Source organism: Malus domestica, chromosome 03 (assembly GCF_042453785.1).
Source record: "Malus domestica chromosome 03, GDT2T_hap1".
Taxonomy (NCBI): Eukaryota; Viridiplantae; Streptophyta; class Magnoliopsida; order Rosales; family Rosaceae; genus Malus; species Malus domestica.
The window spans coordinates 26,373,315-26,444,135 of NC_091663.1; the positions used below are offsets into that span (position 1 = coordinate 26,373,315).

Consider the following 70,821-nt stretch of genomic DNA (forward strand, 5'->3'; position numbering starts at 1 on the left):
GGCAAAACCGTCTACTGCAAAATCATATGAATCTGCACATTGTTTTACTGCTTCGAAGCCCTTAGCAATACCCTTGTCGGTGGTGTTGAGCGCATTGACAAAGAAAGCTTTGCTTTGTTGTGCATTTGTTAGTGCTAATTTAACAATGGCTGTATCAAGATCTTTGAGATTAGATGCTAATCGAGTTGGATTATCTTTCCAAAGAGATTTTACACATTGATTGTAGTTGTAGCCGAATCGGTCTTGGGTTTGCTTGCAAACACTATTAATTAATGAAGACGCTGTTGCATTTGCAAATGGTGTTGGAGACGATGAGAAACATAAAAGCAAGAATGCAACGAAAGTTGCATATCCAATTGAGGAGTCCATTGCTCAAGGTTTATGTTTCTTAAATTGATGCTAAAGTGATCACAAATTATTTGTTTGATTTAAGCAATGGATGAATGGAGATCATATTTATAATTAAACAACTCAATGAGGGGGTACAGGTCTAAATTTAGGAGCGCATAAGGTGAAGAAACCCATTTCTTTTGACGTGTTTAGTTTTCTGTTCCCTTGGTTTTTGCTCTTTCTCTTACGTACTAAATAATAATGCATTGGATGCAAACCACCTAACTTATTCTAGTTTAATTAACCAACTCCTCCTTTCTAGAAACTCCAACATAACCAAAAGTGATGCATGCTTATCAAAAGGATTTCTTTCATTACATTGCAAGGATTAATTTAAGCCGTTTCGTTTATTTTTTTATTTTTATTTTTTATTTTTTTTTAACAACAAAATTCACATTGATAGTGTTAAAGGAGTCTCTTTTAGCTTATTTCGTATTGTTTGGTTAGCAACTTGAGAGGCTCAAGCCTTATTAAGCGCAGTTACGATAGGCGACCTATGGGATTGGGGACATGGACCTAGATCTAACAATTTCTTACACAACATATTAACACGACACGTAAACGACACAAAAATAATGGGTTTCGGGTGTTAGATTTATGTCAACAATCTGTGATAAATTTATATATGCTAATAAATAAATAGTGTATGAACAATGAACTAATATTAAATAGAAATATTGAAGATCGAGACTTGTGTACCGTAATGTCCTTGAAACAAAAATTTCGCACCTACTCAGTGCTTGTAGCTCTCCGGACGTCTGTTTCACCAGAATTCAACGATCAAGTTAGAATTTCAGCACCGGAAAACTTAACTTCTGGCGAATTTCCTTGTGGTACTCTCAGTAAGAATGCTATGGATTATAGAAGGAGATTTATGTTTTATGTGTTCTAAATGTCATGCAGACGGATGTATATATAGTGGGATTATGCCTATTCGCAACAGGTATAAGAATGAGATGTGAATGTTGTGAGACATCTCTTCAGATGGGGTGCAGTGCTCTTTGCGTTTTTCATTGACTTCAGACTTCATTTGAAAAGATGAGTCTGTTCAAATAAAAATTCATTTAATTAAATTTGAAAGCCCAACCCCAAGGGTGAGCCCAATTGTATTCTCTAGGCCTATTACTCCAATCACTCTTTATAAAGGACAAAGCCTTATAAAGTGATGAAATCTTTTGGGAATGGCGAATGTGGGACAAAGAAATTTCTACTTAAACTACTCAAATTTCCAACATCAGGTCAACATGATAACTAATTGGGTCGTTATTGAGTCAAACGATAAGGACTTGTTATTAACTGGTCCTTTACACATTTACACGAGAGTGACATGCAGGTAACTTGTTTCGATACGTTAAGAAAAAAATTATTTGATGATTTTAATTTTTTAACTACTAAAAACACTTACTATAAAATACAATAGCCATAGAGCATATGTATATATGTATATTAATATGTATTATTATATTGTTATTCTATATAAATTTTAAATTTTAAATTTTGTTTATTTATTTATTTTTATAGTATACTATAGGCAAATAGTGAGATTAAAAAATTATAAAACATATTAAACATAAAAATATCAAATAATTTAAAAATACCAAAGACATTAAAAATAAAAATATTAAGTAATTTAAAAATACCAAACACATTTGAATGGTTTACGATGTTTGGTTTATGCTTAGTTTATGTGGAAGAGAGTGTTATAATGTGGAAAGCATTAATGAAAACATCGTCAATATAACTCTTGAAGACAATATCTCAAGACAAAGTTCCAATACCATTTCCTTGATGATTGATGAAAATTTTATTTTTACAAACGTGCAAGGTTTCTCAACTTTGAAACGCAACTCTCTTCATTTTGCATATCTTTAAACATTTGATATTTTGTAGTAATGTACTAATGTTTTTTCATTGGGCTCTTATTTTGGGAGTATATAATACTCGAAAGTCAAATGTTTTTTATTTATTTTATGTTTTGAAGTAATATTTATGTGACAACGTGATATGCATATACTAATTTAGTATTATGTTTTTCATTTTTTTGAGTCAAATTATGTTTTTTATTTTCATTATTTATTGATTTAAAATATATTTTCTTTAACTGGTAATGGGTCAGATCATATTACTTGATAATATTAACGGGTCGATTCAGGTCGAGTCATATTACCCGTTTACTTTAACAGGTCTTACACGACATGACCTGTTAAGATATCGGGTATGTCACGAAAGCGACACGAATGCCAGGTCTAAATAATTCACATATAGGTAGCAATTAGTAAGCAATTTACATAGACAAATATAATTAGACAGATTAAATAAAATAAAAATTAAATACTCGTCTATTTGGGACGAATAATTTGATCTTCATGGCACTTGATTTGTATAAGATTTCAGATTAAAACGTATAAATTCACTGTCCTTAAGATTATATAGCAGGGTATGCTTTCCTACCCTCTATGTAGAAAAGCATGATATCTTCATAAGCACACATTCGCAATACTTATGTCAATTGAAGAACTCAATTCTTTCCTTTGACATTGGCAACTATATGTTCAATGACAAAATAAATAGAGCTTTTTATATAGAACAATGTTGGAAAACGCAAGTTCGACAACGTTACAATAGATGGCTAGAGCATTTAACAATTTATTACAATAGAATTTATAACAAGGATTATTAATAGGAAGGAATGACGTTTCACAAGGTATAACTCCCACACTTGACTTCAATCATAAAATAAATGGAATGAATTAGCTAGCAACATATTTGGTTGTAAATGAAGATTTACTGCAGGTACACTGATGAGTCAATATTATATTATATATTTTACCCTATTTTTAGTATAATTTGGTAATTATTTTGGTAGAATTTTGATATTTTGTTTTATATTTTCAATATAGAACATTCGACTTCCTCTAGAGCAAAACTTGATCAAACGGATGAATTTGTTATTCAAATTGGAGGACGTTCGTGTGTCTCTTGAAATGTTTGTATCAAAGTTTGAGATTTTTTTACTAAGCGGTTATTGTCTGGCGATTTATTAAAGAATCAGTGCGCGTTGCTGGAAAATGATGTTTCTAGGCTTAACCTGCGTTTTTGGAGCCCAAAATGACCTCATATGGGTTTGTGGCCTTCTGGAGAAGTGTTTAAAATAGTCCAAGCTTTAAATCCAGCTATATTGGGCCAGTTTTGGAGCTAATTTGGGTCTATAACGTGGCTGTGCAGATTTCTAGGCGAATTTAACAAGTCAATTTAGGATTATGTTCTAGGCGAATTTACCAAGATTTAAATCCAGCTATTTCTTTAATTGTTTTTAATTAAATTCGTTTTTAATAGTTTAGGTCATAAAATCAACCTCTTCCAATCTTTATTTTCATATAATTAACTAGGATTAGGGTTTTTCATAAATTGTTTTAAATAATCCCAGCGGAAAACGACCTTGCTTGAGCTGTTTATACTACAACAACCTTGTTCTCTTGCAAGTATTTTTAAGTGTTTTTATCCCTACTTTTGAAGGTGGTAAAAATCTTATCATACACCATCTTCTATTGATATAAATGAAAATGCAAGATAAGGCAATGATGACGAAAAGAAACGCGTGAGAAGAAAAGAAACAATAATCATAAAAAGGAGGAATTGCAATGCAGGAACCATTCGATATTAATTAGTCTGACCTTATAGTGTGTCATTCATTAGTATTTACTATCACTTTGAATCTCATGTTTTTTGGGTTACAAGACAAAGGCATGTATCTAAAGTGAGAATACTTCACAATTATGCAGCCTTATGTTCCACACTCATTCACGACCTCCTCATTTTGCTGCTTCTATATCACAACCCCAAGCACAACGTACCCAAGTTGATGCTTCTACATCACTGGTTCAGCCTTACTCAGTCAGTACAAATGACAATAGGCTTAGGTACAAGGCTCCAATCAAACGAGGAAGGCCATGGAAAGTGTAGTTGATCAGAATGTGTCATCTGTGTTTTGAACAGAACATTGATGATCTTGTTTTGTTAACTAAAACCTTATTTTGCTTGCGTTTGGTTGAGTGGAATTGCTCTTGTTCATATTATTATTTGTCAAAGAGAAAACAAATATGGTAATACCTGCTCGAAGAAAAAGAGTAATTTCGCTATTCATGAAGGCAATCACGCCATATGCTAATTCTAATACCAGGGGCTCTTGTTCATACTATTATTTGTCAAAGAGAAAAAATATGGTAATACCTGCTCCAAGGAAAAGAGTAATTTCGCTATTCATGAAGGCAATCACGCCATATGCTAATTCTAATACCAGGGCATGTGTGGATTGAAAAGAAGGAAAAAATAAAAGGGAGTTTTAATGAAAAGAGCTTGGGTCAACAAATATTTAACCAAAAACCATCCCAAAATGTTATTTAACCAAAATGGCTCAAAGTTTAATAAAAAATCATCCAAAATTATTGTCCACATGTCAAACTTACAAGCACAACCCGCTACAAATCTACATTTCCGAAAATACCCCTGAATGATTTAATATTGTCCTGACTCTTCACCAACCTCAACCCAGCACGAAACAGTCATAATAACTCTCTGTCTTCCTATCAAATTGAATTCCCTCATTTCAAAAACAACCAAATCAAAGTTCAAAAAGGAAGCATTCATCGGAACAAAGTTACCAGCGAAAAAGTGTCTAGAAAAAAAAAAGAACCAAAACATAAAATTGTTTCTGGAGAACCCAAAACATAACACTGTTTCTGAAAAAAAAAAAAATTAGATACAATGTTTGTTTTGTCTGTGCACAAATAACCACTGTATCTGGAAAGAAAAGAATCAAAATCCAGAAATAGCGACTTAAATTTTAGAAACAGTAACTTAGATTCCAAAAACAGTTTATGTTTTAACCTTTGATTGTTTCCTTTCATTCATGCATCAGTTGATTATATTCAAGAAACAGGGTGCTTATTTTGCTTTGAATCCAAATACAATGAATTTCACTATTTCTTTTCTAGCTTATATTTAAGAAACAATGTCTATATCTTTAAAGTTCCAAAAGCAAAAATTTTCACTCTCTCTCTCTAAAAAACCCCTCGCAGAAAACCCTTCCACCGCCGGCCTCTAGCTCCTGCTTGGGGCCGGTGGCTGCTACCCTTTCAATTTCTGTGTTATCCTCCTCCCCTTTTTCTTCCTCGCTCGACTATGGTCCCGGTTCCCGTTGTGGTTGGAGATCTATCTCCAGGGGCTTTATCCCTCCTCGCAAATACGATCGCCCCGACCCTCTTCTTGGATCGGTGGAGCAACCAGCCATCTAGTGGTGGTATGGACGGAACTCTGTTTCCGGGTTTTGTGCCCTTGTTTCAAGGTATTATTCCGTTGATTTGGGGTTTGTGGGATCAGATTTGGGGTTCGTGGGGTCGACTTTGGGGTTCTACTCTCAATCAACTCCAATACTTCGAATCTGCTCTCAAATTCCACTCCTGTTTTGGGGGATTTCATCTCATCTCTTGTATGCTGCTTCTGGTCAGAGACAACTATATGTTGTCACCCCTACAAAGGTCTGGTATCTGTTTAGAATGGTGTTTACACCACCTGACCTTTTTGGTTACAGCTTGGTTCTGGGTACTCATTTGTGTTTGTGTTCGTCTGAGGACCGAAGGTGTGGCGTTCGAGAAGGTTTGGGATATTCCTGATCTGCAGGTGGGGTTTCTTTTCTACATCTTTGAAGCTTTGATGGGTTTTTGTATTGCTCTATGCGGTGGTATCTCACAGGTGTTCCGTTCGCCGGGCGTCTCCATCTTTTCGGCGGCGGTTGTGGCGGCGTGTGTTTCTCGGCTTAGGGTTATCAGGTTTTGTAGAGGGGTCACTTTTGGGCCTCTTCGGGTGGACTCTGGCTTTTGGGCCGAGCCATATCTTATGTAATTTTTTGTTTATTAGGTATAATTGAGAACCTTTACTCATGCGATCAATGCATATGTGGCGTCTCTTTTGTACCTCCCTCAGTTATGAGGTTGTTGTCTTTGTACTGTGTCCGTTTGGACTTTGTTATATAAGTCCTCCTTGACCAAAAAAAGAAACAATGTCTATTTCATTTAGATCCAGAAACAGTAACTTAGATTCCAAAAACAATTTATTTTTACAATCCAGAAACAATGATCCGTCGTTATTATTGAATAGCATGCAGATCTCAAATTCATCTTCTGGAAAAACAAATGATGAACTCCACTGACGAAGAAAAATTGAAAAATTATACCCCGAATACACTATGAATAATAACGACGATCACATTTCAACGAAATAATACAAAATATAAATTAAATAGCATGAGGATCTATATTTTTGTTTCAAAGAAAAAGAAGAAGGTCTGCAAAACAACGATAAACTCCATTAGCGACGAAAATCTGGAACTCAACCCAAAAAAGTTAGGGGTAAAATCAACAAATCATAATTTATTATAATTGGATCATTTTTAGTTGGACTATTTTAATATGGGCCTTGTACTAATCATTAAACAAAACTTATAACATGGTTTTTTATTAAAACTAAAATTTTTCAAGTCGTTTTCATTAGTTTTCCTAAAATAAAATGGAGAATATGAGTTGGTGGAAAGAAAGAGAGGGAAAGTTTTTGTTATATTTTATTTTCCAGTTTTTCAATTATTTTTAAGAGTGAAACGACTTACCTACCCTTACATATTGTGCATGTTCTTCCATTTACTCAATTGGGATGAAATATATGAAAAACTGAAATTGGCTAAAAGAATTAGTTTGAGTTCCTAGTTTTCTAATACAAAAGTTTAGGAGAAAAATTAAAAGCTAAGTGAAAGTTCAGGAATCGGCAATTTACTCAATTAAATAAACCAAAAGAAAAAGAGGCAGAGGCATCAATGACAGTGTTCCCAAAGAAGATGATTGAACCATTAAGCCACATGACCGGTTGGTCTAGATCACAAAGGCGCCAGTTACTCGGAGGAGGTCTTATGCTGGACTCACGCAAATTATGTTTATCAAAATTAAAATATTCATTAAGCAATTATAAAAATAGGGGCTAACGATCATTACGTAAACAAATATTATGTTTATATGACTCCAGCAAACGTTACCAAAAACTGGTTCTGCAAATACTACAGTGCAGCTCACGTTGCGCTATCTCTGAATTAAATATATCAAATTTAATATAAACAACTAGGAATAAACAAAGTTGATGGCTGCATCATAACAAACTGAGAGGAAAAAAATATTGCCGAGTCTTTGGATACTAATTTCTAAATTGTCTTCTTGTTTTTTTTTATACATGACTTGAAAATTTTGAGGAGTTTTGGATCATAGATCGATGATGGCGAAGGACTCAAAAACTGGGGTGGTTGGTACAACAATTTCAATGATTTTCTTGCTTACAATTGGTTTGCTTTATGCTGCATTCACCCCCAATATTAATCCCTTTGAAACATGTAAGTTTTCTTAACTTTCGATTTAGTTTAGTCACATTTCGTTAATTAAGCGAAGGTAATGGTTGTGATTAAGATTATCCTTGTTTATCAGTAGCCATGATTTCACTAATTTTTTTAGTTTTGAAATTGAAGGGATGCACACCAGAAAAGATGACGAAGTCTTTGGAGTGGAAGAGCCTCTCAATTCTTTCTTCAAAAGACTAGTTAAAGGTTTCTTTTTCGTTCATTACCATTCTGATTATGTACTTATTTTTTCACGAATCAGACGCAAAACATGGGGTGCTGAATTAAAATGCTTTTAACCACTTGAGCTACCATTATGGTAATGTGAGATTATGAACTGCAGGGGTAGATCGAATTCAACTCGAAACCACAGGGTTGTCTTGCCACTCTGACGTTCACTCGGAAGTGTGCGTGGCTAATAGACCAGTTATAGTTGACAAGAGTGCTTTAACAGTTTATGTACCTTCAAATGAAGCCCAAGTTGAATACAAGGTTCAGCCATATGCAAGGAAAGAAGATGGGATTGCAATGAAGGCTGTCACACCAGTGCAAATACTACATGGAAACATTAGTACTCCTCCGGCTTGCAATTTTTCTTACAACATCCCAGCTATGATATTCTCTTCTGGTGGCTTCACCGGAAACCTATTTCACGAATTCAATGAGATCATCATCCCCTTGTTCATCATGTCACGCGGCTTTCGATCCCAGCTTCAGTTTGTCATAACTGATTTTAAGCCATGGTGGGTTAGCAAGTACGAACGAATTCTATCATCGTTGTCCAGTTATGATGTGATAAATTCAGTTGAGAAAGAAGGTGTTCACTGCTATCCTGGAGCTGTCATAGGCCTTAAGTTTCATGACAACTTAGCGCTAAATTCTTCTGACATTCCAGGAGGGTACTCCATGTTTGACTTCAAGCAGTTCCTAAGAGAATCATACATGCTGAAAATGAAGGATGTCTCAAATCAGATGGGGAAAAAACCAGTGCTCGTTCTTATATCTCGTTGCAAAACAAGGAAGTTTTTGAATGAAGATAAGTTGGTGGAAATGATGGAAAAATTAGGCTTTCAGGTTATCGCTGCAACGCCTAACCAGACATCTAATTTGGACACATTTTCGGGCTTAGTGAACTCGTGCAGTGTCATGGTTGGAGCTCACGGTGCCGGCCTTACAAATGCACTGTTCTTGCCAGCTGGGGCAGTGTTAGTGCAAGTGGTACCGCTAGGCCTAGATTGGCCGTCAGCTAACTATTATGGTGGACCGGCGAGTGAAATGGGGCTGAATTACTTGGAATACAAGATTAAACCAGAGGAGAGTTCACTGATTGATGACTATGGTCCAGATCACCCTGTCATCACGGATCCCATGTCTATTTCCTTGAAGGGCTATCGGGCTTCCAGGGCTGTGTACGTTGATGGACAGAATCTGAAGGTTAACTTGGTGAGGTTCCGAGAAACACTCGTTGAAGCTATGAAACTTGTTGGAGGCTCCACTCCTTCAAATTAAAGAACGAAACATTGTAGTACTTGGTAGAATTCAACTGTTTGCAAATATGTATCAAATGTTGATAGCAATTTATTGTAAGTAGCTTCCAGTCAGGCTCAAGTTCTAAGCAGCCATATTTGGGCATGAAAACACAACAACTTCCTACAACTTAGTAACTGATATAACAGAAATATAGTTAGAAGAGTATTATTGTAATTGGAATATATGGCTATATAAGGGATTGTATGACTATCATTTCCTTAAGTTCATTTGTACACATTTTCTCTAATCAATTAATACAATCTATTTTGTTTCTCTTTACCAATTCTTTCTCTTCCTCTGTACCAATCTTCATCTTTTGCAATGTAGTTAATATGGTATCAGAGCCACCAGGCTCACGCCATTGATTCTGGTGGTTCCATTTTTCATTATTTTTCATCTGTTTCTAGCTTAGTTTCTTTCCAATTTTCCATTAGTTTATGTTTCGAAGGAATACTGCGGAGATTTCACCACCAAGAGAGATTTCACCCTAACTCTTTGAGAGCTTCTCCTATTCAATGTTTTTCGTGGGATTCTTAGGATCAATGACGGAGGAAGACTTGAAGGTGCTGTCAAGGTGGAGCCCGGACAACCGATTCCTCACCGCCTCCAAGAACTGAAGATCTCTGCCGCCTTCCATCTTCTGGCTGTGCTAACTCGCAGGATCTCAAACACCTCTGAATTTGTGGAGCATCTTGGCAAGACTGACCTTCATCGAATATGGGTTCTGCTTGTTTTCTGGCGTCGGTTATTGCGCTGCAGTTGTAGATTGTGACTGCGCCGTCATCTGCCGCCATCGAGGTGTTTGTGAAAATGCCTGAACGAAATTAAATGTCGCCATCAACAATATTGTTCGTGGCAGGAATTTCTGTGGGGGATGCTTCCTGGCCGATGAGCACACAGCTCCCCAAGAGGTCGGCGCTGGTTGATGCTTTCTGTCGGGCTTCTGCTTTACTGGCGGGCTTGTCGGGCAAAGCCTATCGGGCAAGGCTGAAAAAAAAGGACAGAGTTAACTTTGAAAGGTGCCTTTGTGGGGCCTTAGGTGTAGGCCTTGAGGCTCACAATCAAGATTAACTTTTACGTGCTCAGGCGTGCCACTGTCATCTTCAGCATGGCAGATGTAAAACAGATGTTTGAGTTTTATTTATATATTCAAAAGACTATATTAGTTATTGACATGTGTCTTTGTGGGGCCTTAGGTGTAGGCCTTGAGGCTTCCCGTTAATAACTAACTTAGTACTTGAATACATAAGGTTCATTTTCTTGGTTATATAAGTCTTATAACCATTATACTTCTGATTACCTGAGCCCGAAGAGCAGAATGAATCCAAATAGGTGCCTTTGTAGGGCCTTAGATAGGCCTTGAGGCTTCCCATCAGAACTCCTTCTATACTCAATGTTCTAGCCCGAGAAACAGGATGAATCTAAATAGGTGCCTTTGTAGGGCCTTGAATAGGCCTTGAGGCTTCCCATCAGAATTCATTCTGTACTCGAACGTTCTATGGTAATCATAATATAATAGAAATAAAACTAAGTGACGGGTCGATTACTTGCGCCTCAAGTAACTTCAGACTTCTTGTTATCAAAGCTTGTCGTGGATGGGTTAAGTCCACATCAGGTTCTTTTTATGCCTTGAGGCCAAGGACTTTTTAGAGTGATCAAATCTTATATGCCCGAGGGTTTAGCACTTAGATCTGGCTTGAACTGTGAAGACATATTCAAATCGGATTCAAGCGCTGAGAGAGTCTTTTAATAGCCATATTACTAGAAATAACTTGGATACAACTTGTAGTATACAACATATTGCTAGGCTAATGAATGAAAAGACAAAAACAAAGAGGGTCGGGCAAGGCTGATCGTCTTGCAACGTCCTATCTTTATGGTTTATCAGGAGATTTGAAAGCTTAGAAAAAGGGTTGGGAGGTGAGTTTACAGAAAGAAATCGATACTACAGCAAGAATTGAACAGGGTAGCAGAGCTATTACAAAAGGTTTATCCCGAAAGGGATGAAGGCTTGGGCTGACTACAGCTTCATTTTAAAGGCAAATCTGGCTTTGAGCAGAGTTTGTGCTTGTATTTGTTTGTTTGAGTGTCCTTGACTGTGACTTCTCTTTCTCCTTTTATAGACACCTTGGCTTGGCCTTCTGTAGCAATAATCTTGCCCGAATGCAGTTTGAAGGATAGTGACTCATCAGCTATTTACTTGTACTGCCACCATAAAGTACTTTTGGGCTGATTAGCTGGCTGGTCTATACCACTTGGCCCTTGGGTAGGTGAGCAAGTGGTGCAAATGATCTGCACCTAGTCGAGAAAGGCCTTTTCTGCCTTCTGGACTTGGGCTATGCTTCGGGCTTTTCCTTCTCTTTTTGGGCCAACTCTCTTCTAAGCCCAAAGTTTAAGTTTTAACCCAAACAAATATCTCTTGAGAACCTTCATTTAGAGGAATGCCACAGGAGGATCACCCAATTAATTTGGGTTTTTTTGGTGGTAGTTCAAAATTGAAGTATGTAGCTTTTGTTTCCCACGTGGGATTGAAAGATGTAAACTTTAGATCACCAGTTGTGTCTCGATGCCAATCTCTTCGATCGTTGTCCATTCGCAGGTGCCCTGGATTTGGGAACATTGGCCTGGCTCTTTTGGGTAAGCTTTGCCCTCCATTTCTCACTCGAGTTTTGCTGAGTCTTGAATTTCTCAGTGTGTGTGAGCGAGAAAGAAAAGCCATGGTTGCTGCTAGTTGGTAGATTGATTCGCCAAGGTTTCTGGTTTGCTTCCTCTACGTTCTTTGGCTCAAGATTGAAGTTCTTATCGGGTTCTTGATTTCTGGTTTTCACAGTGCACATAATATGTTTGATTAAATATTTCAGTAAGAAAGTGTTCTCTATTTTGTCAATTAGTAAGGCCGATAGCCAAAGAGTGGTATATTGAATTTACACTCCGCTTGTGAGTCTTTTCGAGATATTAGTGTGATATTTGGGATATTTGGGTTCAAGATTCTTCATTGCTTCAAGATCAGTGTTTGTCATGGACTTCATTTGGTTTGCTGGATTTTCGAACCATGAACTGTGCAATTTTTATGGTGTCCAATTCTCTCTCTGCCTCACTGAAATTCTATTATCTCTGTATTGGGTTTGAATTGTTCAGAAGCTTATAACAGCCTATAATATTGATTTCTTGGAGTGTCATTCTCCTTGGTTAATTTTGGTATATGGGAAGATTTAGGAAGCTATCAAGAGTGTCAATCTCCTTGGTTGATTTGGTTTCTTGGAGTGTCATTCTCCTTGGTTAATTTTGGTATCTGGGAAAATTTAGGTAGCTATTAGGAGTGTCACTCTCCTTGGTTGATTTGGTTTCTTGGAGTATCATTCTCCTTGGTTGTAGTCTTGTGTGATGATAATGGGGTGAGCAGAGGTTTTGGTCAGTAGTTACAACAGTGTCAGTTGGTGCTTTCTTGTTTGCAACAGGTTAATTCTTGAAGCATGGCAAATATCTTGCTCTTGCAGTTCTAGATCAGTCTCAAATACCTAGCTAGTTCAAACTTCACTTGGATACTCCAAGTTTAGTTTGAGGGGGGAGTAATAACTGATATAATAGAAATATAGTTAGAAGGGTATTATTGTAATTGGGATATATGACTATATAAGGGATTGTATAACTATCATTTCCTTAAGTTCATTTGTATACATTTTCTCTAATCAATTAATACAATCCATTTTGTTTCTCTCTACCAATTCTTTCTCTTCCTCTGTACCAATCTTCATCTTTTGCAAGTAGTTAACACAACTGATTGAAGGAGCCTCCAGCATTCTATGATTTCATTCCCATGAAATAAATAAATGCCTATCATCTAAAGACAAAAATTGCATATCTCATGCTAAGTTGATAAAAAAATTTGCACTAATAATAGTTGTAGGTCGAAGTTCACATAGGCAAAAATTACTCCTCAAGAAATAAATCCACTAGCACCTTAAATTTGGAAGTGGAGCTACAATCAAGCAACATGTTTTTACTTTTTCAATCATGTTCATGCATGAATTTTCTATCTCGTCTCATAACTTCATTCATGATCACACATGAATGAAATCATGTGGTTAACGCAACTTGATGCCCTAATCACCCACTATCATGTGCTCATGACATAGGACATGAAGCGCAAGAAAGACCAATTAACAACACAAGAAAAGAGACGGATAAATTCATCACCATCATTTCTCCTTCTTCTCAACCTATCCTGCCACCCTCATCTTCAAATACCAGTACTATACCATCACCATCACCCTCCCCACCATCAACACAACCACCCCCACCCCCTCATTCTCTTCCCCCAACTTCTATTTATCTTGTGCATACTAGATCCAAATCTGGGATCTTTAAACCCAAAGCTTTCTCAGCCACTAAACATCCCTACCCTCTCATCTTTCTCTCGATTATATACCTTCTACCTATATTCAAGCCTCTAAGCACTCCCATTGGCGCCAAGCCATGCAAGAGGAGTTTAATGGCCTCCTTAATACTGGCAGTTGGTCCTTGGTTCCTCCCTACCCTTCTCAAAATCTAGTAGGGTGTAAGTGGGTTTTCCGGATTTAGAGAAAACCATATGGATCCATAGATCGGTATAAAGTTTGTCTGGTGGTTAAGGAATGTCATCAACAAGAGGGTTTGGACTGCACTCTGACAGATTTAGTCCAGTGGCAAAAACCGGTTACTATAAGGTTTCTCCTCCCTTTCGCAGCTCAATTTGACTGCTTTTTAAACCAACATGATGTCAACTATGCATTTTTGCATGGTCATCGCTCGAAATCTTTTTTCATGAAACGAGTACCTAGTCCCCCCCCCCGGCGGCGGGAGCTTGGTAAGAGCAGCTACACGGTGCATTAAAATCACTTGGATTTATTGGTTTCCAATTTGATCACTCTACCTTTGTTAGAAAGGAACCAATATTGGTGTTTATTCTTGTTTTATCTTGATGTCACTGGCCATCTTCTCAAGCCTACAAAGAGGTAATAATTGTTCAACTCAGTGTTCTCTTTCCTACTAAAAATTTTGGTCCTTTCCTTTATTTTCTTGGGATTGAAGTTAAAAGATCTTCCTTAGACCATCTCCAACCCTTGGGCTAAAAGCCAAATTTTTTAGCCCGGAAAATTTGGCTTTTAGCCCAGAAACATCTTTTCTGCTCCAACCCTTCTGCCCTAAAATTTTAGCCCGGAATTATTAAAGAATGAACTTAGACTAATTTTTTTCTTAAATCAATTTTTAAAAAAAAAATGAATATGTAGATTATTGTAAATTAATTTTATGAACATTTTAATATAAAAAAATTTAAATTCCAATAAACATTTGGCATTTAGCCCGGGGGGAAAGCTGTGGGGTATTTGGCCCAGAAATAACATTTGGCATTTAGCCTAAATTTTAACATGGGTTGGAGAGTATTTGGGGGGGGGTAATTTAGCTTTTAGCCCAGGTTTGGAGATGGTCTTATGTCCCAAACTAAGTACATACTGAATTTACTAAAAAAGGCAAATATGGATGGTGCCAAGCGGGGCTAGGCTTGCTGTGAATGAGGAGGTAATTAAGCTTCGTTGAACATGACACTGGAAGCAAAACTTTTGTACTATATGAAGATGAACTTTTTAGCACATGTTTTGTCACATCCCTACCCGGGCTCCACCACATCCCGGGCTCCGCCTCTGCCGTAACACTATATTGTCCGCTTTGGGCCCCGACCACGCCCTCACGGTTTTGTTTCTGGTAACTCATACGAGAACTTCCCAATAGATCATCCATCCTGGGATTGCTCTCACACGATCTTGCTTAACTTTGGAGTTCTTATGAAATAAGAAACCAGTGAGCTCTCAAAAGGCCTTGTGCTATATGGAGGTGGGTATGTACATTTAAGGCAAATGATCCGCTCCCCTGGGTGATGTAGGATCTAACATGTTCAAAGAGGCAAATTTGTTAGCCGATCCAAGAGTTTGAGCACGCTACCAATGGAACTTAATTTTGGGACCTATATATATCTAGTTTTTTCTTAATTCTATGCTACCCATAAAAATTTCTCCTTATCATGGGTTGCGAAATCTGGTACTGCACATGAACATATAACATGATTAACATTCAATCCATGACCAACAATCTTATTCAGTAATGAACATCAAACGAGGCCATACAAACAAGCTCTTTAAAATTCCAAGAGGAATCAAAAGTGGCCTACAAACGTGGAAGCCAACGGAAATCAAGCGAAAGGCTACCCGATAACTAATTGAGAGCCTCTTTTATACTCTATAAGGCTATTCTTTGTTATATGAAAGTATTCCAGACAAGTTTCAACCAGAAAAAAAGTAATCCAGACAAGAACCGACCACAGCAAAGAAAATAACTAACAGAATTATTCCTGTGAAACAAAATACAAGCAGCCTTATCACCCAACAAATCATTAACCACAGTTTGTAGAGTACTGAGGGAAAATAGCCACCCTTAATTTTAGCCGCTTCTGGAAAATAGTCACCCTTAATTTTAGCTGCTTCTATAGTGTTCATCATAATGATCATCAAGGAAGCCGCAGAATTCTCCGCATATCGTTTTCTTGGCCTTTCATCTCCTGTCTTATATAGCACACCATCTAAAGTTTCAATTTCAACTGATGATACAAATCTCTTCTCATGCGCAGGACCAAATTCTTTCACTCTACAGTAGAAAAGGTAAATATATGCGTGGATTATTTATAAATATTATTGACAACATAATTCTAAAAACACAATTTTTTTTTTTTTTTCTGAATGTGTTTATACCTGTAAGTTGGTTTACGGATCCTCTTCCTCTCACAAAGCTCCTTCAAATTCTTTTTAGCTTCATTTTCAGCAACAACTTCAAACGACCCATAGTTTATGCCGAATTCGGACAACTTAGATAGGGCTTCACTTGCAGCACGACGCTTGGCAATTGTAATATTTTTTCCAGGAGCCGAGGCAAAGGGGTTACCATCAACATACACACAACAAATACTTATATTTTTAGCATCATCTCTCGCCTCCTTGGTCTCAACGAGCTTTCCATGCTTCTGGCAAAGCTTAAACAACTTTGACACAGGGTGATCCAGCAAATCTTCGAGAGTAACTATAGGCTCCAAAAGATGCTTATATGTCTACAAATGTACCACAGCAGATAACACAAAAACCACTAGTTAAAGTTCAAACCAACTTACAAACCCTAATTACAAACTCAATAAAAGGTTTCCATAATTGTCATATAAAATGAAACAAGCTACAATGAAATACGCACCTTCCATAGTTTGTGCAGATCAAAGTTCAAGTCAATATATATGGCAGCTGCCACTGATTCCACAATATCTGCAAGAGCATGATTCGGTTGTATAGTCCCTCCATATAAAAGATCCGTCTCATCTTCTTCATTCGAAACCGCTTTGGCAAACTCCCCAACCTAAAACTTAAATCAAAATATTGCTCATAAAACTAAGAGTAAAAGTACCATTACTTAACGACAAATGATTTATACAAATTTCAAAAAGGAAAACTTACGTCAAAAGAGGCAAATATACACAAGGCTAGAGACACCAGCTTTTAAAATACCAACTAATGTGACAGCGTTTAGAAATAAGAAAGAAAGAAAGTTTCACACTAGTTAATTAATTGGTAACCAAAAGTGCATGTAATATGCTAGTGTCTCTAGCTAATTATATATGAGTATACCCTTTGGAATTCAATTTTTTTTCAACTAAAATCCACTGTGGTAAATTTTTCTAATAAAAACCGAATGATTAGACTCTAACTAAGCAATATCCATAATTAAGTTTGATTGGCAAAAATTGTATTTTTGTATGTTTAAATTACACCTAATATGATTGACTTTGTGTCTATTATAGGGATGGCAACGGTTCGGTTTGGGGACGGAAATACTATATCCATCTCCATAACCACAGAAATTAATCATATCCATAACCGCCAATTCACCATAGGGTATTATCCATAACCATAACCACCGGGTAATGGATTCCTTATCGGTTAACTGTTATACCCATCTTTGTTAATAAAAAAAATATATTCGTTCAATTGACTCATGATAATTTAGTAAATATTAATTTTGTCATTAAATATTTGATATATAAAATGATTTAATGAGTGGATCTTGTGGAGCATAAAAATTAAAACTAAACATTGATAATGTTAGCTGATTTTTTATATCTCCCATAAGTACTATTGGTCTGGATTCTAATAGATTTTGATTCATATCAAAACATTTTAACTTGCCCACAAAATGCAACTCACACAGTGCAACTTTTGTATTCTCAAGGTAATAGATTCGGTGAATAATAATAATAATAATAATAATAATATATATTTACTATTATATTATATATAATTATGTTCGGATTCGAGGACGGATACGGATAGGGAACCTCTATAACCATATCCAAAACCATAACCAAATATTATTCCCAGTTTTTCCCCATATCCAAAATATACCCGAATTTTCATACTTAAATCCAATCAATTCGGACGGTTATTCACGGTTATTAGGTTTAACAGTTAAAAATTGTCATCCCTAGTTTATTACTTGTTATCTACATTTATTTGTATTATTTCGTTCAATTAAACGTTCTCAAATGCTTATGCGGACGTTTAGTTTTATTCAAACTTATATGGAGTTGATGTAACTTTGTTTTGAGGATAGCTAACTTTCAAAGTTGTTTGTGCGGGACACTGTTTTTCCCTTTGACCGGATTGAAATTCCCGGCAAAGTTTTTTTCGAGGCCCATTTATGCACCTTATCCTAATTTTGTACGAATTCCTCTCACTTCAATGAATATCGTAGTTGTTCTATAAAAAAAATTGCTTATGTGGACTTGGAAAAGAAAATTTTAAATGTCATAATTTCAATGCATATTAATAACAAAAATTACATGGTATTAGAGTTTTGATTCCTTATATGGCTGTTTTTACATTTGTGTAAAAATGAGCATTTTTTTTTTCCTTTTCAAATAATTGTAACAGGTACATTAGTATTTCTTACAATATAAATTTTTTTTTTGTCAAATAATAGTTTTTGTTAAATTAACCATGTAGACATGCAATAGCTCAACTCCTTTACACTACTGTGGTAAAACACTAATTGCATAAAAATACTATTTTATTCAAACTTACCACTATTTTACATATAAATATAAATATTTTACATTTTTTTTATAAGAAAACTAATTAAAATGGCTTGAAAACTTTAAGTTTTAACGATAAGGATAAAATAAAGGGTCAAGTGAATAGTATTATGATTGACTTTTTAATGTAAAAATATGGTTTTTTAAGTAAACAGTACCAGGAGCTTTTCGTTAAAGTTTCATTATTTATTCAGGTTATATATATTAGGATATATCAGTAATTAGCCTTAAAAAAGAGAAAAGAAAAAAAAAGATGGTATTGGCATGTTAAAAAAGAAAAGAAAAAAAACTCACTCTGCACGATTCCATTTCCTTATATTTGGTGTACTTTTTTAGTATGTCAATAAAAGCTTAAGCTCCTGTGGAAATTAATAAAAAAACCTCCACAAATTGCAAAATGCAAATTCAATTAGCAAAGTACTAAAATAATAATATATGAAATAATTAAAAGAAACCAGATAGCTCAAACAATGACCTGAGTAGCGAGAGGAGGAGAATTGTGACGAAGGCAGTGATCAAACCCATGTTTAACAGCAGCGCGTGCGAACTTCATCGTACTAACATTGGTGGAGCGGAGCTTAGAGAAGTTGCCTTGATCCATGTCGGGGTAAAGAAGAAAGAGGTGCTTACTCATAGCCATGCCAAGGGCAGCGTCACCGAGCACTGCTAAACGCTCATACGATGGGAAGTTCGTGACGGAGGGGTGTGTGAGAGCTTCCTCTAGAAGCCTCTTGTTCTTGAAGTTGTGGCCTACAATTTTCTCCATGGCCGTCACTTTATCTTTCATTTCAGGCGATGGCGGGAGCTCGCGATCGAGGGATGCTGAGGTATTACTGAAGAGTGTCATGTTGCTGAATTGGAAGATCGTCGTTGATGTATGTTGAAGCAAAACTATCTAGTTGGATTTGGAATTGGAAATACCAGAAAATAACTCTTTAGTAGTGATGGAAAGCAATTAAGTTAAGCAACCTTAATGGTAAAAGTAAAGTAAGGAATACGAATGTTAAGGAAAAGAGAAAGAGAAAGGGTAAAACACTTTGTCCGAGGTTGTCATCTGGGCATTGGTGGATGAATCATCGGATTCTATTCCCCAAATGCGTCCAGTTCCAAAGGTCTGGCAGCCAGCTGGCTAGACCACATAAACCAGATATTACGAATCGAATCCTCTTTATGAGGATTTCAAGGATTTGTCAATTGTGTCAATTCATCGTATATTATACAGTCGGAAATTATTTTAAATATTTTTATTTAAAATAAAACACAAACAGTAATTGAAAAAAACTGATCGCACAATATACGATGAACGGATACGATTCACATATCCCTATGATTCTCATCAAAATAATCCAAAAAGGATCCTGTTGGAGATATTACAGCCTCAAATATAATTCCTAACCTAACCTTAAAAGAGATGAAACGCAACAATTTCCTAGTAGGATGGTGCTATCCTCACATTCTCACACGTTCTCCAGTAAATTCTCAAGTTTAATATGTGAACAACACAAATGAGATGATGTAGAATGCGTGTGGCCATTGATGGATCAACCTACTCTAACACTAAGATAACAGAAAGACATATTATAGAGAGAGATAGATAGAGAACTTTAGGGTGAGAAAGTGAGAGAATGAATTATTTTCTTTCTATTTTCAGAATGTGATTAATACAACGATAATAAGAGTATTTATACTCTTTGCACTCATTCTAACCGACTCTAGCATGACCAAGGAAGAAAATCCCAATAATATCGGCGAAATATCGTCGATATTATCGGTTTTTCACGGTAACGATATTTTAATAGGTATCCAATTAGGTTTCGCCTAAATATCATGATATTATCGATATTATCGCGATATTTCCGAAACTATCGCGATATTTTTGATAATATCGCCATATCAAAACCCAAAAATATTTAAAAAAATTCTGAGAAGTCTCAACAAATAACTACACTTGATCTTAGCCAAAAGGGCTGAGCAAGGCATGCTTTTCACAGCTTGGGAATGTGGCTTTTATAGGCCTGTTTGCTTGCTCACTTCCCTTGCGTGGGCGATGTGGGATTACAGAAACCAAGCTTGGGAATGTGGCTTTTATAGGCCTGTTTCCTTGCTCACTGCCCTTGCGTGGGCGATGTGGGATTACAGAAACGAGATTACAGAAACCAAGCTTGGGAATGTGGCTTTTATATGCCTGTTTCCTTGCTCACTGCCCTTGCGTGGGTGATGTGGGATTACAGAAACCAAAACGTTTTGCTGCGACTTGCGAGGGCTGGTACATGTGAACTTGTGACTCCAACTAGGTAAGACTTAAGAGCCATTGATATTTCCGATATTATCCCGATATTATCCCGATATTTCCATTGATATTTCCGTGTTTTCGGACTACCGATATTTCCGATATTACCGATATTTTCTTCCTTGAGCATGACTAACATAAACCATTGGATCAATGACATCTGTCACAATCATATACAAACTAACATATCACTTTTTATACACTTATCACACATGTTTCTTAATTTTCAATTGTCCGATTGAATTAATTGAAGAATATCAAAATACATAAATTAAAAAAAGGTGTGAGAGAGGTAAAAATGACTGTGGATAGTAGCAGCACCAGCCTTTCTAGTGATCCATGGCTGTCTTTGCAGGAGCTACATCTTCATCCTAAATGTTTGATTCTTAGTTTTCGTTTTTGGTCTCTTCTCCCATGTAAACCAAAACAATCACATATTCAGAAGAGAAACAGCCACATTTCTTTATGACGAGAGCCGTCACTAGCACTATGTTTTACTTTTGTTGATAATTTTTTATTTGTAATTGAGAGGTATAAGCTTCGACTCATATATGGATGTCAAGTTCAATATCTAATCATTACGATTTACCCATTGTGTTGCTTAATCCAATTCCTCCCATAATATTACACCTATTACATTTTTAAAACCACATAGGTTCTTTACTCACGAGAGCCATCACTAGCACTATACTCAATTAACATCTAATCAGATAAACTCAAATCTTCAGGAGGTAAAAATCCACATTAAATGAGTTAAAATCTGGGGGGTACATTTATTTATCACATCATGTGGTATAAAAATGTGGTATGAATAGCATTAATCTACACACATTTCACTATCAAATTTGTTGCTTAACATTGGGGAGCCAAATTATATGATCAAATTTTATTTACCAGAAAACAAAACAATACTAATTTATCAAAGTTGAGAGTATCGCATTGTGCACCACTGTGGGTTTGGGTCAATATGGGAGTCTTCGTTGAGTGAAAATCAGACTGCTGGTTAAAGAGCTCAAGGTTGCTATGGAGGTAGAGAGAGAGAGAAGAAGATGGACCACCAGTAAACTCCATCCAATCAAACAATCACTTGAAACAGGGGATAAACAGTCTGAAAACTACGACGAGCACAAACAAACGTTACAGGCTCAAATCCTAACCTAAATCTGTTGGGCATGAAACGCAACATTTTCCTATAATCCATCGTTGTTATTGCATAACTGCAAGCTCTTATGTTGCATACAGAGTTTTCCTCTAAACTATGCATTCAAATTTCAAATGCGGCAGGGGGTACAAGAAAAGAAAAAGAATTGGAGTTGCATCATATGTAACCAGATTCTTGTAAAGCACAGATCATTGACGAAGCTGCAGAGTTGTCCGCATCTTTTATTCTCGACCTTTCATCTCCCGTTATGCATAGTACACCATCCGCAGTTGCAATTTTGACTGAGGATACAAATCTCTTCTCATGTGAAGGACCTTCATCTTTCTCAATGCTGCAATAGAAAAACAGAAAATCTACATAACTACGGAATAAACAACATTAATTCCAACAATACAGTGTTTTTCTTCAAATATGTTCAGAGGTCATGATAAGGGCAAAGAGATTCATACGTGTAAATTGGTTTAGGCCACTTCTTCTTGTCACAAAGCTCATGCAACTTCTGTTTTGCTTCTTCAATTTGAAACTTTCCATCAATTCCCGCAATAAATTCCGTCGACCTGCCACTTACCCCCAACGATTTCGACAACTTTAAAAGAGCTATCTTAGCAGCATCAAGCTTGGCAATCTCCTTTTGCTCAGAAGAACCCGAGGCAACAAACACGCCATCAACATAGACACTAGCAATACTTTTGGTCTCATCTCTCCAATGCTTGATATCAACATGTTTCCCGTGCTTCTGGCAAAGCTCAAACAACATTGTAACAGGTTGAGGTTGACCTTGCACTTCTTCAAGAGTAACTATAGGCTCCAAAAGGCGCCTAAATTTCTACAAATGTATATCAACAACAACAACAAAAACTAACAGGTTATATCCAACTTCTAAACGCTTGGAAACTTAACAGAAGGTAATCAAATACACACCATCCATAATTTTTCCAGATCAAAATTCAAGTCAACATACACTGCTGCTGCCACAGACTCCACCATATCTGCAAGAACCTTGGGAGCTCTCACAGAACCACGATATACAAGCGGCGTCTCGTCTTCTCCAGTGACAGCTTCAGTAAACTCCCTAACCTAAAATTGAGAACAAATTGCAGACAAATCCTAAAATTATACCATTGATTGACAACAACAATCCTTTCAAGAAAATTAACCTGGAAAAAAAATGGGAAAAATATTAAAAGATAACAAAATTAATACCTATGAAACAATTAAACTTTTCCGACACAAATCCAGACAACAAGAAAATATAAACAAAAAAAAAACCCAGCTAAAATGTTCCTCCTTTTGTTCTTTCTTTCCACACATAAAACAGAGAATCAGAAAAAATGAAATTGATTGAGAACAAAGGGAATAATTAATTAATTAATAGTAACGAACCTTATCCTGGAGAGCAGGTGCATTGTGGCGGAGGTGGCAGTAAAGGCCGTGCCGGACAGCCACACGTGCGAGCTTCTCGGTGCTGACGTTGGCGGAGCGCAGCAGAGAGAGAGTGCCGGGTTCGACCCCAGGATAAGCAAGGAAGAAGTAGTTGCTGAGGGCGAGGCCGAGAGCAGCGTCGCCGACGAATTCGAGGCGCTGGTACGACGGCGATTCGGAGTAAGAGGAGTGGGTCAGAGCTTCTTCTAGAAGCCTCTTGTTCCTGAAATCGTGGCCCACGATTTGCTCCACGGCTGCCACGGATTGCTGCATTTCCGGCGATGGCTGGACCGTACGATCCATGATTTGCGGAGTAATTTATTTATTTTATTTGATGGGTTTTTGATGGGTTTGATGCAGGTTGGAAGTTGGAGTTTACTCTGAACTCGTCGTTTTGAGTTTGAAGCACCTGGTTCGTGATGGGTTCGAATGCAAGTACATCTTTAAAGTCACCAGCTTTAAACGACAAAAAAAATAAAATAAAAAACAAAGGACAGATGGACGAGGGGCAGTGTGGAAACGGGTTGCATCAAATTACATTCCAGATTCCATCTCACTTGACTTGAGTACTTGGTGTTTGAAAAGTACGTTACTCGTTCAATAAATAATTTATGTGTGGTTGAAAATACTAAAATTTAAAACGACATGATACTTATCATATTTTAACTGCACTTTCTCCATACATACAAGTCTTGTAGATTTCGTCGTTCTCTTCAAATCTATATATCATGGGCTCAAGATTAGCATGCTAAAATAGAGCTACATTAATTCAGACAGCTTAAAAAGGTTCAAAACATTGACCTTAAAGAAATAACAGCAACAATTGACCTATTAACTCATGAATTACCAATTTCCTTAGCACTTTTCTCGATTAATTGTTGCTTTCTTCTTTTAATGTTCCTTTACTTAAAAAATGATATACTTGCTACGTTTTATATATTACATTTATACCAAATCTTCAATAGAAACGGGACCTACCATATTGATAGGTCTAATCTTTATTAGAAAAGATTTTTTAACCTACGTTTTATATATTACATTTGTACGAAATAATACAATAGGTTCCGCCTCTATTAAATAGTTGGAAAATGGAATATACAAAGGGATTTTCTAGCCAGTGTAACGGTTGGGACTTTCTCGAGCACCCAGTACAACAAGTGTTTTAGATTTATGTTTAAATATACAAAAATTACGATTTAACAGTTAAAACACTCAGAATACCTGGCATTTCAGAGCATTTAAGAATTTTTGGTAGCAGTTATATATATCATACAAAATGTACGGTCAGTTGAGCTGCAAATGTGGATTCAATCATTCAAATACTACAGGTATGAGAATGATAATTTTAGATTTTTAGTATGAAACTTTTTTAGGCATCATGTTCTAACCGTTAGATATTTGTTTCATAATACAAAAACTAAAATATATTTGTTTGTACCATACTTGACCAATCCCGAAACTATTGAGCACCGGTCAACGTTATACCGTCAAAGACCCAGAAGAGCTTCCCTTCAACCAGGAGGCCAATCACAATGCGACACGTGTCGACATCAGAAGCCAATCACAGCTCGACACGTGTCAACATCAGAAGCCAATCACAACACGACACGTGTCAATGTTAGAACAAAACTAGAAACTCTCTTCTATAAATAGGGATCATTCTCCCACAATAATCTCTAATGTCATTTTGTACTAAACTATTCACTAGAACTCACAAAATGAGAGCTTGAACCTATGTATTTGTGTAAACCCTTCACAATTAATGAGAACTCCTCTACTCCGTGGACGTAGCCGATCTGGGTGAACCACGTACATCTTGTGTTTGCTTCCCTGTCCCTATTCATTTACGTACTTACCTTCACTAGTGATCGAAGCAACCAAGCGAAGGTCGCAAACCTGACACTTTCTGTTGTACCAAAGTCCTCGCTAATTTTGTGCATCAACATTTGGCGCCGTCTGTGGGAAAGACACTTACTCCCACTATCTTCAGCTTTGTTAAGCTGGTTTCCACCGCTCGTACACTTTCTTTTGGCCAAACATCTCTCTCCAACATGGGGAGCGAAAGAAGCCATAGCACACAGAATGACACCCCCATTGGACCTAGTATGAAGCAACGAAAGCAGGAAGGAAATAGAGTTACTCTTCAAGCTAAAGTCGATGAGTTAGAAGCTCAGAACAACAAGATAGTGATGAGGAGCGAGGTCCTCCAGGAGCAGTATGAAAAACTTTTCGAGATGCTTCACGAGGCTAGGCATGCTCAAGCACACAAGCTCGTCGCCCTTGCTGAGGTCAACAATCATCTGAATGCCCCCCAACACGGAGGGTCACCGATATCCAACACGGATATCCCAGATAGGGATCGAGCTACACATCAATGTAATAATCAACATGAGATTTCTCTCAACCCAGCTGCTTCAACCCGAAGCAGAAGAAGTAGAGGAAAGCACCTCCTCACAGAAGGAGTGGAAGGATCAAAAGCCGTCTATCGCGATTGTCAAGACTTCCTAAAGCAACGTCGAGAGAATCCCATCCACATAAGCTCGAAGATCAATGACCCAAGAGTTTCTGAAAGACTCGGTCCTCTCCCACGACCCAGGCCAGCAGTTAATCTAAGGAATGGGCAACAAGTCCCAGAAGAACATGAAGGTACAGGGGACTTGGAAATGTTCCGACATACTCACTCTAAGAGTCAGTGTGACGAGTCCAAGGAAAAATCATGCTATCTTGATCAAACTTTCCTACTTCCAAGAGGCGATGGGGACTTACGGAAGAAAACTTCAGTGATGCACGACTCCACTCAGGACCCTCTCGTCCTACAGCTCCTGGAGGAAGTAAACAAGTTGAAGGCTGAACGTCAAGCCGAGATACCTGACTGGAACCAACCCAGGCCTGGCCCCCTCACAAGAAGGATCCTCAACACCCCCTCCAAGCGAAGACAAAGCAGAAGCTTGACTTACAACTCTATACTGGAAGGGAAAACCCGATTGAACACCTTAACCTCTTTAAGTCCACCATGGTATACCAGAGACACACCGATGAAGAACGGTGCGTTCTCTTCCCCTCCACCCTCTCTGGCGGAGCTTTAAATTGGTATTGCCGCCTTCCACCCGAGACGGTAGACTCATTTGAAGAGTTGAGGAAGTTGTTTGTCTCTCAACACATCTTCCAGACCGATCGCTTGCATTCCGCAGATGACTTGTACACTATTCGCCAGAAGCCGGATGAGTCATTACGAAAGTATGCTGGCCGCTTCAGCCATGAGTATTCCCGCTGCGCTGAGGCAAATGACAAGACCGCCCTCAAGGCCTTCACGGTAGGCTTACGTGACTGTTTCTTCAAGTACATGATCAATGCCAACACTTGGAAGACTTACTCTGAGGTGATGGCACAAGCTTACAACCATGCCTCTGCCGAGGCAAGGACATATCAAGGGAAACCCCCTACAGTCACCCCTTATCAGCAAGTAGGGAGTGAAGGCCAGATCCAACCGAATGAAAAGACCTCAACCTTCCAAACGATAGCAGCACACCCCCCGGCCTCATTTAATGCTTCACCAAGTCAGCAGACATGTCAATCCCAGGGCAAAAGGAAAGATTTCCATCCTCACCAATCTCATTTTAATAAAAAGAATAAGGGGCACTATCGCGATAACTCAGTATATCGTCACAATAACACCCATCCCCAGGCAGTCAACGCAGTGGGCCAATCGCGTGTCAAGACAGGCCCTACCCCGAGGTATGAGACATACACACCTTTGAACGCTACATGCGCGGCCATCTACCCCAGTATAGCTTACCTGATACCAAAGCCAAAGCCAAGACAGCCAGATTACAAGTCTACGAAGAACACGGGCGTGTTTTGCTGCTACCACGAGTATAATGGTCATGATGGCGAGAAGTGCATCATCCTCCGTGATCATATCGAAGCTTTGGCACGTGAAGGAAAAATTGATCAGTTCCTCCTTCACCCTCTAAGGGATAACCGTAACCAACGCCAGGTGAATGTGATATACTCCATAAGCGGCGGCACACCCATGTCTGAATCTTCCAATAGGGCCATGAAAAACAGTGAACGAACTTTGAGACATGGCTATCAAGTGTTTCACGTGGAAGACATCAGGGGAGGCAAGTATCAAAAACCTAATTGGGATCCAATATGTTTCTACCCTGAGGAAGAAAGAGGTATCATCTACCTTCACAACGACCCGCTGATCGTGGAGGCTCACATAGCAAATTTTGATGTGAAACGAATCCTGATAGACACAGGTGCTTCAGTCAATATCATGTTTGCTGAAGCTTTCAAGGCACTTAATGTAGCTGAACACTTGCTCGATCGCTCGATTTCTCCTCTGATAAGCTTCTCTGGCGATATCGTGCAACCTTTAGGGAGTATACACTTACCCCTCACCATTGGTACAGGCCCCTACACAGCTACTATAACCACTAACTTCCTAGTGGTCAATTGCCCGACGGCATACAATGTCATCTTTGGGCGCACAGGCATCAATGATCTCAAGACCATGGTATCCACACATATGTTGTTGATGAAGTTTCCAACCCCTTTCGGCAATGGATACATCAGGGGAGATCAACTTAGTGCTCGATCATGTTACAACACTTCAGTTAAGCAACAACACCTGTCTGTCCCCAAGGAGACCCTCTCTATACATAACCAGGTAGTAAAGACCAGTCCAGATGAAGCCAACTCGGATCTTCATGATGGCAACAGTCAACCCGACGACCCTGGGATGACTCATTCACCCAGCAAGCACAACCCGCTGAAGAGTTAGAGAATGTCTCTATCTCTAAAGACCATCCAGATCGCATGGTGAAGATTGGCACCACTTTGTCACCACCCTTTCGGTTGTCGCTGATCTCCTTTTTGCAAGAGAACACCGAGGTCTTCGCTTGGTCATATAAAGATATGTCGGGCATCTCTCCCGATATCATCTGTCACCACTTAAGTATTGATCCCAAGACCAAACCAGTAAAACAGAAGCGAAGATCTTATGATGTTGAACGATACGAGGCGATGAAAGCAGAAGTTGAAAAACTCAAGGACATAGGCTTCGTCCGTGAAGTCAATTACCCAACATGGGTAGCAAATGTTGTCCTTGTTAAGAAAAATCCGACCAAGGAAAGTCTCCTACTTCAAAAGGTCTTGTGGAGAATGTGTGTCGACTACACCGACCTAAACAAAGGATACCCGAAGGATAGTTTCCCTCTTCCTCTCATTGATAGACTTATATACTCTACGGCAGGGTGTGAGCTCTTAAGCTTCATGGACGCTTATTCAGGATACAACCAAATCCTCATGAACCCCTCATACCAAGAACACACAGCCTTCACTACTGACAGGGGACTATATTGCTACAAAGTCATGCCCTTCGGTCTAAAGAATGCAGGAGCAACTTATCAGAGACTGGTCAATTCAATGTTCGCCGAACAGATTGGGAAGAGCATGGAAGTTTACGTTGATGATATGTTAGTCAAGAGCAAACATGCTGACCAACATATCACCAACCTATCTGAAACTTTCACCATTCTAAAGAGGTATCGAATGAGGTTGAACCCCAACAAATGTGCCTTCGGCGTGGGCTCTGGCAAATTCTTAGGCTTCATGATTAGCCAACGAGGCATTGAAGCTAACCCCGAAAAAATCAAAGCAATCATCGACATGAAAGAGCCAATAACTTCAAAAGACATCCAAAGCCTTACTGGCAAGGTGGCAGCCTTAACCAGATTCATCTCTAAGGCCACATACGGATGTGCTCATTTCTTCAAAGCACTCAAGGGAAATAAGAAGTACATTACATGGACGGAGGAATGTGCCAAGGCATTCAGGAACCTCAAAGAGTACATGAGTAAAGCCCCTCTGCTCTCCAAACCAGAAGTTGGTGACACTCTCATTATCTATCTATCGGTTTCAGCTTCAGCAGTCAGTTCAGTTCTTATTCGAAATGACAGTGGTGTCGAACGGCCCGTCTACTATGCTAGCAAGGCCCTACAAGATGCGGAGACACGATACTCCAACATTGAGAAATTAGCTCTAGCATTGGTCATGTCTGCTCAAAAACTTCGCCCTTATTTCCAAGCACACGCCATCATCGTGTTTACCAATCACCCTCTTCGACAGATACTCCAGAGTCCTGACACGTCTGGGCGAATGATCAAATGGGCAATAGCATTGGGTGAGTTTGACATCTCCTACCAACCAAAACCAGCCGAAAATGGTCAAGCAGTAGTAGATTTCATTGCCGACTTCACATATCCTGTTGACATTGCTTCTACACCTGAAGCAATAGCTTCATTACCATCGGAAGCTCAGAAGATAGAATCAACAACCCTAGGATGGAGTCTGTATGTTGATGGCTCATCCAACCAACAGGGCTGCGGAGCAGGATTAGTCCTCACTACCCCTGACAAAGTGGCGATAGAATACGTTCTTCGTTTCAAATTCAAGGCATCGAACAACGAGGCCGAATACGAAGCCCTTTTAGCAGGCTTACATTTGGCCAAGCATCTTGGAGTTAAACAAATTGATATCTTCAGTGACTCCCAATTAGTGGTCAACCAAGTCACGAACAACTTTGATGCTAAGGATAGCTCCATGGTAGCATATCTTGCGCAAACACGACTTTGCTCAAGCACTTCCACTACCAGATCACCCAAGTTCCTCGAGCGGCAAACAGTCATGCAGACGTTGGCCCGCATCGCCTCGGCAGTGGAAGACAAGATTGGGAGAAAAATTCATGTCGAATTGTTGGCAGCACTAAGCACCATAGTCGCGGAAGTGTGCAATTTACAACAAGGAGATAGTTGGATCACCCCAATTTATAAATTCCTTGCCCATGGCACCCTCCCAAATGACAAAGTCCAAGCTAAGCAGATTCGATACAAGTCTGCTCGCTACCTGATCATTAATGACCAACTCTACAAGCACGGTTTTACCCTGCCCTACCTAAGATGCCTTACACCTGCGGAGGCAGAAATTGTCCTTCGGGAAATACATGAAGGAGTCTGCGGAGATCATGCTGGGTCTCGATCCCTAGCACACAAGACTTTTCGCCAAGGATACTATTGGCCAACACTCCACCAAGATGCCATCAGAATATCTCGCTCATGTGATAAGTGTCAACACTACGCAACTATCCCTCACTCCCCTCCCGAGCCTCTCACTCATATGATCAGCCCTTGGCCCTTCGCCCAATAGGGACTTGATTTGATCGGCCCAATGCCTGCAGGGAAGGGCAAGGTCCGCTATGCAATCGTTGCAGTTGACTACTTCACAAAGTGGGCTGAAGTAGAACCCTTGGCAACCATTACTGAGGGAAAAATAAAAGACTTCGTATGGAATAACATCCTCTGTAGATTCGGCATTCCCAATGCGATAGTCACGGACAATGGGCGACAGTTCGACAACAAGAAGTTCAAGATGTTCTGCTCTAAGTTCAACATCAACTTATGTTTTGCCTCTCCAGCCCATCCCCAGTCTAATGGACAAGTCGAGGCCGTTAACAAAATAATCAAGCGCACTCTGAAAACTAGCTTGGATAAAGCTAAAGGTTGTTGGCCAGAATTCGTACCCCAAGTTCTTTGGTCATACCGCACTTCATATCGGACTTCCACAGGAGAAACTCCATTCTCACTTGCTTTTGGTACAGAAGCAGTTGTTCCGGTTGAGCTTGAGCAAGCAACATACCGAATCCAGAATTACATGCAGAGTGAGAACGACAAACAACTCACCCTCAACCTGGATCTAGTCGAGGAACACAGAAATCAGGCTCACCTGAGGAAAGTCGCCTACAAGCAGCGCATTTCCAACTACTACGACTCAAGGGTCAAACCTCGCTCTTTCAAAGTGGGAGACTGGGTACTGAAGAAAAGATTACTCTGTGATAGGGTCCCGAGTGAAGGAACACTCAGTCCTAACTGGGATGGACCGTTCGAGGTCGTCGGCATCAGCCGCCCTAGCTCCTACAAGCTCAGAAACTCCGACGGCAAGACCCTTGGCCATCCATGGAATGCTGACCACTTGAAGTACTATTACAAATAGACTCACATTGTACAAATGTTAAGCTACAGCCGTTCGACATCCTATGTAACAAAGACCATTTGGTATGAATTCAATAAAGAGGTGATTTAGCCAACTCGGCCCTAAACTCTTTTACATTCTGAGCAATGAAACACTCAAGTGTTGAAGCTTCAACGCAAATGTTTCCAATACAAAACAAAATCTAAGTATGTGTCAACAAGACTATACAAAGGATCTACATCATACATTCCAACACATTCATACATAAACATCATACATTCTAACACATTCATACATAAACATCATACATTCCAATACATTCATACATAAACATCATACATTCCAACACATTCATGCATAAACATCATACATTCCAACACATCCATACATAAGCCAATTGTGCTTCGAAAGGGTTCAACACACTTTGTGTCATTCGACATTTGCCACAATGTGCCTCGACACCTTGCCCTTATTCTCACCAACTAGGTGATGAAGGAACTCACCTTCGTACCACCAACTAGGTGATGAAATGTACAACCCGTACTCTAATATTATTTGGAAACTTGCCACCCTTATCACCAATCAGGTGAAGAAGGAACTCATCTTCATGCCAGCAACCAGGTGATGAAATGTACAATGGGTACTTTCCTTCATGCCACCAACCAGGTGATGAAATGTACAACGCGTACTCTCCTTCATGTCACCAACCAGGTGATGAAATGTGATGAAAGGTGATTAAGGAATTCACATTCATACCACCAACCAAGTGATGAAAGCAACCCATCATTCATTCCACTAACCAGAAGACGAGTGGTACAACTTGTACATGTGAACTCCTAGCATTCACAAATAATCAAAAACCATCAAGCTTTACAACTCAACTAGGGGAGCACTTATGCCTAACAAGAGCTATAGTCACCAACACAGTCTTATTGCAAGCCAACAATGGCTTCAGTGCATGGTATACGAAGATCAAGCTCTTTAGCCCTCTTGCATCTGCTTCAGACATTTCTCCTCTATAACAATGCAAACATTACAACTCATAGAAAGCTTCACACGCTCTTGATCAAGACTGTTCGAAGCAAATTCAATTTATATGGTTCATCCAAACCTTCGACTACTACAAGATGTGGCTTGCGTCACAATCTCTCGCTTAATAGTATGGAAGCAAAATTTGTATACGTTGTCTCTCCCACATTTTCAAATTTCTAGTTTTCCCAAAAAAAAAAAAAAAAAAAAAAAAAAGAGGAAATTGGAAATTGGGAAATTCAACAAAGCTTCATCAATGGAACACAACTACAATCCTTAACAGCTTCGCACTATCTTCATCAAGATAGTGTGAAGCAAAATCAATTTATGGTGCCAACAAAAGCTTCATCAATGGAGGACAAATATCAATCTCAAAAGCTTCGCACTATCTTCATCAAGATAGTGTGAAGCAAGATCAATTTATGATGCCAACAAAAGCTTCATCAATGGAGGACAAATATCAATCTCAAAAGCTTTGCACTATCATCATCAAGATAGTGTGAAGCAAAATTAATTTATGGTGCCAACAAAAGCTTCATCAATGGAGGACAAATATCAATCTCAAAAGCTTCGCACTATCTTCATCAAGATAGTGTGAAGCAAGATCAATTTATGGTGCCAACAAAAGCTTCATCAATGGAGGACAAATATCAATCTCAAAAGCTTCGCACTATCTTCATCAAGATAGTGTGAAGCAAAATTAATTTATGGTGCCAACAAAAGCTTCACCTATAAAGCTTCAACCCCAAAGCTTCACCTATAAAGCTTCAACCCCAAAGCTTCACCTATAAAGCTTTAACACCAAAAGCTTCACCTATAAAGTTTCAACCCTTCAACACCAAAGCTTCACCTATAAAGCTTCAACACCAAAGCTTCACCTATCAAGCTTCAACCCCAAAGCTTCACCTACAATACAAAATTTCAACACCAAAACATATAAAAGCTTCACACACTCTTCATCAAGATAGTGTGAAGCAAAATCAATTCATGGTGCCCAACAAAGCTTCAACCTCAAAGCTTCACCTACAAAGCTTCAACACCAAAGCTTCACCTACAAAGCTTTTAAATATATATATATATATATATATATATATATATATATTATTTTTAATTTTTATTTTTTCGGAAATTCGAAAATTAAAAAATCCGGAAATTTGAAAATTCAAAAAAAAAATAAAATTGCCTAGGCCTCCTCTTCTTTGGGCCTAACAACTTTCATAACAAATATATATGAAGAAGGAGTTTTGGGCTACCACTTAGAAAGGAAATGCCTCATTCGTTAACTCCCTCGACCAGAGACTTGGGGGACTCCTACCATATGCTACTGCACCTTGATACTCGGAAGTCTCACGACCACTTAGTGACTTGGATTTTTCAAGTCTCCAAACGAGAAGTTTTCCTCACTCGGGAAATTAAGGGAGCACTACCTCAACCTACATGCTTCACTCACAAAGTTTCAACATACAAGCTTCAACAAAAGGAAAAATTCAAAGAACTTAGTGAAGAAGGCATTGGTGTATTTAACACAATACGTTGAAATGAAGCAAATCTTGTTTATTGATATTTCCGATAAGTTACAAATATGTACATATACATGAATCAAAATAAACAAACAAGAGGGAGCCTTCACAAAGGTTGCTCAGGGGAAGTCTCAGCAGTCGGTAGAGCCCCAGAAAGAGAAAGCACCGGAGGGTGGTTATCCGGAGCCTCAGTACTGGACAAAACCCCAGAAGGATGAGGCATCGGAGGTTGATCATTTGGAGCTTCATTACGCGGTACAACCCCAGAAGACGACGGCAATAAATGCCTTTAGAACAAACCCACGAACCGCTGATGATCAAGTAAAACCTGACCATCAGATTCCTTCATCTGGTCAAGCTTCCTCTTCATGTTTGTAGCATAGTCATGTGCGAGCCGGTGCAACTGTTTATTCTCATGCTTGAGCCCTCTAATATCCTGTTTGAGACTCATCACTTCAGCAGCCCATGATTCAACTTGGCGGGTTCTAGCAAATAGGCGTTGGGCCATATTAGACACAGAACCTGCACACTGAACACTAAGAGCCAGATAATCCTTAACAGCCAACTCATCAGACCGTTTGGAAAGTAGTCTGTTATCTTTGGGAGTGAGAAGGTTCTTGGCCACCACCGCAGCGGTCATATCATTCTTCATCACAGAATCCCCAACGGTAAGAGGACCAGTAGGGGATATGAAGGATGGGCGCCATATGTTGTCTGGAGAAGGCGTGGCTGTCTCTTCTCTAAGGTTCAAGTCAAAACGACGGTCGGAGGGGCCAGACATTTTCAAAGGTGTTGAAGAGGGAAGAGGTCAGACAAATCAAGATCTTAGAAGTGCAAGAAGGGAGCTTCTACTGGTGGAGATTCAAGTGTGTTGTGGAACTTAATGCCAACCTCTATAAAAATCTGCACTTGACGGAGCTTCAGGAATCGAAGAGGCGTTTGCTTTCTCGAAAGCTGAGCTGTTCAGAGACCACGAGGGCCGATCTCAGAAATCGAAGAAGCACCTGCTTTTTCAGCCTCGTCAGCACCTGTCACATGCACACTCAGCTTTGCGGAAATTACGGGCAATCTGTCGAAGATTTCTGGTGAAGTAGAAAGCACGTGAATCTTACTGTTCAATTACCACTCTCCACACGCACCATCAACTCCTCGGGTACCACATATAACGTTGCCAAAGATCTCTGACAAAGTTTAGGCACGAGAATTTCGAAGTTCCAGCTACCCTACTATTACCCACAAGGGTAAAGGAACAACACCACTGCTTGACAACTGGAAAGTACCTATGTGTGTCGACCTCCGTGTTCCGTGGCAAGACAGGCTAGCAAGAACGTCCAACCTTTACTCACATTCGAGAAAAGACTCTCAACATAATTACTTTCTCCAAAACCGAAGCGGCACCGCTTTCCAAATCTTGAGAGCCAGATCCCCGACGGGATTGCTTGTTCGAAAACCGAAGAGGCACAGCTCTCAGAACTTCGAGAGCCAGATTTCCTTAGATAAAGCTTGTCTGTAATCTTCACACGCAACATCAGCTTTCCAGATACCACATACCATTTTTTCAAAGTGCTCTGACAAAGTTAAAACACGTGAAGCTGTCAGCTCCCACTACATTGTTGTGACCAAGAAGGGTAAAGGAATAGCATTACTACTTGTTATTGGGAAATCCCTATATATATTGACCTCTCTCCTCAACGGACAGGCAAACCTGCAAAAATGCTCAACCCTTTCTCGCATTCGAGAATGCACCCTCAACATAACCTCTCGAAATACTCAGCTTTATTTCCCCCCGATAATACCTCAACAAATAAGCCACACCAAGAACAAGAGTATCTCATCTCATGCGGGTCGAAAGCAAGAGTATCCCATATCATGCTTTCTCCCTGTCCTTGTCTTCGTCCTTGTCCACACCTGCAGGACAAAGAGAAAGAGAGCAGTCAGTCGGAACCTGAAATCAAACCTTCAATCTGGAACTGACTGCCTGAGACCTTTGCCTGGTTACTTACTTAGCAATGCTCTCGAGAACTCATCCTCAACTGCTGTCAAGGTCATGAATTCCACCGGCACATATCTCATGACAGTTGATCAGATATTGGCTCTTTACACTGAAGCTGCCAAGCGTGGATGAGTCACTATGAAGGAATGTTCTGAAGGACCATTTAAATGCAAAGGTTGCACACCACTTCTGCCATGCAAAAGATTGAAGCAGAAGGTTCAACGGTGAGCTGAAACAGATCACTACAGCACGACACATTTCCATACCACATTCATTATTCCGTCAACAGCAAAAGTATCCCATATCATCAAGGTCGAACGTACTCTAGATTTGACGGACTTGTTTTGACCCTCAAATTCTTGAGTCGGCCTTATACTCTGAAGAGAACCAGAAAACCCTCCAGCACAGTTCAAGAATAAGCCTGTGGAAAGTTACTTCTTCAAAAGCAAAAGTATCTCATATCATCTCTTCTCCATTTGCTTCTCCTTATCCTAGCAGCTGAATGAGAGACAAGGAGAAGGAGAACAATCAACCGGAAGCCGAAGTCGAACCTCCGATCCTGGGTTGCTTGCTTGGAAGTTTGACTGCTTACCTTGTCTGTCACCTCTTTCGGCAGATCTCCTAGCTCGGCGACTTGGGGGACTTCTACTATAGAGTTTGTATCGCACTTGACCAAGCCCGAAACTACAAGTAAGCTTCAAGTGAAATTGATACATTACCTTGTGCATCTTCATCGGTTAAAGATACCACCCATGGATGGAGGAAAAGTACTTCCAGAGAAGATGCCACATCTACATATGAGACAGATAAGACACGTGAAAATGATACCACACTTCAGTACTTAGAAGTTTCGTGATTACTCAATGGCTTGGATCTTGCAAGTCCCCAACCGAGGAGTTTCCCTCACTCGGGAACTTAGGGGAGCACTGTTTGTACCATACTTGACCAATCCCGAAACTACTGAGCACCGGTCAACGTTATACCGTCAAAGACCCAGAAGAGCTTCCCTTCAACCAGGAGGCCAATCACAATGCGACACGTGTCGACATCAGAAGTCAATCACAGCTCGACACGTGTCAACATCAGAAGCCAATCACAACACGACACGTGTCAATGTTAGAACAAAACTAGAAACTCTCTTCTATAAATAGGGATCATTCTCCCACAATAATCTCTAATGTCATTTTGTACTAAACTATTCACTAGAACTCACAAAATGAGAGCTTGAACCTATGTATTTATGTAAACCCTTCACAATTAATGAGAACTCCTCTACTCCGTGGACGTAGCCGATCTGGGTGAACCACGTACATCTTGTGTTTGCTTCCCTGTCCCTATTCATTTACGTACTTACCTTCACTAGTGATCGAAGCAACCAAGCGAAGGTCGCAAACCTGACACTTTCTGTTGTACCAAAGTCTTCGCTGATTTTGTGCATCAACAATATTGATTAAAACACCTAGAATATCAAATATTCCAAAGCACTCAAGAATTTTTGTTTCACCATTGTACTTTTAGATAAGTACGGTCAGACAGGTGTGAGTACAAAATGCTCCACCACCACCGACACTACCACAATTACTTACCAACTAATAGGTTTCAAAACAAAAGAATGGCAGAACAAGATTCTCGTTATCTTGGAAATCATGATCATCCACCTTTGAATTGAAAATCAACAGTTAGATTAAAACAACAAAAGAACGTCAATCAATCTATTCTCCACAATCAATATCAAATCCAAAGATATGTAACTATACATCCCGTCGTCACCAAATGATCATGAGAACATTTCTATTCAAAACAAAATGTTTATGAAAAAAAGTTCACTTTATTTATAATTTTGCCAAAATAAGACGACCATTTGTTTCTTTAGCGAACAATTGACTTCAAGCGACGTCAATAGTTTAAACTTGGCCTGAACAGGCCAAGTCACAGAAGAAACATTTTGTAAATTACAGACAGATGAAGAGTGCCAATTAGCATCGAGACAGATAAATTAAAAAGCATCCAGCCCTCTCTGATGCATTAAGCAACAGACGGCAGCCCAAAGATGACACCGAATTATTTGTATTAGTTCACCATCATATGATCGAATCCTCCTCCAGCCTGAAGCGCAGGAACCCGACTAACCCCAACGTTGTGAAGTAGCTGCTGCAACCATCTCCTTGTAGTTGGATCTTCCTGAAATCGTGACGCAAATAATTAACTTTGAAAGCAGACCACACAACTGTGTCCAAATAAAACAGTAGGGGATACCGAAAAGAAACAGTAAATCAAACTCAAGGTATATTTTTCCAATATCTCACAAACTATGTCTGGTAACTATATGTACCCTTGAAGATGGGAGCAAGAAAAAAAAATACAGGACTAACTCAGTAACTCCCATGAGCAACCACCAAAACATGCATTCGACAGAGTTATCACACCCTATTTTCAGACACGTTAATATGACTTCACAAACACCTCAATGCCAATCATGCAAGTACAAGGAGATGCAGCAGGAAAATTCAAGGACACTACCACAAAGAACATCTGCATACCAATATGTCCTCATCTGAAGATGAAACGCATTAGTTTTTTACTTTTTTTTTTTATTTCCAAACTACTCGTTAAGATCAATTATGAATTAAACAGCATAGGCATCCAGAAAGGAGCTTACACGAAGGGAAACACTGAAGGTAGCATCTCTCAACATATCGGGAAGACAGCTCCTCAAAGCATCACAAGCCCTGATGATAAAAAAATTAAAAAAATTAAAAAAAATAAAATAATAATAATAATAATAATAAAACAAAAAAAAAAACAGATCAAATCAAATGATTAACACGAGATATTGAAGAAACGAAAAAACAAAAAAGAATTAATAAATCTACTTCATTCGACCAACCTTGGGTTATCTGACAATCGAAGATAACATCGAATAATGTGTTTTAGTAAGCGAGACGAATGCTGGTCAGCAAGTGATGCAACCATGGTTCCCAAGACTCGACCCACTGCGAAAAACCGCTCAGCTGTAGTACAGATATAATCCAAGCCCACATCATCCAACAAAATCTTTTGAACAATAAATGTAGCCACCTGCGAAGATAACAACTTTTGTCAGGCAACCTCGGGGAAACTCGGGCAATCTGGGAAAGGCCTTGCATAAATGCTAATGAAACATACAATGATGGGAAGAAAAAAGAAGAAATGAAGAACAGAAACGAACACTCAACTGTTTTTGACAGTTCACTACCCATTTCCATAGTTCGCAGGCACAACGGGATTATTTCAGTTGATAGAAGAAAACTAATCACTTCTGTATCATCGACCTGGTAAAACGGAGTACAAAGAATTAATGTTCCAAATTCCAAATATTTTTTAATTACAAATATGTCTGGCATAAAAATGCTACATACTTCAGGTTCACATGTGAAAAAGAGTGAGAAGACCAGCTGCACATAATGGTGCACGTGCAGGATAATATTACAAGTTGAATCTAAAACCCATGCAAATAAAGCAATGTTAACTATTTTCTCATCCAAGTTCACGCTCCAGTTAAATCCTTCACTAAATGATGGAGCTAGTAAAGCCACCTATTTCAATCAACGTTATAAAAAAATAAAAATAAAAATAAAATAAAAAGGGATAAAAACTAAGCGTTCTTTTTATCCCCTCATTTATCTCACGTTAGATTCTGCTAGTCCTTTTATTTCTCAGATCAGCTACACAAGCAAGAATGGAAAGGGTGCTTTTAGTTACGGCATGCAAGAAGTTTTCACATTTAAACTCTTATAAATATCAATTCTCAAAACGTGTAGCCATATACCTATCCAGTTATACTTGTATATCAGCTGGTAATTTACTCTTGTACATTTTATCACACAAACAAATAAAAAGAAAATATACCCATCAGTTTGTCAAATAAGAATAACAAACCTTCACTAAGGCACCAATGACTCCTAAGCTAGTAAGCCTCAAGTACTCGAAAGGCCTTGACTTGCTTGTTGTATTAAGGAAAGGGTACAAATATAAAGGTATATGAGCTGCCAACGACAAGAGAAATGAAAAAATCATTGGTTAAATTTTATATGAAAACATCTCACTGGAGCTGCATGAAAAAATTATGCTTCTATGTACAAGCACATTATAAAGGACATTTCAAGATTTGAATGTAAACAAGATAAAGGTTATTACCATTAAGGAATAACATCCTTGTGTCTGGGTGCGATGCCACACACTACAAGAAGATACAAAAGGAATATGAAGCATACAATAATAATGAGAAGTGTAAAATATACGCCAAGCCTCTTTCATAGGGAAGGTAACTGTCGTTTAGGAAAAAAATGAAGTGCATCAATAAAGATTAGATATATAATTTAAAGGCAACAACAATGAACCTGAAGAAGCGCTAGAGCATTGCAAACTCGATTTGATTGGACAGGAGTTAAATTTGGTGGTGATAGAACAGGGTATATTGAAACTATCTCCTGCACAAAGGATAAAAAGTAGAATGAGAATCCATCATCAGGGAATAAGAAAAAAGACAGTATCCAGTATTGTTGATTATCAAACAGACAGTCAAATGATGGTACGTCAACGATGCATGGACATATGTATAACACATAGGTCCTACTCCTACATACAGAAGGAAACTTGCTACCCTTGTAGATGAAGGAATTTACAAAACAAGTGAACAGCAACTGACCAACAACCGCCAAAAAAAAAAAAAAAGAACAATAAGAATGACATGAATATAAAATCAAAAAACGCATACCTGTAACAGAGCAGCAATAGTACCAAAAGAATTCCACAACAATGGAGCCAAATCTTGAAATAATTCTCTCTTCTGAAAATTGGAACATGAAAGGAAACAGGGGTTTAACTAGGACTATGTGTATATGTACATATATAGTACCAAAAGGATTCGATACGAAAAAAAAAAAATAAATCTATTACAAATGAAAACTAAAACCAAGAAAGGCAAATCCAAGTCCACTTTCAGCTCAAAAATGTTTAACAGTAAGAACTAAGAACTTATTTTTTCGGTGAAGAACACATGAGCATAACAAACAAAGGGGTGGAAACTTTATCGTCGTATTGCAGGTATAATCTAGCCATTTTTTTCTTTTCTTATCCCTTTAAAAATAAAAGAGAAAATAAGGTCAAAATAACATTTTGGCTACGTGCTTTAAGGCACCGTCAGGCTCTTCACAATAGGTGGGAACAATAATCCTTTGGCCAACGTGCTATTATGGATGGAAACTAACTTCTTTCCAGATCTGATATGCAACTGTCAACAAAGTAGTCAATGAAAACTTCAAACTAATAAAGCAAAATTAACAAATTATGAAGCCTATTTAGCATGTTATAATGGCATTTATATCACTTTCATTCCCATACCACCGATAGAATTATAGCACCCAACCCAGGACCAATTGGTAATGTGTGGAGAGGCCCAAGATCGTATTCTTATGTGAGACTTCACATTCCAATTGTGTAAACATACTCAACACACCCCTCATCTCTAGTGGAGGGTAACTTGAGTTAAACACATGGAGCTAAACACGCGGACAACACATACATGGGATGACATGGGAGCACGTGTAGCCATTGGGGCGTGACACATAGATTGCGTGCAGGTTCCGTGATATCTAGTGATCCCTAAACCCTTTCAACAACCACTACACCATTCCAATCCTAGACACACAAAAGAGATTGCAGCTATGCACCTTCTCCATATCCACCTAACCAACCAATACGTACCCAGAAACGTAAAACAAATGGCAACAAAATCCAATTTTGATCCTGCCCTAGGAACAACTATATTAAGGTGCGACCCACATGCATGCTGTGATTACAATGAAGCTAACTTGAAGTCTCAACTCTAACCAGAAAAAAGAGCAAGCAAACCCTCTTCGCACGAACACGTCATGCAAAACTAAGTATCTCATTACCCCAATTGCCTTGGTTTTCTCAGCAAAACTAACATGATTACAGAGCAAAGAAATGAAGCTAAAACAAAACAAAACTCAATAGAATCCAAATTACAAAACCCTAAATCCAAATTTTAAACCTTATCATCATATCATCAAGCTACATAAACCCTAAAACAAAAATTAAACAAAAACCCTAACAGGGACCAATCAAACACAGAGGATTTCAATTGTCCAGAACCAATGAAAGCAAAAAGATTAGACCTTAGAGAGTTCAAGGAGCGCGTTTTCACGAAGTTGAGGGTTGCTGAGTTCGAGCACCAACTGCTCCGCCGACGCCATGTTAGGGTCCCTGTTCGGCTGGGCTCCGGCAGCACTGGGGTTGGAACCGATCGGACCTCCAAACGGTGCGCTCATCTCCACAAACTAGCATAGATTCTCCATTTCATAGCAGGAAGTTGTCCAAGCTCTAAAATTTTGCCATTGCTTTCTCACAGTTTACTCTCAGTTTTCTGTAGAGAGGGGGGGAGGGGGGGGGGGAGAGAGAGAGTGGGGAGGAGAGCAGTAGTTGGCTTTATATTTGAAGACACGTACTCGACATGCGCGTGGTAATCGCCCTTGATGTTGACACCTCACTTTGGATTGAACTGATTTAGTATGTCCGCTTGGAAAGGGAAGTGTGTCTACGCTCCTCCACTGTCGGATGGATGCTATTTTAAATGCTTCCCAGAGCAAGTCCACGGGGGACCATTACGCGGGCACCAGCCAATCCACTCCAGCCCAGTAGATTAGGAGCCCAAGCCGGCCCATAGGTCGGTTCAGAATGAGCAGAGCTAAAGCCCGGTCTATTTGACAATATGCTTATAACAGCGTGACGTCACAAGTCCTTTTAATTTTTTTTGTTTTTTGCACCAGGTGCATAGGAAACACGCGCACGTTATCGCAAGTGGCTGACAATGTCGCAAATGCGAGGCCCAATGTGCAGGCGCAATATGGGTTTCTAGCGTGGGGACATGTGATTTCCAACGGTAAAAAAAATTTGAAATTTAAAATTAATGGCTACTGACATGGCACAATGAGGACCGTTTGATTTTCAAATCAACAATCTAGATTTTTTCCGCCAAAAAAGCTTTTAAAAAATAAATAAAATGTCATAAATAAATAATATTTTTTTATAAAGTCAGAAATTAAAAATATTATTATTTTAATAAAATTGACTGGGCTATTTTTTTTAGGAATGGAGATGCATTTGGCCTATTACTATTCATTTGGGTTTATTATTGTTCACTGAGTGGATTAAATAGGTTGGGTGCTGGCGCATTTTTTTTAAGGGTGGACTTGCTCTTTATTGCATGACTCATGTATGACAAAACTTACTAGCTCGTTATCATAGGACATGACTAGATTCAACATGATGGTTAACAAATTGGATCAATCGTATACGATAAGACCCGCTGGCTTATTATAATAGAGCACGATTCAAATCCAACAATAAGCTTAATAAATTGGGATTAACCATTAATTGCACAAGCTCATGTACAAGGCTTTTTGAATTACACATGATAAGAGTTTTGAATTTGTTCACCATCGTAATTACTTTTAAATTATATAGAAATAATTGCAAGAGAACATGGGTACCGTAGTTTAAACGAGTCAAGCAAGATCGATTTCCACAAGACCTAGTGTGAATAACTTGTGCTTAAGAACAATTCTTAGTTAACTTTCAAATACAAGATTTATAAGCTTGAAATTTGAATTGAAATAACAAGTGCAAATTAATAAAAGGATTAAAATCAACACAATAATAATTATGAATTAACACATGCAAACTTTGAAGGTTAGGTTTTCCTAATGCATATTCTACTTGGGGCATTCAACCTAGAACATATATCTAACATGTAATTCGTATGTGACATTTGTAAGATTGTGAGTATGAAATATATGATAGAACCAGTCATAGTGGTTAAGATTGATACGAAAAAGTCTTGATTAAAGCTATTAGGTTGTCCTAAATATTTTAGGATGATATAATTGAGAGAAGTTCTGATTGGTTCTGGAAAAGGATTTAGTGTTGGAACTTTGTAAGGTCTCATAATTCTTTATGGTTTGTATAGTTTGAATCCTAGTCCAATTCTGATAGGGAATGGACAAAGGATTACTATATATATGTGTCACAAACCACTACTCTTGCGTTCGTTGGCTTATTTTTTTCTAAGACCTATTGATTAGAAGAGTTGTTATCACCGCAAAAGAGGAGAAGCTTTTGAGCACAGAGGCTGCAATGGCTTCTTCATCAGGATCGAATAATGCAGGTATGTTTTAAGGCCTTGGTTCTTAAGTGCGTTCAATAAAAGGTTTATGAGTTGTGATTCAATTGGATGAATTCTTGTTCCTTGGATAAGAAGTTATAATCTTGTTCTTACCCGTAGTATTAGAGCCATTAGGTTTCAACCATTGAATTCAACTAAAATTAAAATTGAAGGCATGAAAACATACTAGCTGGGTTTCAGATTGAGTTCTTAGGGTTCTTAAAATCTTTAGTTTGAAACGGCATCATTTTCGTTATAGAGCCATTGGAAGGTTAATGTAAGATCTCATATCACCCAGGGGAGTGATCCTTATATGTATATTCTCATCCCTACCTAGCATGAGGCATTTTAGGAGCTCACTGGCTTCAGGTTCCATCGAAACTCTGAAGTTAAGCGAGTAGCGCGCGAGAGCAATCCCATGATGGGTGGCCCACTGGGAAGTTCTCGTGTGAGTTTCCAGAAACAAAACCGTGAGGGCATAGTCAGGGCCAAAAGCGGACAATATCGTGCTACGGTGGTGGAACGGGCCAGGGATGTGGTGGACCTCGGGCCGGGATGTGAAAGTTAAGTTACAAAAATGGTGTCGTTTTGTGAGATGTTTAAATAACTAAAAATTTGACCGTTGGGAAATCTGGGTTTATGTTTTCGTTATGTTCTTCGAATAGGGTTTCTTCTCCATCGTCTTCAATGGACCTATTTCTTCCTTGTTGTTCTCTAAAACATAATTTTGAGTCAAGATAGATGCTGAAATTGACAAATTTTAGAAGCTAACGACGAAAATGTATGTATTTTGAAATTCGATTTTTTTTTCAGATTATGCAGAATGTTTGGATTGAGTTTATATGAATTTAATGTTGGAAATTGGTTACTTGATCATGTTTATACCATACTTAGGGCCTCTGTATTTAGATCTCGTACAAATACTCGGGGGACTTAAATGTAATTATGTAATAAAGGAAGGGGAAAATATGTAATAAGTGATGAGTCTTTATTCTATAAAAGAACCTCTCACCCTCACAATGAGATGAGGCCAATTCCTAGGCCCTCTCACCCCCTCTCAAAGCTCTCACTCTCAGAGCTCTCTCTCTCTCTCAGATAAATACATAATCAGTGTGGACGTAGCCTAAACCTTGAGGTGAACCACGATATCTCTTGTGTTATTTACATTTTATGCAAATTCACGGTCGGATTTACGTTGTTTCAAGACCTCCGGTTTTGTGCATCAACATTTGGCGTCGTCTGTGGGAAATGACACGAAAAACTATGTCGATTCTCTTTCATTTTTTCACCTCCACCGTGAATCTGCAAAATCACAAAAAAAAAAAAAAAACACCAGAAGTTAGAAAGTTCGGATCGGTCATATTATTGGGTTTTGGGAACTTCAACTTGGGATAAGATCAATTTCCATATTCCATGCTTCCCAAATTCCCAGCAAAGCTTTCACGTCATCAGTACCATCCCAGTTTCAAAGTCTGTTAAGAGAGGCAAAGCAGGGGAGAGAAAGAACGCACTCAAAGACTCTCGTTTTGCTCTGATTGCTTTGACTGCCTGCGAAGGTCCAATGGCAGCAGATCTGGTGCTTGACACAGCCATCAGCGATTGGGTTCTCATCCCTCTCTCGATGGTCATGGTTCTTATCGGCGTCCTCCGATATTTCGTCTTCAAGCTCATGCGCTCAAACCAAGTCCCCGATGCCAAAATCGTCAAAGAAGGGCAATTGATTATTAGGGTTCGAAATTTACGTGTTGCTGCTAATTTCATACCTCCAAGGTCGTCTCGTGCTCGCCGATTGTATTACAACAACGAGGAAAATGGGCTGTTAATTGTTCCTAAGGGTCAGGCACAGAATCCACAAGCACAAATGTTCTCTGATCCCAACATGGCCATGGAAAACCCTTTTCAAAATTCACCCCAAAAATGGCTCTGGCCACCCCTACCAGTTTTAGGTTTAGCAGTCTACTCGAGATGTTCACGGTGAACGTGCAGAGAGCAGAGAATCGGCCTCTGAATGTGCATTTGACTGCGCCGTTCACGATTGCGACTTCGCGGTTGGAGATGGTGGAGAATGTGGCGGTCCGGGTTGAGTTGAGTAACGGGTGCATGGGGTGGGGTGAAACTCTGATTTTGCCCTTTATGACTGCAGAGGATCAGCATACTACCATGGTTAAGGCTAAGGAAGCTTGCGAGTTCTTGTGAGTTCTCTAGCAATGACGTTGGGTTCAGTTTTGGGGGAGATTGGTAGGATTCTGCACATGCATGACAGACAAAAAGAGATGAAAAGGAAAAGAAAAAGCAAAAGCAAATATGCTTCTGCTGTCCCTTAGCCTTACAAAGCATCCTTGTTTCAGTTTTTGGAGATGCGCAGGGGAAAGATAAAAGAAGAAAGCATCAAGCAAAGCAGAAAGTAAACAAAAGCAAAAGCAGATAATATTAATGGGGTGCATAGTGGGGTGGTGCAGTCCACAAGCATGATGACGATGGGCCAACAAGCCAGCTCATTCGAATTCAGATCTGACAGCAGTTGTTACTCCCAGTGTCTCAAAAAAAAAAAGGCAAAGCCCAAAATAAATGGGCCGAAATGATGTATGGAAGACGAAGGCCCATGAGCCCAAAATAGCTCCAACCAGGCAACCAAAAGTACGCCCAGTACTACAAAAAATTATTCGGCACCTCGCCGCTATTACCACCAACCAGGTGATCAAAAGTAACCCCAATACTCCAAAATTATTCAGCAACCTGCTGCTATTACCACTAACCAGGTGATGAAATGTACAACCCGTACTTTAATATCATTCGGCAACTAGCCATTCATGCCACCAACAAGGTGATGAAATGTACAACCCGTACTCTCCTTCATGCCACCAACCAGGTGATCAAAAGTACGCCCAGTACTCTAAATTATACATGAGCATTACTCATGTCATTCATACATAAACATTCATGAGCATCACTCATGATAACCATACATAAACATTTATGACCATCATTCATGTCAACATTCATGAGCATCACTCATGTTAACATTCATGAGCATCACTCATGTTAACATTCATGAGCATCACTCATGACAACATCCATAAGCATCCCTCATGTCAATCAACATAAACATTCATGAGCATCACTCATGTCAATCAGCTTCAAAAGTTTCATTTACAGAGCTCTAGCTTCAAAAGCTTCATTTATAGAGCTCCAGCTTCAAAAGCTTCATTTACAAAAGCTTCAGCTTCGAAAGCTTCATTTACAGAGCTCTAGCTTCAAAGTTTCACTTGCAAAGCTTCACCTACAAAGCTTCACCTCTAGCTTCAAAAGCTTCATTTACAAAAGCTCCAGCTTCTAAAGCTTCATTTACAGAGCTCTAGCTTCAAAGATTCACTTGCAAAGCTTCACCTACAAAGCTTCAGTGCAGGGTATACAAATACCGCATCCGAACAACCGCTACTTCGGCCCATACATGGATTCAATTTGAAGTCTCCAGCCAACAAACTTTATTGACCGAAGACTTAAGGGACTACATTATGTACCATATATTGGGCCTCAACTGGGCCTCATGAAAAATACTTGGGGGACATAACCCATTATTTATGTATTAAGGAGCGAGCCCTTATTCTATAAAAGGGACTCCCTCACTTTCATTAGAGAACACCCATTATTCATGTACTGAGGAGCGAGCCCTTATTCTATAAAAGGGACTCCCTCACCTTCATTAGAGAGCAACGCCGCCAGCTGAGCAATCGCCTCGCCGCGAGCATCACTCCTAGCCCATTACTTATGTATTGAGGAGCGAGCCTTTATTCTATAAAAGGGACTCCCTCACCTTTATTAGAGAGCAATGCCACCAGCTGAGCAACCGCCTCGCCGCGAGCATCACTCCTAACCCATCACTTATGTATTGAGGAGCAAACCCTTATTCTATAAAAGGGACTCCCTTACCATCATTAGAGAGCATCGCCGCCTACTGCACAACCGCCTCACCACGAGCATCAACTCTAGTCCATCATTTATGTATTGAGGAACGAGCCCTTATTCTATAAAAATGACTCCCTCACCTTCAAACGCCACAAGCCGAGCCAACCAAGGCAACATAAGCCACAAGCCGAGCAGCCTCGCAACATGTGCTACTTATAGTTGAGTATCATTTCACTTTAAGCACCGCCTCATATCAAGTACCAGTTCAAAAAGACATCTAGTTACTTCGGCCCACACATGGACTGAATTTCAAGTCTCCAGCCAAAAGACTCTCTTGACTAAAGACTTGAGGGACTACTGTTTATACCATACTTAGGGCCTCTGTATTTAGATCTCGTACAAATACTCGGGGGACTTAAAGGTAATTATGTAATAAAGGAAGGGGCAAATATGTAATAAGTGAGGAGTCCTTATTCTATAAAAGGACACTTCACCCTCACAATGAGAGAAGGCCAATTCCTAGGCCCTCTCACCCTCTCTCAAAACTCTCACTCTCAGAGCTCTCTCTCCCTCAGATAAATACATAATCAGTGTGGACGTAACCCAAACCTTGGGGTGAACCACGATACCTCTTGTGTTATTTACATTTCATGCAGAATCACGGTCGGATTTACGTTGTTCCAAGACCTCCGGTTTTGTGCATCAACAGATCATAATAAAGGTTTAAAACATTAACAAGATTCATATTAATGCTGAATAATTTGAATTGCACAAATTGTCTTTATAAACTGCTTCTGCTAACATATCTGATATAAGAGGTTTGAAATTCTTCAATAGTTGCCTTGTTGATTCATGTATGTGTGTGTGTGTGTACATGTGTGTGTACATATATATATATATATATATATATATATATATATATATATATATATATATAGACACACACATATGTATATTGTGCAATCTGTGTTGATCTAATGCAGAAATTAGAGAATTTCATTGGATTGTTTACTCTATATACATGTCTTCAAAAAATAAGATCATATATATGAATAAGTTAATTTAGTGGACAAATTTGGTAGTGAAAATATTGAAATCAAGAATCATTGAGATTCATAGTGCTGATTTCATTGTTGTCTAATGCAGTTTCACTAAAATCGCTTAACTTAGCAGCAGTGCCAATACTCACTGGTGGAAGCAATTACAAAAAGTGGAGAAGATAGATTGAATTGGTTTTGATATTGAATGAGTATGACATTGCCCTTGACAATCCGCAACCTGAGGCCTTGACAGACAAAAGCACCAAGGCTGAGAAGATTGATTTTGAGAGATGGACTAGGGCCAACAAAGTAACTTTATCCATACTAGAAAGTGGTATGACATACACTATGCATGGAGGAATAAAGAAGTCAGCTTTTGCAGAAGATTACCTCCAAGCCATTGAGAATAAATTTAAAGCATCAGAGAAGGCTGAGATTGCTTAATATATGTCCCTCTTAACTTCCTACAAGTTTAAAGGTGGAAGTTTGATCATAGATCACATTATGAAAATGACTGATGCAGCTGAGAAACTTAACTCTATGGAAGTTAACATTGGAGAAAAACTTGTGTTCATGATACTCCAAGCACTGAAGCATAAATTCAGTCAACTCAAGGTGTCCTACAACACTCAAGACAAGACTTGGACTGTGGATGAACTCATTGCTCATTGTGTGCAAGAATAGAACAGATAGAAACAAGAGAAGGGGAAGGAGCTTGAAACTGTCAAATTTGTCTAACTTGCCAAAGGGAAAAGGAAGTCAAATGTTGGTAAAACTTCTAAATCCCAACCTTATGATAAATTTGTTGTGCATGCTAAAAGTTTCAATTCCTCTAAGTCTAACAAATTTAAGGTGAAAACTAAAAGTGTTGAAATACTTAGATGTCATCATTGCAAAACTAAGAGTCACTATAGAAAAGACTGTGAAATATTCAAAGATTGGCTGAGATCTAAGGGTATAACTGATATTTATGTTTGTGAGGAGACAAATCTTGTTGACATTCCCACAAACTCTTGGTGGTTTGATACTGGTGCATTTGTGCATGTCACTAATTCTTTACATGGTTGTATAGAACAAAAGAAGGCAAACAATTTTAATGTTTTCGTTGAAGAAGGAACCAAAGTGTCTGTTGAGTCCATAGGTACTATCAAATTGAAAATTGACACTTGATTTACAATGTAACTAAATGATGTGTTATATGTGCCCAAAATGAGGAGGAATTTGGTTTATGCATCAAAGCTAGTTAAATAAGGCTATGTTTTTATAGGAGATGATGAGTGTGTCAAGTTTTTTAAAAGGGGATCCTTGCATAGAAAAGCATTTTTGCATGACCATCTTTGGAAAATACAATTGAATGTAGATTTTGAAAACCTGCATGTTTTGAATACTACAACTAAAAGTATGCATGCTTCTGATCATTCCTTCATACTTTGGCACAAGAGGTTAGGACACATTTCAAAAGAAAGAGTTTTTCAGTTATCGAAATTGAATTTAATCCTTGCAGTAGACATTAAAACTACTATAGAATGTGTTGATTGCATCAGGGGCAAGATGAGTAATGTTAGAAAGTTAGATTTCAAAAGAAGTAGAGGCTTGCTCGAAGTCATTCACACAGATATTTGTGGACCTTTTCCTGTCAAAACCATTTGTGGGAATACTTATTTTGTGAACTTTATAGATGACTTCTCAAGATTTGGTTATATTTACCTTATAAGTAAAAAGTCTATAGTCCTTGAATGTTTCAAATTTTTTAAAAGTGAAGTTGAAAAACAGTTAAACCATGTGATTAAAATTGTTAGATCAAATAGAGAAGGTGAATACTTTGGCAAGCATACAAAAGCAGGGCAACAAAAAGGTCAATTTGCTCACTTTCTTGAAAGTCAAGGGATTTTGACTCAATTTACCATTCCTGGTACCTCACAACAGAATGGAGTGGCCGAGCTCTAGCTTCAAAGCTTCATTTGCAAAGCTTCACCTACAAAGCTTCAGTGCAGGGTATACAAATACCACCTCCGAACAACCGTTACTTCGGCCCATACATGGATTCAATTTGAAGTCTCCAGCCAACAGATTCTATTGACCGAAGACTTGGGGGACTACATTATGTACCACATATTGGGCCTCATGAAAAATACTTGGGGGACTTAGTCCATTATTTATGTATTAAGGAGCGAGCCCTTATTCTATAAAATGGACTCCCTCACTTTCATTAGAGAGCACCCATTATTCATGTACTGAGGAGCGAGCCCTTATTCTATAAAAGGGACTCCCTCACCTTCATTAGAGAGCAACGCTGCTAGCTGAGTAACCGCCTCGCCGCGAGCATCACTCCTAGCCCATCACTTATATATTGAGGAGCGAACCCTTATTCTATAAAATAGACTCCCTCACCTTCACTAGAGAGCAACGCCGCCAGCTGAGCAACTGTCTCGCCGCGAGCATCACTCTTAACCCATCACTTATGTATTGAGGAGCGAGCCCTTATTCTATAAAAGGGACTCCCTCACCACCATTAGAGAGCATCGCTGCCTACTGAGCAACCGACTCACCGCGAACATCAACTCTAGCCCATCATTTATGTATTGAGGAGCGAGCCCTTATTCTATAAAAGGGACCCCCTCATCTTCAAGCGCCACAATCCGAGCCAACCAAAGCAACATAAACCACAAGCCGAGCAGCCTCGCAACATGTGTTACTTATAGTTTAGCATCATTTCACTTTGAGCACCACCTCATATCAAGTATCAGTCCAAGACGACATCTAATTACTTCGGCCCACACATGGACTGAATTTCAAGTCTCCAGCTAAAAGACTCTCTTGATTGAAGACTTGGGGGACTACTGTTTATACCATACTTAGGGCCTCTGTATTTAGATCTCGTATAAATACTCGGGGGACTTAAATATAATTATGTAATAAAGGAAGGGGAAAATATGTAATAAGTGAGGAGCCCTTATTCTAGAAAAGGACTCATCACCCTCACAATTGGGGGATGCCAATTCCTAGGCCCTCTCACCCTCAAAAGCCTCCTCACATCCCCTATCACATTACAGAGGTTCTCTCCCTCACCTCTCAGATAAATACATATATCAGTGTGGACGTAGCCCAAACATTGAGGTGAACCACGATACATCTTGTGTTATTTACATTTATTGCAGATTCACGGTCGGATTTACGTTGTTCCAAGACCTCCGGTTTTGTGCATCAACAAAATGCATGATTATGTTGTATACTAGTATGAATATGGCTTAAATAAGACTTAGTGATCACTACTATAAATCTTAAAGATTGGTTGTTGTGTTTCATACTCAAGTGGGAGAATGTAAGATTGTGAGTATGAAATATATGATAAAACCAGTCATAGTGGTTAAGATATAAGTCTTGATTAGAGCTATTAGGTTGTCCTAAATGTTTTAGGATGACAAAATTGAGAGAAGTTATGATTAATTCTGGAAAAGGATTTAGTGTTAGAACTTTGTAAGGACTCATAATTCTTTATGGTTTGTATAGTTTGAATCTTAGTCCAATTCTGATAGGGAATTGACAGATGAGTCCTCTATATATGTGTCTCAAACCACTGCTTTTGTGTTTGTTGGCTTATTTTGTTTTAAGACCTATTGATTAGAAGAGATGTTATCACCGCAAAATAGGATAAGGTTTTTAGCACAGATGTTGCAATGGCTTCTTCATCAGGATCAAATAATGCAGGTATGTTTTAAGGCTTTGGTTTTTATGTGTGTTCAATAAAAGGTTTATGAGTTGTGATTCAATTGGATGAATTCTTGTTCCTTGGATAAGAAGTTATAATCTTGTTCTTACAACATTCAGATCAAATATAAATGTGCAAGACTCATTCAATTTTGTGAAAACCTTTTGAAAAACCGTTCAACTCTTAAAAGTGTGACATCCGCCTTAATTTATAATTTCCAACCACAAAAAGCATTAACAAGTTTCAGAGTGACATTCCAACAGAAATTGCATCTAATTACCTGTCTAAAGAATTTCGGTGACAAAATTCTCTCAAGAGAAAGAATGTACTTCTCGGTTCTTGCTTATTGTATGAATTATTTTGGTTAGTTGTGTTGATAGTTGATTATCTTATAGAGCAAATTGGGATTTAAACCAAAAGTTTGAAGGTTTTAAATAAATAAATAAAAATAGTGTTGAGTGATGGTTAAGAAACTATAGTAAGGGAAAAGGGGAGATACCTTATTACGGTTTAGAAAATTATGACTAAAGTAGTTATGCTATTAGAAGTTGTGAAATTTTAGAGCTTTAAAGTATTTTTTTTATTGTTAAAAAAAAGTATTTTTTTAATATGTCGAGTTACAATGGCGCTTTAAATTACATTTCTAAAGGTGACAAGGATTATCCCATAATATTGAAAGAGTAGAGAACAAGGATAAGCCCTACAATGCACTACCATGTTAAACAGATCAAAACAATAGTAAGTGCAAAAGAAAGTTTTATGCTTTCCGCAATAAGACTAATCTAAAGAACACATACTAGTTTTCAAGAGGGAAGAAAGATTGGAAATAAATGGTTATTCAAATTCCGTTTTGATAGATTATATACTTCTAAAGTCTATTTCTAGTTTTGTGTTTGTATAAGAAGGAGGTGCAATAACATGGACAAATGGCAGTCAACAATTATTTTTCTCTACTATGTATGCTTCATTAGTGGGATGTTATGGAACTTTAATGCATGCATATTAGGGAAGGATATACAAGTGTTGATTACATTAACACTACAGATATGACTGCATACATGTTAAATAAAGTTTTTCCTCATTTAGTGTGATACTCACCCTTAAGCTCATTTATCATATTTATATGTTGTCCATGACTTGTTAGTACGTTATGTGAATACCGTTTCATGTATGTGATTATAGAGGTATATGTATCCGCTGTATATGACATCATTGTCTATAGTCCTACGAGCTAATGACATTTAACACTTATAGATATTCTTATCAAGTAGTCTTTCAAAGTTGCACGCATAAGGATATAAATTCTTGAAAGAGAGCTTCTTGAATAGATGTCACACCCCAAATAGGAGAATGTAAGACTTTTATTGCTCTTACATATATTTAAGAGTCCTAATTAATTGATTAAGAACACAAAATAGGAAGCAATATTTGATTATCCCAGATTACTTGACAATGAAATAAAGTAATAATAATGCGAATATTTTTCATTAGGTCATGGATTCTGAAGGTGCTAAAGATATGTATTAGGGTTTTCTTTATGGGCAAAAAACCTAAAACTTTCACCTATAACTATAAGGCTTAGGTCCTCACTCTCAACATGTTATTCTAGCACAAAACCCTACATCCATATAAGAGTGCATAAGGCGTGTAAAGAGAGGAAGACTTTGCTTGTTCGTTGTTGCTCGTGGTTCAGTCTTGTTCATATCAATTGCTCTCAAATTAGTATTGTTATTGTCATATTATAGATCAGCTTACATCAAATTCTTGGTCTCCCCTCTATTTCATTTTCCTTCTTTTCAGATCCAGCTTGTTTTCATTCTGTTTATCGTTTTGAGAGTCGGTGGCCTGGGCATCAAGCTTCCACATCAGGCTTCCATCCCTATCTTTTCTATTATGTTTTCTTATTTTCTTTAGTTTTTTTATTTTCTTTTCAAACCGCAATCTCAACTTTCAAGCTCCGTTCTTTCAATCCCATCCTTTCCATATTTCCATCCACTTTTTGCATCTACTTCATTTTCTCCCATTTTCTTCCCCACAACCCTCCCTTTCTCTTAATCAAACATTAGATTTTTCATTATTGGATCCGATTTGAGATTTCAATTTTGAGGTCTAGGTCGGCGGTGAAATGCAAGATCTGATTTTTGCTTTAGGAAAGTTTACCATTTTAGGGTTGTTTTGGACATGTAGTGGTTTTTGTGAACCCACCTTGGCTCAGAGGCTACTTCGAACGTGGCTGGCAAGAGACAAGCAATGGGATGTAGATTTATACAAACTAGGGCATCGGAGACTAGAAGAATGGATGGGTGAGTAGACAACTTCAACTCAGCTTTTAATGATTTCTTATATCTTAATTTTGTTGTATTGCATTAAATAGAATTAATAACAAATAAGCTGGATTAAAGAACGTTTGCCTGAAAAAAGTAAGTCATCGGGTAAGAATTTTACATTTTCCTTTTTTTTATTTAACGCTTACTCGATAAAATCTTGGTCGGGCTAGTATATTTTATCATTTTTTTCGTAAATGGAAATTTGGCTCTGTGAAAAAACTTTTATCAGGCATGAGTAGTTCATCGAGCATGGTTAGGAAATGCAGTTTTGTGCAACGAAATGGCCGCCAGAAAGCGAAACAATATTTGACTCGACAGAATTATTTTGTCTAGCAAGGATTTTTTTTGTCTATTCATTTTTTTGTCTTGTTTATGTGTGTTTACATGAGTAGAATGTATTTTTCGGTCACATGGGTAAATTTCTATTGCAAAATCTGTCTATTAATTTTTATGTCATGTTTATATACTATTATATGAGTTGAATGTATTTTTTGGTCACATGGGTTCATTTGTATGTTAGAATTGATCAATGGTTGATTTTCTAACAAAACAATGGCAAGAGAAAAGATTATTTGGTAAATTAGTACAAATCATGCTCACAATTAAAAAAATAAAATATGAGAAAAGGCTGCAATGACACACCTTGACCCGGAATGTCCACCTAGGCTCCGAATCAAGCTGTGCTAGCTGACACCAGAAGTGTGACGAAACTATACAGTATAATGATGTGGATATGTGGGTAAATTTCAACCAAAAAGTGCTTAAATGTAAGAGTGCGTTTGTGAGTGGGAATGAATCCAATTCACATGTGATGTCAGAGCATAAGTAAAGTACAGTAAAGTAGGATGAGAATTATGCCATCAATAGTTTTCACACAACAACATTTTGCTAGAAATCATCGTCGACACGAAAGCTCTGCCACTAATACTTGGAGGGGCGAAAAATAAGGGTAAGTGGGCTTAAAAATAAAGTTTTCTAAAAACCTTTTCGAAAACATTATAACCCATCGCTGTAAAACAAGTATAGTTTCCAAAATATACATACTACAGATAGTATAAAAATACTTACCGTAGCTTGCAATATCTCAAGAATTTAATGCGTCACAAAATTTGTAAATAGGCATATAACTTCAGTAATCACAATATCTCACAGAAATAAAAATGTCACATCGAGTGCTTATCGATATATGCTGACACACGAGTTCATGCAGAGGTATTCTGACATGAACAAGACTGGATGTAATAATGATTTATGTTGTAATACTACAATCACGTGAAGATTGGTGCTATGCGCATAACATACGAGTCCTAATTTTCTATAGCAACCGAGGACAGAACTGGCACCTACAATGGATCCAAAGTAAGCATACGGTGCGATGTGAACATACACGTGAAAGACTGACCCTGGCCCTGGCGAGTACTAACACCATTGCAGCACACGATGAGCAGATAATGCAAGTATGATCATGCAATGGTAAATCAATAATTCGATAATTCAAAAACCCTAGTCAATGAAATACTATTCATAATCGTAAATACTATTAAAGCATCCCTTCTAATACGTATACATGTGCATCCCATATGACGTAGTATAATTGCATGAATTTCATCAATACGGTAATTTTATACACGTTACCCTAATCTAGGTGTAACGTAGAAAATTCTTTTTCAAGTATATTAATGGAAACTAACAAATATATATATATATATATATATATATATATATATATATATAAAAGAAAAGACTCACTCATAGATCATGTTGTCGGGGCGAACCCGCCTCGCAAGCATTGAAGATCATTGCAATGAGTTTCACCTAGAAACGAAACCATTTATGCAAATATGACGTACTAACGTAATTACGCATTTTTTTACGAAGTAGGACTAATAAAAGAACCATTTTTAAATGGTCAAATTAGGGAAGACCGATGGCTGATTCAGATTCGGCACATTGAGAAACCTAAGGAGGGACCTCGGGTTCCTCCATGCGCCACTAGCAATGGCTCCCTCACGTGCGCCCATACGCCTACAAGTACAACAATAGTTACCTTCCTCGCGAAGGCCTGCGTTTTGCAGGTTTTTGGTCCGACATCCTGAGCTCCAAACGAGCTCAAATCTCAGTCATTTTCAGTGATTTAAAAACCAGAGTAAAGCTAATGTGAGGAATCAGTTTATACCTATTGGGAGACTAATCGTGGTCAGTGTTGGCCGAGAATTTGGTCAAAAAGTGGTCGGATGGCCATGGTTTTGCTTTTCCACAAAATTGGGGAAAGCCTCCAATTCATCCATACAATCTCCAAACCCTAGCAAAACAATGCAAAACCCTAAGATCTTCCACAAACATTAAAAAGGAATGGAAAGAAAGTGTTCCTGAGGCCTACCTTGGTTGGAATCGACGAGAACTCATCGGAGAAGATGATGAACAGTGGCAATGGCCACTTTGCAATGCAAGCTTTATGTCTGGGTTTGATGTTCACAGTATGAGCTTAACAAAGATGGGGAATAACAAGGTGTGGTGAGGGTTTGATGGTTTGGCTCGCTGGAGCCAACGAGTGATGGTGGTGCAGTGCACAGCTACACTGGTTTTCACAGAAGGCGAGAAAGTTTGAGATGGGGAAGAGTGAAGCAATGGCAGAGAAGGAAAACATGGTGAAGGTGCTGGCTTGCCGTCATAGTGAATGGTGGCTCGCCTCACGGCCAGTCAATGTTGCAAGTAGAGGAGAGAGCTAGGGGAGAAAAAGGAGTTGGGAGAAGAGAGAGAGCTGAGAAGGTTAGAGAGAAAGAGGTAAGTTGGTAGCTAGAGAGTAGAGGAAGTGAGGTGAGGGAGATTTGAAAAAAAAATGAGATAGTCTCGAGAGATAGGGGACATTGGAGAGAGGTGGAGGAATTGGGCGTGGGCCCCACGTGGTACACAGCCCAAGGCCAAAAAGACAAAATCAAATTATCTCTCGAAAACGTGAAATTACTAAAACTCCCATCACGCTCCATAGTTTGTAAAATCTTCATCGTAACTCCAAATTCAGGTCCGCTTGCGCCTATGTGTTCGTACCATCAAGTACTTCGAGAATACAGTAAAATAGTAGCTCATACACGTCACAAAAGGACGGTCAACAAAAGTCAACAATCTCTCCTCTAAGGGCATTTTCGTCAATTCACTCTTTTAAAATTAATAAAATCGTAAAATTAGGGACAAGTTGTCACATGAAACCAGTGGGTACATTTAATCATGATTGATGAGTATTCCAATGTGCAGATTTTGTAGGTAATGGGTACAATATTGTTTTCCTTATGCGTCGATTTCCTTAACTACTCTTATTTATATGGGTACATATAAAAGATTGGGTACTTTCTAATAAAAAAGCAATAATAGAATTATCATAAATTTAGGTGAAGATAAGAATTTTGTATTTCTATGATTACATTGAATTCTGGCAATTAATTATGCCAAACTGAAGAAGAAATTAATTATTACTTTGATAAGAATACATTTTTTAATTTCGAAACAAAGAAGGTGACATAGAAATCTATTAATACTAATAATATTGTAGTTCCAGACAATGATATTAGTGGATAGGAACGGCATTCAAAGTCTTCCTAAAGCAAAACCAATTAGGGTAAGAAAATTCTCACATTCCCCTTAAAAGAAATATAATTAAAACAAGATAGAAGACTAGATTTTTTTCCATCAAAATAAAAAACTAAGTTTTAGGGTGCTAGATTCAATTTCTTCTACCAAAACAGCTATAAAAACAACTGCAATAAGGCAGACATATGATTGAAGAACGATAAAAATGGGCTCCAGCTTGGTTGTTCTATTTGTTTGCTTAGTGTTTTTGCTAGTGTCACTTCCCAGAGTTCTAGCTCAGCAAACATTTTTCGATGTGACTAAATACGGTGGCGTTGGTGATGGAATAACTGATAATGTCAAGGTAATTTTATCATAATTTAAGATAATTATAAGTTTTCATTAAACACTTCGATTTAATAGTATTTGTTTTCATTGGTAAGAAAGATGTCTAAGATTCGACTCCTGTAAAATTCTATATAATTAGCTAGATTATTATTATGTTTACTAAACACTACAATCTAATAATATTCTTCTTTATTTGTTAGTAAGATGTCTGCCGCTTAGATTCTATATAATTAGCTACATTCTTACCCTTTTTTGTTTATAGGCTTTCACCGATGCATGGACTGTAGCTTGCCAAAATAATGGGGGTGGTGTGGTCTTATTCCCACCCGGAGTATACTTGCTGAGCCCGTTGGTTTTGAACGGTAAATGCAAAGGACCAATCGGAGTTCAGATAGAGGGGACTCTACTGGCGCGGGTGGAGAAGGAATATTCGGTTGATATTGACCATTGGATCACCTTCAAATATGTTGACAACTTCGTAATCAACGGTGGTGGTTCGTTGAATGGGCAAGGACCTTCTGCTTGGCCCTATAACGACTGCAAGAAAAATCCACATTGCAAACGACTTCCTGGTGTAAGTTCTTGCATCAATTACTTGCTTAGTTTTCCTTATATATTATGGGCTTGCATGGGCAATGTCCCATGCAGACTTAGTCGATCATTTTATAGTTTTCTAATACAAGATTGATGGAAGTATGTATTAGTATACTAAAATACGATAACGTCGTGTGATCATTAATCAGTTCACCAAATATTATGTGAAAATTATTATGCGGTACTAAGATGCCATAACATCTCATAATCATTAATTAGTTCATGCGTAATAAGAACATAAATGAGAGAGTTGATATTTTCGTTTTCTAGGATATAGTATCAGATTATGAATAAATATTCATTTACGTCATAACATATGGATATATTATACTTACGTAACAAACTCTAATGACCCACATTCCTCATCATTAAGGGTTCATAAACGTTGTTAGAAAATTTGAGCTTCTTACCATTACTCCTAATGCTGATTGTTAATGCTTGTGGTTCCCCTTTTTTTCAAGAGTTTGAGATTGGATTACGTCACAAATGCAAGGATAAATCACATAACATCGATCAACAGCAAGAACTTCCACATCGGCCTTTTCGCAAGCCACGACATAACAATTAGCAGCATCAACATATCAGCCCCCGCTAACAGCCCCAACACCGACGGAATCCACCTCGGTTTGTCACAAAACATCCAAATCTTGGACGCAGCGATCGCCACCGGCGATGACTGTATAAGCTTCAGCACTGGAACAAACAACGTCAACATCAGCGGCGTTCAATGTGGTCCGGGCCACGGAATAAGCATCGGAAGCCTTGGCAAGATAGTTGGTGACAATGTTTCTTTTGTGGACATAAGAAACTGCACCTTCTTGGGTACTCAAAATGGAGTGAGGATCAAAACATGGGCTCCCTCTGAACCAGGCATTGTGTCACATATTACATTCGAGCAAATTCAAGTCGATCAGGTCGAAAACCCCGTTATCATTGATCAACAATATTGCCCTTCTCGTATTTGCGATCCAGAGGTACGTAATCACTAATAAGTACTTATGTACCACTGAATAAATAGTTAATACGACGTTAGCTACTCACTTGGGCTCTCTTTTCAATATAATCTCACGATCCGAATATTAACCAAGCCTGGATATGGAAATGATGTATGCACACTATTTTTTAGCTCCCACACACCTCATTTCTCTAATCATCAGATTGAACAAATCAAAGGAATTTGTCCAAAAAAAATTGAAGGAGAATTAAGGGTCAGAATCAACATTTCATTATCTATTGAAAACACTGTATATGCTTATTTGTTGGTAACAATTCGGATCATGGATAGATTGTAATGTGGGCACAGATGAGTAATTTGCCGCTGTATTAACTTACCGATTTGTTACTGCTTTAGCGCTACTATACAATGTGATTCGTGTATAAATGTAGCCCTAAACCATGACTATACGTATCGCTTTCGATGTGTGCAGGTCTACTCCCGAGTTCAAATCGAAGAAGTTCAGTTCAGTAACATTTGGGGGACTTCAATCACACAAAATGTAGTTAATCTTAAATGTAGCAAAACTACACCCTGTCAGAAGATTGGGTTGGATGACATCAACCTAACTTACAGCGGTCGTGAGGGACCGGCTCAATCAACATGTTCAAACGCAGATGTCAGAATTTCTGGCCGGCAAAATCCCCCCGCTTGCACAGGCAAAGATAAAGCTTTAGGATGAACAATGCAGTTTTTCTGTATGCAAGTCTATGTACTTCTTTGTTCAAATAAGGCTTCAAAACAATTAATTTCATATCATCATTTGTAACACAGCATATCAAATGTGAGCCAGTGAAATTGCACCAATATGGTAACTTTCACATTCTGATTACGATTCAATACTGTAAACCGCAAGTGGCCATTTGCTACAATGGTGGAAAGGTGTTGAGTTATTACATGACGGCGTGGATTTGAATCCCGTCGGTGGCTAATCTAACATCTAATCTAACAAAATATATCTTTTGACCCAAAAAATAAAATAAAAATACCATAAACCCTAGGCCTCGTTTGGTGTCGAGAATAGATTTGGATCGGATACTAAACTATAGATTTGATGAATGTTAAATGAGAAAAAAAGGATTGTCAACTTGTATATCTTGTCCAAGTTAAAAGTAAAAGATGGACTTTGTCGTACAGAAAACTTATCCCTCTGGTACCATTTTTGTGGAAATTAAACGATAGAAATTTCCTGCCTGATTATCCACCTTCTAGGCTTCTCCCGAAAATAAACGGAATCCACCTTGTGAACAAAATATTTTTTTCAAGATCCATTAAATTAGCAAGTTATCAATCCAAGGTAATTCTATACACCAAACGAGGCCTTAGTTCTTAACATACCCAGCTACTCGTGATAAACCCAGAGTAACATGGTCGAAATTGCACAAAACTGACGGAACATATAAATTAAAACCACATAATAACCATTTGTATAACCCCGACGTGGATGTTTCAAGTTTAACTATTAAAGAAAATGATTTCCGCACACTCCTTTTTTCTCTTCATGCACACCCATTTTCATTTCTAGTCTTTGAACTCGATGAATCAAAGGAGACTTTGGGCTTCTGTAACAAAATTAATACAAACATGGTGTGCAAACAAAGAAAATGGGTGTGCGGGAAATCATTTCCCTTCTACTAAAACTAATGACTAATGTAAACCAAAAGGCTTTCTGGACAAAATTAATAGCACATGAACGTTTTTATTTACATAACTAGGAAACCACGTGGACCGTTTGTGGTTTTCTTAAACTCTTAATTAGGCTTTGTGGTACATAATTTGATTACATTCTTACCGGTATAGAAAGTAATAACGGTCACAAGCTGCATATGAAATGACAAGCAGAGTGACAATTAATGAGTGTTTGCCAGGATCCATAAACATGTAGAAAAACATGAACGCATCAAGGCAGGGGTTGGAAGATACTAATCTGTTTGCTTCTTTGGGTACTCCCTAGGGCCAAATATGGTGGATCCGATTCTGACATTGGTGCTGCCCATTTCAATCTGCAAGGATTGAGAATGCCAACGGTTATGAGCAAACTCCGTATAATGTCAAGCTCATTTAAGGTTTAAGAATTGCAGCAGAGCCTTTAATGAACATATGAGAAAGGGAAAATGCATGTCTTAGATGTTTTGGACATCCGTTTGGAAAATATGAGTTGCTGTTTCTTTGAAGTTTAACAGTACAGGGCATTTCATACCGCTTGCTCAAAGTCACCAGACATGCCCATTGACAGCTCACAATGCTCCTCTGCCATAGCAAGTGCCTTGCAGACCTCCGTTCTACACTTTGATAGCATCTACAGAATTACAAGATAACAAATTAATCAACAATAAAAAACACGAGAACGCAAGAAATATCACAAATAAAAAGTAGATAAATCAAACTAATCGGTAATGGAACTTTCTAACATTAAATGGATATTTTATTGGTCCTTGTAGCCAAGGTGATACCACTGACCATGTGAAACCAGTACCTCTCTCCTTTAACAAGCAAAGGTCTCAAGTCCAACGAAAATGAGGACTTGGATATGAGAAGGAAAAGGTGTCCTCTAAATTGCTTAGTCTACACATTACCATTTCTACCAAGAGAAAGCAACCTTATACGGGTATGAAATGATTTAATTCTGTTTTAGCTTTTAAGTATATACCAATGGAATTAAAAATATAAGGAAAGAACGAATTTAAAGCACGTGAACTTTTGTTTGTGATACAGAACCTAATTTGAATGCTCTGAGAAAAAAGAGCTAAAGAATGCCTTTGTAAGCAGTTTTCATGCACCCCACTATGCAAGTACAAAGATTACCCTGAAGTTTTCTGGAGTGGATGTATAGTCCGGCATCCCTATGGTCATTAAGCCAGAAAACTGTAGATTTGGGCACTGAAACTTGACGTGTTTCGCAAGTTCAACACAACCAGAAGGATGAATTCCAGATTTCGCTGCAAAAAATATTGGAAAAAAACACGAGGTAGGTGAGGTGGGGAAAATTTGAATTTAACCCAGCATTACTGGCAATAGAAATTCAATTCAGTAGCTAGAGAGAGCATGATCTTTCTTTGTGCAAGTGACCAACTATAGAAATATCATGACTGCAGATGGTTTTGGTGGCTGCCTTACAAGCAGCTGCGTAAAAATTAAATTATTGAAGACCACGCAAAGTGTCTTCCAAGTTCCGATTGGTATAGGACATGTTAAGAAATCGAGACATGAGATGATATAATTGCTAAACTTATGTAGTTGTGCTCTTGCAATGAAATATCATGTGTTGCATTTATCTTAGACTAGGAACCAAAAAATAAAAGAGAGTTGTAGGCTTTTATGCAGCTAAAAGGGGGAGCAGGGGCTAAGATTCAAGCAACTTTCGATGCCACTGATTTATATTAATGCTCAACTAAACAACATGACAGATTAGTGCAGGAATGAACGATGATTTTGAATCACTCACATTCTTCTCCACTGGTATTTACTTGGACCAAAACCTTTAAAGGATTTCTTCCAAGGTTTGACACCGCTCGATCAAGATGATTTGCAATCTGCGGATTATAAAGACACATTATCATTTTGAGTTGTAACACAAGCATAGCATTGAAAGATAGTAAGGTTTTGTGACATTTTTAGTAATTTGGTTATTAGTTAACACAAGTATATGAATTTCCTTAAAAAAAAAACTGCAGCTCGCATCAATTACCTTCAGAAAATAAAACATACACTGGACTTGTCTTTACCTTCTCATTGTCTACACCTTCAACCAAGGCCAAATTCGGGACTCCAGCTGCATGCAGTTAATGTAAATACAATCACATTCTCAAACAGATAGATTAGTCACAAACATTCCTCAAAACAATACACAACGGATTTGAAATTATAATGCGATGTCTGAATTTGTAATGACATGATCCAATGAGTGACCAAAACCATGCATTTCTTATTTTCGCTGATATAACTCAACGAGTCATTTGAAAGTTTAAGCTTTATAATATTAACTTAAAATCTCTGTATCCAAAAAGAACCAAAAAATTCAATCACAATATTCAAATTAAGTCAGACAGCCAACTCTCAAAGTTTGAAGATATACGAAATTCGAAATACCAGCAAAGGTAAACAAAGGAATTACGGTTCATTCGTAACAGCTAAAGATTTTGAAAAACATTGCAAGAAAATGCTTTAAGAAAAGCAGAACATCATAGTTTTTTTCGAATTATCAAAAGTTGGGTTCTTTGCAAATTACCAAAAAATCGAAAGCAAAAACAAAATCATACCCAGAAGCAACTTCGCCTTGTTGGTCTGCAAATGCCCAACGAAACGCCACTCTATGTCATCAGGAAGCTGCAGACACACACACGTTCATAACAGTTAAACGCCGCCGTTTGAACTTCGGATAGTTGCAGAGAGTGAGTCAGAGCTACAGAGAGAGAAAAACTCACCTGAGGAGCTTTTTCGAGGATTTCCTGGACGTAATTCTCGCCAAAACAGCGGTGGCCGAAGTTGTACACTTGGCGGATGAGAGAAACGGGCTTGGTCTTCGACACCGCTACCACCCTCACCAGAGCCGGATCCCGACCCGACCGCTCCGCAGCCTGCCGGACCCGAAGCATGACTGACCGGAGCGCCGAGACGCCAGCGTTTTCGACAGCGGAAGCAGCCATGCCGAGGGTGCTTCGGAATCTGGACCGTTATGCTGTGAACAGAAGAAGTTGTCAAGATGTGCGGTGGTGTTGGTGAAATATGGAAATGATAAATGCCAGAACATTTGGGTTTTGTTCTTGCTGCACCTCAATTGTGGTCTCTATTGCACCGAGCAATTTGACAAAAATACCCTTTTGGTAGACATGTTCCACTCTCTACATTTTATGGGATTCACCTTCAATTTTTTTCTCCAAGTACAACGCCCACCCAGCTACCACAAACTCCACAACGATGGACCTATAATCCACCCACGCAGTCTTTTGTTTTGCATATAAACAAGGCATAAAGTAGCTAAGTTATTAAACTTGCAATCATATAATTTGGTAAATGAACATATGGTTGGTGGTGAGGGGTATTGGATTGTCAGCGAATACCTTGCGTAATGCGATTTGATGGAAAGCTAGGTTTCTTGAGTGAGATTTTTACAGAAATTTCATGCTTTTGGGGTAATTTATTTGTTCTACTTTGATTGATCAAGAACTTGTGAAGACAAAGTGGGAGTGGATCTCACCGGGGAAAGACGATTAGGACTAAAGAACAATAGTTGTGAAAGTTTCAGTCAACAAGGTGGTGCTTAAGTACTTTTATGTCAAAATTTGGTTAGAGTTATCACAAGAAAAATAATTGACTAAAATTCTACTCATGGTCCAAATTTAATTTCCCAAATACGAATATGTATTTTTATTTACATTTTCTGGTGAAAATGTAAATTTTACATATTTACATTGGAGAAATTTTTAGCCAACCAAAAATTGTTAAATGCCTATTCCCTATTAACCAAAAAGACATTTGATCTTGTTTTTAAAATTTATAGAACTTCACTCTTTTTTAGTATAAAATGACCAAGGACAGCCCTAAGGATAGCCGAAGTAGGCACTCGCACCTTCACTCCGAAGGGGCTCCCATTTTTTTTACAATTTGAATTGAATAAAAATATCAATAGAAGTGGGAGCAGCTTTACTCCAAATAGGCTCCTATTTTTATTGATTTCAAATCTTAGAGATATAATTTTTTACAAAAGAATTTTACTATTTTCTTCTTTTTCCTCACCCACATGTAACTATGGTTTTACTCTTCCAAATATAATTAAAATTTAAAAATCAAAATGTCAGTCTTTTTCTCGACAGAACCCCAATCGCTTTCTCTCTTTATTTTCATAAAAACTATCGCTCTTCTCTCTCGGTCTTCATATGGTGAGCATTCTGATATTGATTGGGAAAGACTTATTTCTAGATCTAAGAATCTTGAAAGAAGCTTTACCGAAGGAAATAAATCGGGCTGTAGAAGTGTTGAAATATTTGAGACAAATGGATGGCTGTTTTTCGAATGCATACGTTGCTTATAGAATTTTGTTAACCATACCAGTTACAGTTGCTTTTGCAGAAAGAAGTTTTTCAAGAAAGATTGAATGGATTAACAATTTTATCTTTTTTTATTTTTTTATGAAGGATAAACTATTTTATCAATTGAAAAAGAATTAGTTGAAAAATTAGATTATGTAAACTTAATTATTACATTTACGCCAAAAAACGTGAGACGTGTAATATTTAAATAATATTTGTATATATTTCTTTTTTTGATGTTAAATTTTTATGATATTTAATGTAAAAATAGATTTTTTTTTCTTCATGTATTTGATGAATTCTTATATATATATATATATATATATATATATCAATTTGTAAAGGATCGGAAGGTCGAAAATATTTGAACCTTACCTCACTTCAAAGGCTCGCAAATTTTCAAGGCCCGGCCTGAAAGTGACTTAATGACCCTAAGAATTAAATTGTTTCATTCATTCATGAAATTTAGGTGTAAAAAGACGCAAGTGTCCTTGTAGGTTGTTTCAGACCTATTTCCCTCGTAAGTATGAACGTATCAAACAAACCGTCGTTCTTCGTTTTGCATTCTTCTTCTTCCACCCACGTTTACACCAAAGTGAAGAAAGAGAACGCACTCCTTCCACCCACCACGACGACCACCCAAACCTCCTCCTTCTCCCTCCACCATCACGACAAGCATCCATTGCGCTCTTCCTTCTCCCCTAACTTTTATGTTGTTGTGTATACTTAACTTTTTCTATCTTCTTTTTTCCTTTCAAGATCAACCTTATAATTTGTTGTTTGCATTGTTTAGCATAAAGATGTAAAACAAAATGTAGTTTGATTTGAAAAACTCGTAAAATTCTCAGACTTTTATTCCAGTTAGACCTGGCAATCGTGTCGTTTTTGTGACATACCTCATATCTTAACGGGTTGTGTTGTTTAACACCCATTAAAGTAAAGAAGTAATATGACCCGATCTGAAATCGACCCGTTAATATTATCAGGTAATACGACCCAACCCGTTACTTATTAAGAAAATTATATTTTAAATCAATAAATAATAAAAATGAAAAACATAATTCGATCCAAAAAATTGAAGACATAATACTAAATTTGTATATATGTATCACATTGTCGCATAAATATTACTTCAAAACATAAAAATAACATTTGTAAGTACTACATCCCCCAAAATAAGAGTCTAATGAAAAAAATATTAGTACATTATTACAAAATACCAAATGTTGAAGGATATGCAAAATGAAAGGAGTTGCGTTTCAATGTTGAGGAAACCTTGCATGTTTTACACAATAGAACCCTTCAATTTTTATCAATCACCAAGGGAAATGATATTGGTTTATCTTGAACTCCCTTAAAAATACTATTCATGAGGGTTTGTATGTTTTTAAAAATTCAAACGACGATGTATCCACCCTCAAAGCATAGAAGATGTGGTCACGAGCGTTTGCATATTTTTTCACATTTTTCGCACGTGTAAGTTAATTATTATATTTTTTAATGTGTTTAGTATTTTTAAATTAATTGATATTTTTATTTTTCATGTGTTTTATAATTTTTTAATCTCACTCTTTGCTTACAGTATACTATAAAAATAAATAGATCGTAAAAATTTTAAGTTTATATAGAATAATAATACAATAATACATATTTTAATATACACTATGGCGATTGTATTTTATAGTAAGTTTTTTTAGTAGTTTAAAAAATTAAAATCATCAAAAGAATTTTTTTTCTTAAAGTGTCGAAACGAGGTTAGCTGCGTGTCACTCTGGTGTAAACCTGCTAAGGACCCCTTATTAACGGGTTCTTATCGTGTAACCCAATGACGACTCGATTAGTTATCGTGTCGTGTTAATGTATCGTGTAAAAAATTGCCGGGTCTAATTCCAATGGCACGACTGGTTGTTGTTAACTAGAAGGTTTGTCGAGTGGAACTCGAGACCTGTATTGAGCTGTAGTCAAGGTCACCTCTAGTGTCTCTCGAGTATGAAAAAAGTTTCTTACATACTACAACACTATTTTACTTTCACGTGATATATATGTATACCTGATCACTTTGAATGTTTTATGTTAGAAAATGTCTACGTTTGGAGCCATGGTGAACTACAATGGGAGATGGATTCATACCAAATTCATTGGTGGTCAAATGAAATCAATGATAGTGCCATAGAATACTACTTATGAAGAGTTCGTGCACGCAATACTCCAACTGCTTGGTTGATTGAAGAAACTTTTGAGATCAAAATATTTTATCAATACAAGGCAAACGTAAAGACTTCCAATATGATGGAGGTATGTGATAACGATGATGTGGCTACTTGGGTTTGTGAAAGTCTATCAGTGCAATCCACAAGATTCCGCAATCCACAAGATTCCACAATACATTAATATAGAAGTGAAAGTGAAAACCATGCCACAACAATTAGACCTCTAGAACTATCTCAGTTTGACGAATGTGATGGCAAATTTGATGTGTTCAACGATGATGTCTCTGGCGCCGGGCGGTCACGGTGGCACAAAATTTGATGCTTCGGATCTAGGATTTGAAAATACACCCTAAGCTAAAGTATTTGGGGACAACATGCAACTCGAGTCCTCAATGGATGCCCTCTCCTATTCAGTGAGGCTTCCAATTAGCATGAAGATCCTATTGATGTTATACCAGATGATACTGATATTGATATTTTGTCTTCTCGCCATAAAAAGGGTAAGAACATACAATACAGCGAATATAAATGAAAACAGTATGGTTGGCCAATTGTATTCGAATGAGGATTTGCAATGCAGTTAAGTATGTTCGCAATGCTTTAGAACTTTGAGTTTAAAGTCAAAAATATGAAAAGGAGCTTTTTGTGGTAGATGAACTGATGAAAATTACGGATGGCCACTACGCACCATCAAGCATTCGAAATCAGAGTTTCTTTAAGTCAGGAAATATTCTGATGTTCATTTGTTCTTGTAATGTAATCAATCGTGATCATTGTCAAGCAAGTAGTTCCTTCATGGCAATGTATAAAGTCAAAATAAGAGAGGGTTGGTCACCTGTATAGACCCAAATATATCATTAAGGATATGCGAGCAATGTTTAGGGTTAATATGAGCTATGAGAAAGCTTGGAGATCAAGAGAATATTTTCCTTGCCCTTGGATAACTGAAAATACGAAGCTAAATTTTAGGATTTTCGAGCATTGGATATGTTAGAGTATATAGGATATGGAGGGTGTGGTGTAAGATTGTGAATGACAATGAATGTTGTATTGGATCATTTTGTTGTAAGCCACTTGTCTATCAAGTTGTTAGCAACCAAAGTGATCCGATAGTCCTAACATAATAAGGATTATGGAGTCTTATCCCTTGCAATTAACCTAGAGGAAATCTGATAGATTTTATTACGAAGATGTGAATCATGGTGGGACTTAAACACTAGAGAGATAGGGTCAATCTTCACAGCCAATGATAGGTCAGGTGTGTTAAAAACCCTAACGATATAAATACCACGATTAAGTCCCTGCTTCCATACGCTTGTACTCTCAATCACGCCAAACCCTATTCATGGTAGAGAGACATGTTGAAGTACTGGAAGTAGAAGACAACCTGTGAACTCAAGCCACCATGTCTCCAATCGGTGCAGGTTAGTATCATCCATCTTCTTCTTGTAATTATCATGATGCATGTTAAATTGTGATCCTAGAACCATGTTGTATTAGTCCACCTTACATGTGGATCATGACACATGTCATTAACCAAAGAGATAAGGTAGTTAAGATTGTTGTTGTAAAATTCAGTTAGAATTGTTGCTAGTGTAAGATGCGGATAAGGTAGTTAGGTGAATATCCACCTATATAGCAATTGTATCTTTGTAACCAGAAAACTAATAAAGAAAATACAAGTGAAAAATCATTCTTTTTCTCTCTAAGTTTTCTTTGTTTCCTTCTTCTTCCTCCACAATCTCTGTTCTCTTTTCTGCATAATGCTTAACATGGTATCATCGTCTTGAAAGCCATTCGTGCTTTCTCGATCCTTGGTTTACTTCCGCTACAATCTCTACATACTGATTTCCCTTTTCTCTAGGACTTTCGGGCTTCTTCCTTGCCCCAATTCTCTGATTTGTTCTTGGT

At 38.1% G+C, this 70,821-nt stretch overlaps 8 protein-coding genes across 8 annotated transcripts in view; 3 read left to right on the plus strand and 5 right to left on the minus strand.

Moving 5' to 3' along the window:
- The window catches only part of LOC139194271 (cell wall / vacuolar inhibitor of fructosidase 2-like), a 561-nt gene extending 192 nt beyond the window's left edge, over positions 1–369 (minus strand). Inside the window, exon 1 of the mRNA XM_070818603.1 lies at positions 1–369. This exon is cut by the window's left edge and continues 192 nt beyond it. Within this exon, the coding sequence (XP_070674704.1) occupies positions 1–369 (369 nt within the window).
- Positions 370–7,657: 7,288 nt separating this feature from the next.
- On the plus strand, positions 7,658–9,331 carry LOC103407937 (alpha-1,3-arabinosyltransferase XAT3-like). Its single transcript, XM_008346814.4, has 3 exons — positions 7,658–7,819; positions 7,952–8,029; positions 8,166–9,331. The coding sequence occupies exons 1-3, from the start codon at positions 7,702–7,704 to the stop codon at positions 9,329–9,331; spliced, it is 1,362 nt and encodes a 453-aa protein (XP_008345036.4). The 5' UTR covers positions 7,658–7,701.
- A 6,122-nt stretch (positions 9,332–15,453) lies between these two features.
- On the minus strand, positions 15,454–19,651 carry LOC103428504 (ribonuclease 3-like protein 2). Its single transcript, XM_029100123.2, has 4 exons — positions 18,991–19,651; positions 16,625–16,783; positions 16,135–16,487; positions 15,454–16,030 (listed from the first exon to the last, which is right to left on the minus strand). The coding sequence occupies exons 1-4, from the start codon at positions 19,360–19,362 to the stop codon at positions 15,670–15,672; spliced, it is 1,245 nt and encodes a 414-aa protein (XP_028955956.2). The 5' UTR covers positions 19,363–19,651; the 3' UTR covers positions 15,454–15,669.
- Positions 19,652–21,857: 2,206 nt separating this feature from the next.
- Positions 21,858–23,930, minus strand: LOC103418989 (ribonuclease 3-like protein 2). The gene is made up of 4 exons (XM_017327746.3): positions 23,351–23,930; positions 22,889–23,044; positions 22,417–22,793; positions 21,858–22,298 (listed from the first exon to the last, which is right to left on the minus strand). The coding sequence occupies exons 1-4, from the start codon at positions 23,690–23,692 to the stop codon at positions 22,124–22,126; spliced, it is 1,050 nt and encodes a 349-aa protein (XP_017183235.3). The 5' UTR covers positions 23,693–23,930; the 3' UTR covers positions 21,858–22,123.
- A 13,843-nt stretch (positions 23,931–37,773) lies between these two features.
- Positions 37,774–42,572, minus strand: LOC103407938 (uncharacterized). The gene is made up of 9 exons (XM_029100124.2): positions 42,145–42,572; positions 40,722–40,793; positions 40,345–40,434; positions 40,142–40,184; positions 39,884–39,990; positions 39,181–39,276; positions 38,853–39,043; positions 38,625–38,694; positions 37,774–38,146 (listed from the first exon to the last, which is right to left on the minus strand). The coding sequence occupies exons 1-9, from the start codon at positions 42,295–42,297 to the stop codon at positions 38,036–38,038; spliced, it is 933 nt and encodes a 310-aa protein (XP_028955957.1). The 5' UTR covers positions 42,298–42,572; the 3' UTR covers positions 37,774–38,035.
- A 1,589-nt stretch (positions 42,573–44,161) lies between these two features.
- Positions 44,162–46,385, plus strand: LOC139194768 (uncharacterized). The gene is made up of 3 exons (XM_070819674.1): positions 44,162–44,192; positions 45,746–46,029; positions 46,176–46,385. The coding sequence occupies exons 1-3, from the start codon at positions 44,162–44,164 to the stop codon at positions 46,383–46,385; spliced, it is 525 nt and encodes a 174-aa protein (XP_070675775.1).
- A 12,576-nt stretch (positions 46,386–58,961) lies between these two features.
- LOC114819200 (exopolygalacturonase-like) lies at positions 58,962–61,452 on the plus strand. The gene is made up of 4 exons (XM_029100125.2): positions 58,962–59,099; positions 59,346–59,657; positions 60,139–60,651; positions 61,105–61,452. Exons 1-4 carry the CDS (start codon positions 58,962–58,964, stop codon positions 61,351–61,353), a joined length of 1,212 nt encoding a protein of 403 aa, XP_028955958.2. The 3' UTR covers positions 61,354–61,452.
- An 885-nt stretch (positions 61,453–62,337) lies between these two features.
- On the minus strand, positions 62,338–65,900 carry LOC103428320 (uncharacterized). Its single transcript, XM_008366430.4, has 7 exons — positions 65,096–65,900; positions 64,931–64,997; positions 64,397–64,443; positions 64,117–64,204; positions 63,477–63,610; positions 62,872–62,970; positions 62,338–62,674 (listed from the first exon to the last, which is right to left on the minus strand). The coding sequence occupies exons 1-7, from the start codon at positions 65,315–65,317 to the stop codon at positions 62,594–62,596; spliced, it is 738 nt and encodes a 245-aa protein (XP_008364652.3). The 5' UTR covers positions 65,318–65,900; the 3' UTR covers positions 62,338–62,593.
- Between the last annotated feature and the right edge of the window lie 4,921 nt (positions 65,901–70,821).

Bases quoted from the DNA above. Each gene is read 5' to 3' on its own strand.
- LOC103407937 (XM_008346814.4), top strand. From the start codon at position 7,702: ATGATGGCGAAGGACTCAAAAACTGGGGTGGTTGGTACAACAATTTCA. The intron at 7,820-7,951 runs GTAAGTTTTCTT...TTGAAATTGAAG, and splicing joins TATTAATCCCTTTGAAACAT to GGATGCACACCAGAAAAGAT. The intron at 8,030-8,165 runs GTTTCTTTTTCG...TATGAACTGCAG, and splicing joins CTTCAAAAGACTAGTTAAAG to GGGTAGATCGAATTCAACTC.
- LOC103428504 (XM_029100123.2), bottom strand. From the start codon at position 19,362: ATGACACTCTTCAGTAATACCTCAGCATCCCTCGATCGCGAGCTCCCG. The intron at 16,488-16,624 runs GTGCGTATTTCA...GTACATTTGTAG, and splicing joins ATCTGCACAAACTATGGAAG to ACATATAAGCATCTTTTGGA. The intron at 16,031-16,134 runs GTATAAACACAT...TTTCTACTGTAG, and splicing joins ATCCGTAAACCAACTTACAG to AGTGAAAGAATTTGGTCCTG.
- LOC103418989 (XM_017327746.3), bottom strand. From the start codon at position 23,692: ATGGATCGTACGGTCCAGCCATCGCCGGAAATGCAGCAATCCGTGGCA. The intron at 23,045-23,350 runs GTTCGTTACTAT...TCTCAATTTTAG, and splicing joins CACCTGCTCTCCAGGATAAG to GTTAGGGAGTTTACTGAAGC. The intron at 22,299-22,416 runs GTATGAATCTCT...TTTCTATTGCAG, and splicing joins TGGCCTAAACCAATTTACAC to CATTGAGAAAGATGAAGGTC.
- LOC103407938 (XM_029100124.2), bottom strand. From the start codon at position 42,297: ATGAGCGCACCGTTTGGAGGTCCGATCGGTTCCAACCCCAGTGCTGCC. The intron at 39,044-39,180 runs GTTGAGTGTTCG...TTATCTTCGCAG, and splicing joins GTAGTGAACTGTCAAAAACA to GTGGCTACATTTATTGTTCA. The intron at 38,147-38,624 runs GTAAGCTCCTTT...TCACGATTTCAG, and splicing joins CCTTCAGTGTTTCCCTTCGT to GAAGATCCAACTACAAGGAG.
- LOC139194768 (XM_070819674.1), top strand. From the start codon at position 44,162: ATGGCTTCTTCATCAGGATCGAATAATGCAG. The intron at 44,193-45,745 runs GTATGTTTTAAG...CTGCCTGCGAAG, and splicing joins ATCAGGATCGAATAATGCAG to GTCCAATGGCAGCAGATCTG. The intron at 46,030-46,175 runs GCACAGAATCCA...GTGAACGTGCAG, and splicing joins TAATTGTTCCTAAGGGTCAG to AGAGCAGAGAATCGGCCTCT.
- LOC114819200 (XM_029100125.2), top strand. From the start codon at position 58,962: ATGGGCTCCAGCTTGGTTGTTCTATTTGTTTGCTTAGTGTTTTTGCTA. The intron at 59,100-59,345 runs GTAATTTTATCA...TTTTGTTTATAG, and splicing joins GAATAACTGATAATGTCAAG to GCTTTCACCGATGCATGGAC. The intron at 60,652-61,104 runs GTACGTAATCAC...CGATGTGTGCAG, and splicing joins CTCGTATTTGCGATCCAGAG to GTCTACTCCCGAGTTCAAAT.
- LOC103428320 (XM_008366430.4), bottom strand. From the start codon at position 65,317: ATGGCTGCTTCCGCTGTCGAAAACGCTGGCGTCTCGGCGCTCCGGTCA. The intron at 64,205-64,396 runs GTAAAGACAAGT...TATAATCCGCAG, and splicing joins AAGGTGTAGACAATGAGAAG to ATTGCAAATCATCTTGATCG. The intron at 62,675-62,871 runs GTATGAAATGCC...CAATCCTTGCAG, and splicing joins CTGGTGACTTTGAGCAAGCG to ATTGAAATGGGCAGCACCAA.